The sequence below is a fragment of the Dermacentor andersoni genome, chromosome 7, assembly GCF_023375885.2.
Source record: "Dermacentor andersoni chromosome 7, qqDerAnde1_hic_scaffold, whole genome shotgun sequence".
Classification (NCBI taxonomy): domain Eukaryota; kingdom Metazoa; phylum Arthropoda; class Arachnida; order Ixodida; family Ixodidae; genus Dermacentor; species Dermacentor andersoni.
Window position 1 is genome coordinate 60,035,801 of NC_092820.1, and position 64,990 is coordinate 60,100,790.

General features: G+C 46.9%; 1 protein-coding gene across 1 annotated transcript; it reads right to left on the reverse strand.

Moving 5' to 3' along the window:
• Positions 1-6,250: 6,250 nt before the first annotated feature.
• Positions 6,251-60,474, reverse strand: Polr3B (RNA polymerase III subunit RpIII128). Its single transcript, XM_050181693.3, has 7 exons — positions 59,686-60,474; positions 46,257-46,988; positions 44,546-45,787; positions 40,701-41,045; positions 32,347-32,670; positions 13,977-14,179; positions 6,251-7,239 (listed from the first exon to the last, which is right to left on the reverse strand). Exons 1-6 carry the CDS (start codon positions 60,286-60,288, stop codon positions 13,979-13,981), a joined length of 3,447 nt encoding a protein of 1,148 aa, XP_050037650.2. The 5' UTR covers positions 60,289-60,474; the 3' UTR covers positions 6,251-7,239; positions 13,977-13,978.
• Between the last annotated feature and the right edge of the window lie 4,516 nt (positions 60,475-64,990).

Genomic DNA, 64,990 nt, shown 5'->3' on the forward strand with positions numbered 1-64,990 from the left:
AAACCTTGCAGAACCGAGTCCATCATGCGCTCGAAGGTGGCAGGCGCATTGCAGAGGCCGAAGGGCATGACATTGAATTCATATAGACCGTCAGGCGTGACGAAGGCTGTCTTTGAACGGTCGGCCTCTGCTAAAGGCACCTGCCAATACCCAGAACGCAAATCTAACGATGAAAAAAACACGGCACCTTGTAGGCAATCAAGGGCATCGTCAATTCTGGGTAACGGGTACACGTCTTTTCGAGTGACCTTGTTTAGGCGCCGGTAATCCACGCAGAAGCGAATTGATCCATCCTTTTTTTTAACGAGAACCACAGGTGATGACCACGGACTTTGTGAAGGGCGAATAACGTCGCGTTTAAGCATACCGTCAACCTGGTAGGTAATAACTTGACGTTCCGCGGTGGAGACACGGTAAGGGCGTTGTCGCACTGGCGAGTTGGAGCCGGTGTCGATGAAGTGAACAATGGTAGAAGTTCGGCCAAGGGCACGTTGGGCAACATCGAAAAAGTCGCGGAACTGGTAGAGCAGCTGGAGAAGAGCAGAGCGTTCAAATGGTGACAGTCCGTCTGCGATCGACGAATCGAATAGGTCGGCAGCTGGTACATCAGGACTAAAAGCACTGACGACGTCGAGGTCGCGTCGAGCTGAATCTTGCTGCACGGAAAAAATTTGACCGATATCAATGGGTTGCACGCATCCAAGGGATTCACCTTTAAGCAGTTTGATGGGATACGGAAGAGGGTTTGTGAGGCAGAGAGCGCTTGTTCCATTCGAAATAGAGAGGGTCGAATAAGGCAGAAGAAGTGGCTTCCGACTTAGGAGGAGGCGTGATGGCTCAAAGAACGCAGCTTCATCACATATGCTGTTGCAGAACACGGGGAGCAAAACAGCTGCTGTCGGCGGAATTTCGGTATCTTCTGTTACGACTAGTTTGTGTGCGGCTTGATGAGCGGGGTTGTAGGACTGGTCACACAACGGGAAGAGCTCAAGTTCAGATCTGGCACAATCAATAACGGCGTGATTATACGATAAAAAGTCCCAGCCAAGTATGATGTCGTGCGAGCAGGATGAAAGGACGATAAAGTCCACAATGTAGTGCTCTTTAGCGATAATAAGTCGAGCAGTGCAGGCAGCTATAGGCCGAACAGGGTCGCCATTCGCTGTACGTAAGGGCATCATCTCAAGAGGCGTGGTCACCTTTCGAAGCTTGCGGCAAAGTGTGGCGTCTAAACAGAAACGGCAGCACCGGTATCGACACGAGCATATGCACGGGTGCCTTCTACAAAAACTTCGACACTATTCGACGGCAAAGTTCGAGGACTTGAGCGTTTCGACAGCGCAGTTCTTGCCTCACGAACTGCGGGGGCTAGTTTCCCTCATTTTCAGGGGCTGGTCGACGACGCATGGGCGACAAGGATCGGCGACGGGGTGAATGTGAGCGACGAGACGGTGGGTTGCGGATAGTCACGTGAAGACGTGTTTGGGGACCCGGACCTTCATAACGAGAGTGGGGTCGATCCATGTACTTCTGCGAATGGGCGTCTGAGTATCCTGGCGCGCGATGGCGGCCGAATCGGGCGATACGACCAGGGTCACCGCATGCGAAACAGATCGGCCGGTTGTCGCGCGTTCGCCAGGGATTTGCAGTGTTGGGAGCAGCCCATGTCACGGACGGCTGAATCGGGGCTGCAGCATACGACACACCATGGGACGGTGAGGGCTGTTGAAGCTGCTGCCGCTTTACTATCTCTGCGTAACTAAGAGGCGCGGCGACAGGTTGCTGCTGAATGGGCACCGGCATGGCCTCGGAAATCTGTTCTTGGATGACGTGTCGAAGCACGGGAGCCAACGGGATTGGTCGCTGCAGTCGCTGCTGCTGTGGGAGCTCCTGACGCTGAGCAAACGGCAGGAGAGAACTGACGGGCCACCTCCTCATGCACAAATTCTTTCATTTGTGCGAGAAGGTATGACTGGTCAGGCACGATGTCCAGTGCAGCGAGTGGTTGACTGTACGTGTGAGATGAACGTCGGGTGAGAGCCCGCTGCCTTCTCAATTCGTCATAGCTGTGGCACAGAGTTACCACTTCAGACACTGTGCCAGGAGACTTCGCAAGAAGCATTTGAAAGACATCGTCGTCGACGCCCTTCATAATATGCTGAATTTTGGCACTTTCGCTCATTGAAGCATGGGCGCGCCTGCAGAGATCGATTATGTCCTCAATATAGGCGGTAAAGTTTCGTTTGGTTCCTGTGCCCGTGTGCGCAGCCGTTGCTCGGCGCGTAACTTCCGCACGGCAGGGCGACCGAAAACGGCAGATATTGCTTCCTTAAAAGCGAGCCAGTTCGCAAATTCCGATTCGTGGTTCGTACACCAAAGCTTCGCCACGCCAGCCAGATAAAAGTTCGCGGTACTCAGCTTAGCAGCGTCATCCCACTTGTTGGGTCCTCTAACTTTTTCGTAGGCCGACAGCCAGTCCTCGACGTCCTGGTCTTCCGTACCCGAAAATACCGGGGGTCTCGCTGGCGAACCGGGCCGGGGCAAACGGCGGCCGGGAGAGATGGCGGCGGTTGGGCAGCGTCAGCGTGCATGGTCGAGGGCAACGTACGGGATCGGAGTTCCAGGGTGCCGGCGATGTGCGTACCCAGCACGATCCACCAAATGTAAGGAGGTTTATTGGACGAGTCCAACAAACAGGCTGTAGCTCTGAACAGTAGGTCGGGAAAACAAGATGGTGGTGTTCGAGCGCCGATCTCGTGGCCTCCGCTCTTGATGATGATCGGGATGTCATTATCTTCCTTTCTTCGTTACAGCAGTAAATATATCTCACTTTGCTGAAAATCTACCACATGAAAGTTGAAAAGAAGTCTGAGTAGTGAGTAGTGCATTACAGTCATAAAACAAATGCATCAAGTTGTGTCTATTTGAGTCATCTGGTTCATTGCCAGACTTAAGTTCTCCACCTAAAAGTTCTGAGCTAGCAATGTTTTTTTCTAGAGCATTTCCATACTTTGTGATTGAAACCTCAAGGCACACTTGAGGCTTTGCACCTTCACACTGAACAAGTAAGAAAAATGGCATAACTAGGGTAGACATATAAAATGCTTGAACAACTTTGCTTGCCATATTCAACAAAATTATTTAAACTTCCATGGCATTCTATCAGAACTCCATCTCCATTGCAGACCTCCCATGTACACTCAAGTGAGACTGCCCCAAAAGCCATTTGCAGAGCACAGGCATCTCATTAACCTACCTTTTGGGTGAGGTTTACTTAACGTAACATAGCTGAATTAAATATACTTCACATTGTTGTTTACCTTGTTTGTATGGTAAATGACATGTAGCAAGACCAGCTGTTTTTACAAAATCTTGCTTCTTCAATGGCATGGAGCACATACGTGATAGCATAATTTTCTACCAATGAAAACGCAACCACAGGACACATAGGCACAAGAGCACAAATTCCGTCAATGTGCTCGTCCTGTCAACGTGTCCTTGAGTAGTCTTTTTACACACAGACAATTGTGCGATCGAATATGCCCCAACTAGCCCACCAAAAAGTTCTGATGGAGCACATACAATGATGATTCCTTTCATTTTTCTTTCAGTTAAACACGGAAGCTAAAGGAGAACTGGCACATATTTTTGTGTTCAAAACTTAACCATGAGCTTTTTGCACATAAATGGATGACACTTAGCAATCATGAAGGATTAAACACCCATAAGGTATTTTGTTTCTGATACTGAAGTTCCTCTTGAAATGCCTGGCATCAACATTATCATGACAATATGACACAGAGCAAAATTTTCCAATGTTGTGTTACCAATAAGGCTAAATTTGATGATGTTGCTCATGAAAAAGAAAAGTGTGATGCATATTTTTTTTTCTGGCTCTGCTTGTGTGTGGTTGCCAGAGTGAAATCGGAAACAGAGCAAGCCAGTGTACCATATTTACTCCCGTAATATTTGCACTCACATAATGCCTGTGCCCCTCCCCCCATTGGCAATCAAAAAATTATCTTTTTCCTCGAGTATTCATTGCGCCCTCGAAAATTGCTGCAGTTACTGCCTGCATGGCAGCCGAGCCGAGGTTTCTGCCACTTCTTTTCTGAACCTTTTCCATCGCCACAGTACACAAGTGTGAAAGCGCTCAAGACTACAAATCCAGCAACAAAAAATGCTGACAGAGGGAAAAATGCAGGCAACACATGCAATTCGCTATATAACCTGATAACATCATCTGATGACTATAAATTAGTTTGAATAAAGGTCCTTAACAGTTCGTGCTTGTGTAGAACCTGTGCTCTTATTACAAAGGTAGGTGCTGCGTGGAAGTAATTTTAAAATCAAGCTTTAGTACATGACCGGGGTAGTTGGAGAAGTATGGGAGAGGCCTTTGCCCTGCAGTGGGCGTAACCAGGCTGATGATGATGACAAACCCTCTGGGACTTTCATGAACATGGCTGCTGGCTGGGTTCTGCTACTGTCTTTCCAAACAGCTTGCACACAGGACAGCACAACCATCTTTACTACGCTTATTGGTGTCCAGGCTGCTGGCCTTGTCTTCTACAGAATTACTCAGTGACAACAGAAATGATACCTAAATATCCTCTTTACAACAAATATACGTCATCAAAGACAAATTCCTTTAATAAAGCAAAGCTTCCTCACCTTTGTATGCCTACTTTCCTAAAGCATTAGGCCACAATTGCACATATACTTCTACTGTGCTGTCGCCCACTACCTGTGAGATAATCCCCCGTGCTGATGATGATTTACATATTATGGCACATATCCACAATGGCGGTCTGGCCAAGATGCAGGGCAGAAATTGGCAAACAGAAGCAAACATAAGAGATGTCACAGTTGTCATCTATAGCATTTCATTAAGCGCTTGATGAAGCTTCGCTTGGTATAGATTCTAAAATGTGTGTTGGATCTGCACAATTTTTTTGTTTGAGCTTACAGGGGCTGGCATGAGAGCCATGATTTACAGCCACTTCATTTTTTTATTTATCCCCTGGAACATTATCTCAGAAAGATCTTCCCACATAGTTATCGCACTCCCCAAATTTGAACCAATATTCTGTGAAAAGAAGTGAAAGCATTATGCAAAAGATATGGCACTTTGATGTCATGACGTGTCTACCTCCTTTGTACCGAAACTGAAAATCATTCACCAAAATACGTATTACGTACTCGAGGACAACTTTCTGTGGCAATGAAAGGAAAGATACAATGGCGTACTTTCTGAAGCTCTGTTACTGCACCAAGTATTCTCGTAGCATTTGACAGCGCTTTGTTTCTTGGAACAGACAATGAATCAGCATAGCTTCCACATGTGACGGTTTCTCATTTGCCCAAATGTGGAAAAGTGGGTAAATAAGTCTAGTTTAACCCTTAGTGGTGTATATTGTTTTATGTTCCTGTTGTAAATAGGATGTTTATGTTTTATGTTCTATGGCGTCAACTAACATGAATGAGAATTTGCGACTATTTTTAGGAGTGCTCATACCTGCATACATTTTGCCTCCATAGCTTCCTCTTTCTTGCATTAGAAAATTGTCAACGACTATAGGGACAAACAAATACAATGAACGAGCGATTTTCCGGATGACCGCTTTTTCGGACATGCCCGATAATTCGGACGCCTTCGCGGCACCGCCATGTACCTCATAGAGTCAATCTATAAGAACATCCGAAATTTCTGACACAAAAACCCTTTGCCATCCGATTTTCTGGACTTTTTGCCGTCGCCGCCGCAAACCAGCGCTCTCGCACGCAGATTCGCTGGCAGCCGTAGCCACCACCACGGTAACGCTAGGCCTAGTTGTTTTGATGTTCGCTACCAAGCTTCTTGCTGTTCGGTGGTGTGCTTTTCATTGAAAGGCTTCGCCGCTATAAGCAATGGTGCCGACTCCGCCTTTGTGATCCTCGCCAATGGCTTCTAAGCTTCGGAAAGTACAACACGCTGCAAATACTGGTTCCAGAAAATTAGCTTCGCCTTAATACAGCTGTGTTACGCGGCGAAGCATACGTGAATAATTGCGGTTAAGCATACCAAGAATGGGAACGGGCAACTGTCACGGGACAGTCCCAATAAGTGTGCCGCCAGGCCTAGGAGCTAGCTTGGATGTGCCTGTGGAGATTTGAGCCCTTGGGGGCAGTAAAAGGCGCGCATTCATGTTTTTCGGACGCTTTTGTGGCCCTTAGGGAGTCCGAAAAATCGGATCTTGACTGTACACAGTACAAGATATAAATAATCATTTATTGACATCATCATCACATTTCTGCAACTGAAGGCACAAAATGCTCGCCAAGAACCCCAGATAATTGAAAAATCTTGCTTCCTTATATTACTTGGTGCAGGAACTGCTCGTAGCTGTTTTGATGAATTTCGACAAAAGTGACGGTAGAAAAAGAAATGGCACTGCATTATAGCATTTCAGCTGAGTGTACCTAATGTGCACTAATGTACGACATCTAAACCAGATAGCTGAAAACTAATCTGAATACGTCTTTCAGAAACAAACCAAAGGCCTTTCCAGAAATAAAGAAATATACTCTAATCTGTGTCTGCCTTACCTGAATGTGCAAACAATCTCTCAAACAAATGTGTCAGGTTACACAATTATAACAGCTGCGAGCTGTATGCACATTTGCACACTTATTACAAAACAAGAAATACTATATTTGCAGTACAACATCGTGACATTACAGTAGAAATTTACCCATATCCTTATCAATGACGAGCTCTCGTCTCTGAATTTCATCGACATAAAATCGCTTTTGCATGAACAGCTTCTCCTTTAACATCAATAGAAACGCAATCTACTCGTGGACAGCTGATGCAAAATGTAAATTACAGTGGGGACATTTTCCTGTTAAGAGGTACCTCCTCATTCGTCACACTTAACCTCCAAACCAGGCTCTCACACCACTCCCGTCCCGTAAAATATGCCATGCAACAGCTCTCATCAACGAGACATGCGTTGCAGTGAGCCAACGTAGACGGCCATCTCTCGCATATTCAAGTCTTGCCAGCCTGGATAACAACAACCTTTTTTGCAAGGTCCAGTCAGTATCCTTGACTGAAGATACAAGCGTGGGTGGAGTTCATTGAACCTGGCAGTGAACGACCAGTGGTGGCGATGCGTTCAGGCTGTCAGTGGCATGACAGTCGGCTGATTCCTTCCTGATGGAAACTTGAACAGATGACGGTAACCGATGAGGGTCCTGCAAAAAGTCACAGGTGGTGTGCGTACACCACAAGTCATTTGGTCTGTATGCAAAGTGACTGCCAAGTATTACAGAAAACCACTGCTTAGAATATCGCACATTACGATGCTTTCACTTTTGTCATGATGTAGTGATTGTAATGGAAGAGACAAGCCACAAGTGTTACTGAATAATGAATCTAACACCTTATTGTGCAGACTTGTGCCCAGAAAGCAAGGCAAGGAAATCAAGCGTTAATTGTGGTGAGCATGGTTGGCAGTCATCCAATCTAATTACACAGCTCAAGTCGCTCCAGCATTTCCACACATATTCTAGAGCAATTGCTGGTGCTCACATAGATAACATGTGACATCATTACAGCATGGGCAACACTAACTAGACTGTGTTGCTGTTATTTTAGCAACAGTGTTAACAAAGTTTCAGATAAAATGTGCATGTATTGCTGCTATGTTATGTGCGAGTCAAATGCTAGTACCAGCAAACAGGTGTACATGGAGTGTTTTTTGTTATAATTAACAGAATTTTCAAGAATCACCCATGACATGCAGCCCAATCAAACTTCCTGAGCTAAACCAGCATTCCCAAAGTTTGTGATGAAATGCATTGGTGTTCAGGTAACTTCCGAGCTGCAATGCATAAAAAAGTGTCTTGTTAAAGTATGTGCAACAACAATGTTGTTTAACAGCAAGTGTGACTGCACTTATATAAAAACTGGTGCTAGCTTCAAAATTTGTTTCAAGTCTATGTGCCTTGGCAATCACTGGCTCCAATATGTGCATTGAAATATGTGAACTAAAGTTATTAGTTGAAAAGCTAATTAGTGAAAAATTTTAATGAGTCAATTATGTGTACTGAGTCCCAGTGTATGTAATCCATACATTTTCAATTATTCCAGCGCATTAAGTAAGTTTACGCTCAATTATGTGTACTGATTCCCAGTGTATGTAATCTATACGTTTTCAATTATTCCAGCGCATTAAGTAAGTTTACGCTAAATGCCAAAGGTGTTCTTTAAAAGATCTGTTAAGGTTAAAATAAAACAAACACCCAGTATAGCCCTTGTATACTGACCAACAAAGTAGTTAGAGAATGTGCACCCCTATTCTGCAAATAAAAACATTAAATCCTTTATATACAATAATGTCAGCTTATAGGTACACGAAAATTAAACAATTCTCTTAATGAAATCACACATTACATTCAAACAGATTCTTTGATTTAACTGATTTTCTTTGATTTAACCATTTGATACGTGCCACTGTGTGTACGTCTATTCTTGGCCAATCCTCCAGAATGGGTACGGTACGTACCACTGTTGCACAGGAGGAACATAAACAATAAATGTAGCCTTCATCCTCGTGACATCGCTGCATAGACGTCTCACAATGTGCATCCACCTTATTTGCTGCTTCCATTTCGGCATAACAGAATTCTATTCATGGCCAATCCTCCAGAATGGGTACATGCCATTGTTGCACAGGAGGAACACAAACATAGAATGTATCCAGATAAGTGTTGTACTTCTCTGTGCATGCACCTGTCATCACCATTCTTCCCTCAACAAGAATCATACAGAGCCTTTGTCCTCATGACATCGCTGCAGAGACGTCTCACAACATGTATCCACCTTATTTGGCGCTTCCACTTTGGCATAGCTTGTGAGCGGTGTACAGTGCGCTCCGTTTATAGTGATACCACATATAACAATATATTGGTTATAGCGATGAGCCGACTTAAGAGTGTCAACTTATACATTAGGACTATGAGAAAAAAGACGCATATTGGATATAATAATCAAAATTTTGCCTTCTGGCTGGCGTTTTCCATGCAGAATAATCGTGAAATTTGTATTCCTAAATTACGCTTAAACAAACGATGCCGAAACAGAGCGATACGATTCCCTACGCGAGTTCGTATCTGCTGCTATTAGCCACGCAGCATGTCCCACCTGCGCACCGATTGCGAAAGCGAAAGCCATGGAGAGCACTGCTAGTTGGCACAGCAAGCCACAAGATGCCGCCAGCTGCCTCGCATTGCCCACGATCGAGATATGCATGATGCGAGGGGAAAAAAATGTGAGAAGCAAAGCAGCATCCGCCGTTTGCCACTTTCTCAGCAAGTGTGGAAATTCACTGTGGAAGCAGCAGCGGACAGCCCGATTGACAGAAGACAGCGATGACAAAGCGCAATGTTGTATCACTTGAGAAGAAGCTGCAAATTTCGCAAGGCTCAAAGAAGTACGAGCTCATGCAGGGATGCCACGATCATGACAGCTGCAACCAGGGGCCATGCTGATCAACGGAAAAGGCGGGCTTTGTGCGCTGGAACGAACCCCCCCCCTTGATAGTGAAACCAATACGATGGAATCCGCTGACACCAAACTCTAGGAGCATGTGTCGCTACTGACGATGAAACAGGTGGTGCTTCAATGGAGGAGTTTCTGAGTGCAGATAGTTACGATAGAGATCTCTGACAGAGCGATCATAGTCACGAGAGACGGCGGCGTTGTGCGATGGGGGCGACGAGATTGACAATGACTCGTCTTTGACACCAATCCAGATGTTCACACGAATGCACTGTCATCAACCAAGTCGCTCATTGATTTCACGCACGCTAAATTATTGCTGCTAGTGTTCGTGCAGCAGCTGGCCACTGCCAATGTGAACCTGAAGCTACCACGAAAACAAGTCTGGATTACTCACTATTTCAGTGTGCCTCATGCTTGATGCGCTGTTTAGAGGTACAGTAAAACTTCATTAAAGCGTACCTGCTTAAACTAGTTTCTTTTTAAAAGCAGTAAACCCGACTCAGCGGCCATTGAACATAATGCATTTTGTATCCGCATAAGCCGTACCAGCTTATTGCGTACGTATCGGTTAAAAAGTGGTGTTCTCACTTTTCGTCGCGTGATCACAGTGGTACATCGTCCCAATCGGGCGCCCAGCAGAACAACAAGTCTCAGAGATCCGAACAACAGCCTGCAAGCGCAAATGTGGAGGGCGCTTCAAAGGGTGAAGCCACATCAACATCAACATCATTTCAGCACCATGCCAGAGAGCGTTCTCTATTTTCCACAAGAGGGCAAGGATTCGCGTCATGCCGAAGCTTGGACAAAAACACCGTGTACTTAGCATACAAGAAAAAAATGGACATCGTTCGTGCTATCAAACGTGGCACGAAGAAGTCAGCGCTGGCATGAGAGAGGGATCTACCTTTAACTATGGTGTGTGGCATCTGGAATGCGAAGGAAAAGTTGCTCTGCAGTGCTGCTGCGACCGCAAAAAGATGTCACCTACGACGTTCGACTTTTCCTGATGTGGAGGAGGTGCTGGTGAAGTGAAAAGCAATGCGGTTGAAAAACTTGCCTGTTAGCGGACCCCTACTTGTAGAGAAGGTCCTGGTTTTTGCTTTGCAGATGAACCACGACGACTTGGTATGCAGCAATGACTGGCTGGCGAGGTTTAAGGTGAGGTACGGCGTAAACACAAGAACCGTTTCAGGAGAAGGTGCCGCTGGCGACGTGGATGGCACTGAACAATGACAAAATGGTCAGCTGAGGCACATCTTGACGAACTACACGCCCGACGATATTTGCAACATAGATGAGTCTGCCCTAGTCTTCAAGCTGATGCCAAACAAGACGCCTGCGTTTAAAGATGAGACATGCACCGGCGGCAAGCATGCCAAAGACACGATTTCAGTTGCGTTCAGAGTGAACATGTCAGGAACTGAAAAACTTCCACTTCTCGTGATTTGGCAGTCAGCCAAGCTGAGATGTTTCAGAGGCGTCCGACTGCTGTCTGGACTTGTCTACCACAGCAACACGAAAGCACGGATGACTTCAAAACTTTTTGAAGAGTACATGCTTCTCATTGACCGCCGTTTTGCGGCGAAGAACAGAAAAATTATCTTGGATAATGCGTCGGCGCATGTCGCACTTGATAACCTTGCGGCTGTGAAGTTGGCATTTCTGCCTCCTAACACCACAACCTTTGCAAAGCCCCTGGACCAAGGTGTCATTCGGAGTGTGAAACAGCTCTACAAAAAAAAATCTGCTGCGCAGAATTCTTCTGGCCCTTGAGTGCGGCAAGGTTTTTTCAATTCACCTGCTGGAATACTTGTGGTGGCATGCTGAATCGGTGACAGTGCAGAACTACTTGAAGCGCGCTTGCTTCACGGTGTGTGCGGGTGACGCAGAGGATGCTAGTGACACCATCTACCGGTCTTCTGACGCCGTCAACCAAGCTTGCAAAACCCTGCTCGCTGAAGTGCTGGAGTGGCACGGTGTTACAGAAGGCATTTCCTTCACTGACTTCAGAGGCAACGATAGCAAAGTTCAGACTTCTCCGGACATGTCCGACGAAGCTATAGTTGCCTCTGTTGTTGCCAAAGTGTTGCCTAACGACAGCGATGAGGACAACACGGAAAGCAACAGCACGGGCGATTCAGGCCCGACAGTGGCAGAAGCTGCACGTTATGTCAGCCTCATGCGGGTGTTTGCCGAGAAGAGGGGGCTGGTGGAAAAGCTGGCTCGCAGCTTAAGTGAGCTTGAGTTAGCTGTCGTCACTGCTAGGCCGCCGCGGCATCAAACAAAAAGTTTTTTGCCCTTTCATCACACTCTCTCCGAGTTTAATTTTTCACAGGTAAGTGGGCGATCTCATGCTATTTTGGTTAATCAGTACTACTGTTTAGCATGCACTTTTTTCAAGCCACGGCCAACAACGGTTTAACAAGGTTTCACTGTATACAGTAGAACCCCGCTGTTACGTTCCTCACTGCTGCGTTTTCCCGGCTGCTACGTCGTTTTCATCCGGTCCCGGCATAGCTTTCATAGGATCCAATGTATAAGGAACCCCGCTGTCACGTAGTAGCTGTGAAAACGTTCCCGCATGATACGTCGCAACTTAGCACCCCGAACCCGCCTGGGCTAAAGTAGGCAACGCACTCCAACCGCCATTTTGGCTTTTGACGAGTTTTGGCTGGGCTTGGCTATGGAACTGGCTGCAAGAAGCCGCACGCCAGTTCGAGAGGCCGCATAAGGCCGCCACTAAGTGGCCATTCGTGAAAAATGCTCTTACTATCATCACTGTGATTACGGTCACCGCATGGTTGTTGGACGGGTCGACTCACGCAGGAAGGAAACTCAGGAGAGGCCCTGACGTCACTCTTTGTGAAGCTAAAGTGAAACCGGAAGTTGGCGTTGCTCGTGGCGTTGCTCCGCCTATCGGGCCTGCTCTCCTCTCTTGTTTACGTTTCTCCCACGCCGCGCTGCGTGCAACCGGGCTGCTCGGACGCGCGCGCTCCGCAGCAATACTAAACAATCGTTAGCACGTTAGCATGATTACACCAAAGAGGGCAAGATTTCCCGCGGATATTCGTTTGTCCATTGCCATTGCCGTGGCGCGGTGACGAGGAGGAGCACGAGCCGCATGATGCCGGGGAGTTGCCAAATCCTAGCTTTGGAGAAGCCGTCGCGGCTCTGGACCTCCTCCGCAGGTACGTCGCACCTCACAGCGACGCTGACAGCAATGCGGCCTTCCAGGGTATTGAGAAACATGTGGCAATTTCTAGCGAGCGAAAGAAACGGCAAGCCACCATTCCAGACTTAAAGCTTTAAGTCCTAAGCCCACTCTGTGGAAATAAATTGTCTATAGTTGAAGCTGCACTTTTTTCATTCATTTTCAGAGCTTTCCTCACTGTTGTGTTTTCCCGGCTGTTACGTTTTTTTTCCCCGGTCCGGTGAAAAACGTATGAACGGGGTTCCACTGTAGATAAACGTTTTATTTTTCACAGCCTGCTTTATACATCAATTTTTTAGTGCAAATGGCAAATTTGGTTTCAGGCCTCAAAGGTATGTTCAGCAGCCTCTTTTTATGGCAGTCCAGAAATAGTGATGATCGGTTATAACAATTGGATTTTTGTTCTTCTTGGTATCATTATATGTGGACTGCAAGTGGTGCACAGACATAAAAATTGCATGAGATTACAATTCGGACACTTGCCGTCAATAAACAAACATTGCTTGAGGTTGCACCCCCCCACCCCCCCTGCATAGGATCAAAATAAACACAACTTTAGTTGTTATAAGATTTAATACACACCACTTGACTGAAGCTTCGCTTCACACGGATTTCAATGGTGTATTGAATTTGCAAAATCTTTTTTTATACTCTGCACACAACTTTTAAGGAAAATATGCAGGCTTTACAAACTATAGTTTACTTTTAGAAGCAGCACACAAACAGCAGCAAACTTGAAACAGAAAACTGACAAGCAACACTTGTAAGATCATGACGACTGCTTCAGTGACTTCACTGTTGCCTATTTCACCTCCTTCAAGATCTTCTCTGAACAAACTTGCTTAAACAGGTACCTGTATGGTGCCCTTTCACAGCCAGAAGACTTCCAAGAGTGTGGTTGGAAACCAACGAACAATAAGTTTTTGCACGCACAGTTCCCTTTCTCACCAAATTTGACAACACCATCACAAAATCGTAGAACGACCCAGAATTCGTAAACATTATGTAAAATTTGGGATAATTGGCAGGTGCAGAACTGTTCATTTGGAATGAACTATTCCAGCAGTGTTATGTCAATCAGCTGTACAAAGATCCAAGCACTTGGCTTCAATATCTGTAGAAATGAAAGAGTGCGAATAGGGCATTGGGGGACACCTCGTATATTTGGGAACTCCCTCGGGCTTTGCATGTTGCCCTGGGCATACAATTACCTACCATCAATGCTTGGTGGAGGCGAAGCTGCGGTTACTGCAGTGGCTCGTGAGCTCCAGCCGCGGGATGATGTTCATGGAGAGCAGCTCCTGGAAGAGTAGCTTGCAGGCGTACGGGATGCGCAGGGTCGCGATGGCACTCGACGAGCGGCAGAAGTGGCACCAATGCGAGTAGCCCAGCAGGCCGCACGTTCGGCAGACGTCCACCTGCACGACACGGGGGAGCTTGAACAAAACAGTTTGCCTGCGCTAAAAGCAAGAACTGAAACACGAACAGCAGAGTGTGTGCCCGAAGCATAGCTGAAAGCACAGTGTGCGCCACTGGCCAGTCATTACAAGAGACAGGTGCGCGCATAAACTGCTTTGCCCGACAGATGCTCTTTGGAAACAAAGCTGAGCCCAAATACAATGAACCCGGACAAGGTGAATTATTTTCTATATCGAAAACGTGAAAGTTACTCAGCGATACTCATGTAAAACAAACTCCCTCGTACCAAACTGGACATTGGATGTGTTGGACTCAATCGAGCCTGCAATCATGCTATAAAGTGAAGTGGACTCACGCAACACTACACAATCTTGTGGATCGAGAACACCCTTCTTGTGGCACCAAGTTCAAGGTACAAGCAAAGCTTGCTGCCTACTATGCATAGTTTTCTTATTAATAAACAAACTCCTTGCTGACTTCCTTTTTCTGCTGGAGATAACCAATCTGAATACAGCATAATGAAAAAAATCACAGAAGTTCCATTAAGTTCATTATAAAAAAAAAAAAGAGTTTGGCCATATCAAATTATCTAATAACATCAAACTTTCTTTTTGCTCACAGGCGTGCAAGTCAGTCTGACTGCAGTCAACAATGACAACCATCATGGCACGGTAATCAGCGGCATGATGGTGATGGTGTCGGAGGAGGACACAGCAAAACTAGCTTTAAGGTCCTCACCTTTTGAGGGTCACGAACACACATGTAAAGTAGTGGAAACAAATAACAAGTAGGTACGGCTGTACATGTACAGGGGCGACCGAATGTTTAAAAAAACATAGCTTTCCAGAACGAAGTGCCACATACCATAGCTCCGGAGGTGCTGCAAACTTCCCTTACTTCTAGAGAAATTCTTATGGCGCTACCACCCCTTGGCTTCTGTGAAGACAAACTCTATCGTGACTACCACTGCGGTAGTTTGGGAGTAGAGTCGAACGCACCTATTACAATATTTAACTGCCATGAAAACTCCATTGTTATAACCGATAATTGTTATAACTGAGTTGCATGAAAAAAAATCAAAATAGGGGGATCAAATAGGGGCACAACTGTTTTAAAAAATCAATGATGGTGGGGAGGCCAGTGCCCTTCGCCGCCACCTTCATTCATCCGGCTGCTGATCGTGTTCATTCATCCGGCTGCTGATCGTGTTCATTCGTTTGTTTAACTCTGCCTCCTGTGTGCTCCAATCGTGTGTAACAAACTGTGGCTGTCGGCGTTCAACAATGGCACTACTATAACGACTGCAAAGAGGGGTCACAAGCAGCAAGCGATGTGTGAGCTCCGCTGAGGCAGCGCGTTTTGGTGATCCCAACAGAGGCCTTTTAAAAATGCGAGAAGGTTGCCACGGTGGCCTGTCAGCCTGAGAAATCCAGAACAAACACTGAGGCGTGATCGCCACAAGCATCTCGCCACCAACGTACTTCTCACTGGCTTGCCCAAGAAAACCCAATGTCCGTCGACCTTCCTTGCTTAATGTGAAGCTAGCCCACATCCTTCTCCAAGGCATCCAGGTGCTCCACGTAGTGCAGCGAAAGGTTCCTTGTGAAAACAAAGCCCGGAGGGACTGAACCATCTGCCGGGCCACCGGTGAGGACAAAGTTGAGGCTGCCTGCCCTATGGCGTCATCGTTGCCGTCGTCACCACCGCTATTCGGTGCAAGCACGTTTGCGACGATCTCCTCATCAGTTAGAAGTACTTACTTTCCAAATCTATAGCAGTACCAGAGGTAGAACAACCTAAAACTAAATTACTAAATTAGTAACTGTTTTCGCAATAATATTGGTGCCTTAGTCTTCCTCGAGCATTAATCTATCACTTTAGGTGGACTTACTATTTGCCTTTAGTGTCCCCTTTGGGTGAAGCCAACTACGCTTTCACATGCACTCCGCCTTCTGCAGCTGATAGCGCCACTCGCACCGTGACGGCGCTACCATGAAAAGCGCTGGCAGCTGGGAGCAAATGCTTCGTCTGTCTGTCGCTCCAACGGGTCGCTGAAACTTTTTTATGCAACCTCCAATACAAAACGCGTGGTAAAATAGCTTATATGATGCCACGCCATCTTGGCATGCCCACTCTTTGCACACGTGGTAGATTATGTTAAAACAAGGGACGCGGATGTATATGCACTCTGCCGCTCTTACAGCCATGCACAGCTATGGCTGAGATGCATGCCAGAAAGCGCGACGCGCCCCAACTTAGCCCCCCCCCCCCCCCCTCTGTCCCTCGTGCGCACTTGATCGCATTATTGCAAGCTTGTTCCCTTCCCCCTCTTTCCCTTTGCAGGCAAGGGAAGGTGGCACTCGAGAAGCCGCCATCTTTCTTGTCTTGCCCTCACACACTTTCTCTCGTACCTAAAGCACAAAGTGTGTGGGGCGCAATAGGATCAAATTACATTTGGAGTTTATATGGAACATGATGCAGCTACACTTCAGCGGTCGCTCTTGTAGCACCGCGAGCTATTTGAGAGGTGCGTTTGCAAGCAACCGCTTATAATTCAACCATTTAACCATCTGCGCCATCGGAAGTTCCCATTTATTGTCTTGGCATGCAGCAGAAGCGAAATTTCTTTATAATGAAATCACATACAAACACACCTCGTTAAATTGAGGTTCTAAATACATGGTGTTCTATGGACAAGAGGTTATGAAAAGTTAAATACTTTGTTAAATTGAGAATTTCGTGATATTGACATGTGTACTTGTTTATCTTTATTTGGAGACCACATTTCGCCGCCTAACAAATGTTATCGCACAGCACCAGGCGCGCCTGGATGTATCGGAAGTTTCTGGAATGTTATCGATGGCTCCATCCGCTGTCTGTCACCAAACATTGTGTAATCTGATTGCTTGTATGCGCGATGCGAATCATGTAGAACATTGTGGAAGACACGTGGGTCCCAGTTATTACTCTGGAACATTCAACGACTGATGTATAAAAGCCGACGCATTTGACCCACTGATCAGATTTTCAGCGATTGCCGAGTGTATTCGCCGCTATCATTGTTCTTTGAGTGTAGCCTGCTTTTGAGGGCACAAGTTCGCCCAATAAAATGCTAGTTTCATTAATCACAGTTATGCTGCCTTCTTCACCGTCACTACTACATGACATCTGGTGGAAGTGCTTTACGTTCCTGTATCGAATGGCGCCAACAAGCTGTAATCCAAGCCGGGACCGCAAAGACAACACTAACACCATCCCTGAACATCAAGCAAGCCGCCGGCTACAGCAGCTGCTCCCGGAACATGGACTTTTACCAGAGACGACCAAGAAGATCGTCCAGAGATGACCAAGAAGACAGCCCTAATGGCAGCCGCAGTAGCCCCAATAGTTCTGCAGCAGTCCAGGGAGCCACCGACGTTCTGCAGTTCCACATTTGAGGATCCGGGAAGCTGGCTGGAGACGCATGAGAGGGTTGCTATATTTAACAGCTGGAACAGCGACGACAAGCTGCAACATGTCTATTTCGCAATGGAAGATGTGGCCAGGACGTGGTTCGAGAATCGAGAAGCCACCTTAACGATGTGGGACCTGTTCCAAACCGGCTTCCTGCAAACATCCACAAGCGTTGTGTGTAAAAAGCACACCCAAGTGCTGCTGGAAACCCGAGTACAGCTTCCCAATGAGACCATAGCGATCCTCACGGAGGAGATGGCCCGTCTTTTCCGGCACACCGACCCTGAAATGTCGGAGGAGAAGAAAGTCCGCTTCCTGATGCGGGGCATCAAGCAAGAACTTTTTGCCAGAGTGATTCGCAACCCGCCGAAGACCGCAGCTGAGTTTTATGCAGAGGCATCCTGGTGCTCACCAGGATGCCTCATCAGGATAACCGCCGGGTGCTCACGCTGCAGTACACCATCCAAGGACTGCGTTCCGAAAGCCTTCAAGAGACCATCAGGGCAGGGCCACTGTGCGCGAAGAACTGCACAAGGCCTTGCTTTCGTCGCAGCCTAAAGTGGCCTCGATCGCCGACATCGTGAAATATGAGGTTCAGCGATCGCTTGGAGTTCCTGAGATGCAACCTCAATTACCGTAGCCCGAGCCAAAAGCGATGACCAACGTTGTCATCGCACACCTTCAAGGTCCCCCTCCACGACCGCACCAGGGCCCTGTAATGACGCAAGTCCATTGTCCGCCACCGCCAGCATGCCCACCCATCGGCCAGGGCACCTATGCGAGGAAGATGGACATTTGGTGAGCCCCCGATCACCGCCCGCTCTGCTATCACTGCGGAGAAGCCGGCCGTGTGTACCACTGATACCCATACCGCGACTTGGGACTGAGAAGGTTCGCCGTCAATGCGCCGCGTCCATAGCGTGGGGAGCACCCACGTGACATCGCCGATTACCAAACCGCACTGAGTGGAACTCTCGATGACCGTCCCGTTCGCCGTCACCAGGCTGCTACCTGTCGCCGCAACAACGACCATACACTGGCCCAGCCCGGGGCCGGTCTGCGGGCCCATATCCGGAAAACTAAAAGCAGCAACTGATGGAGGTGCAGTTGCTGTTCATCGAACTGACGAAGATCCTCTGTTGCTGACGAAGATGCCGAAGAGACTACCTCGACAACGTAACAACGATGACACACCGCCGTTGCGACGAAGACTGGAAGCAAAGAATGTGACAATGAAAGACGACCTGACGACGCAACATTCTAGCCACAGGTCAACGCGATGCAGCCATGATGCGACACCAAGACCTAACTGTAATGCAAGACAAAGAACCACTGACCTCAAAGTGCTTCTCAACAGCCACGCAGTCACTGCCTTAGTAGACATAGGAGCCAATTACTCTATCATGAGTGGACCCATCGCCGCCCAGTTGGAGAAAGTTACGACTGCATGGGAAGGCCCTCAAATTCGAACGGCTGGAGGGCACCTCATAACGCCGACTGGAATCTGCACGGCAAGAATTACCGTTCATGACCGGACTTACCCGGCCTTATCCTCCAACTCGAGGATACTCCAGGAACTCGAGGATACAACTCCAGCTGTTCTCGAGACGTCATTCTCGGCGTGGACTTCCTGAACCAACACGGCGCAGTCACCAACCTGAAGTCGAAACTGATAATGCTGTCGGAAGATAAAGCGTTACCGCCAACAAGCTGTCGTAGCCACCACGCCTTGAGTGTGCTGGAAGATCAAGTGAGCACCCGCCGCACCCCAGCATTATTATTTACCGTCGGCACAGAAACACCCGCTGATGTAGAAGGCATCATCGAGGGTGACCAACACCTACTACTCGACCGTGAAATTTGTGTCGCGAGAGGGATCGCTGGACTGCACGGAGGAAAAACGAAGGTGTTTCTGACAGACTTCAGCCAGGAGTTCAAGCATGTCAACAAAGGCACGACAATCACGTACTTCGAGGAAATTGTGGAAACCAGCAATGCGTTTGTCCTCTCCGTTTCTGCAGCATCTAGCCTGACGACCATAGTTACCGAACCAGACTTCGACATAAATCCAAGTCTCCCCATGAGTAAGCAGCAACAGATCAGAAGTCTTCACCGACGATACAAAGAGTGTTTTTCGACGTCATCGAGGATTCGACAAACACTAGTCACAAAGCATCGCATATTAACTGAAGTGTGCGCTCGACCACTCCGCCAGTGCCCTTACCGAGTCTCGACGCGAGAATGTGAAGCTATTAGACAACAAGTCGACGAAATGCTGCGCGACAGCATCATCCAGCCATCAAAAAGCCATGGGCATCTCCTGTAGTCTTGGTGAAGAAAAAGCACGGAACCCTGCGTTTCTGCGACGGTTATCGTCGACTGACCAAGATCACGAAGAAGGGCATATAGCCCCTCCCATGGATAGACCACGCATTGGATCGCCTCTGCAACGCCAAATACTTCTCATCGATGGACCTCAAGTCTGGCTACTGGCAAAATAGAAGTCGGCGAGAAAGATCGCGAAAAGACCACCTTCATCACGCCAGACAGCCTTTACGAGTTCAAGGTCATGCCATTCGGACTGTGCTCGGCGCCTGCAACATTTTAGCGCGTCATGGACACGGTGTTAGCAGGATTGAAGTGGCAGATGTATCTTGTTTACTTGGATGACGTCGTCGTCTTCGCTGGAAATTTCTACGATCACCTTAGGCGGCTTGCGACAGTACTACAGGCTATCAAGTCATCAGGCCTAACTCTGAAGCTGGAAAAGCGCCGCTTCGCTTACTATGAGCTTCTGTTTCTAGGCCACGTCATCAGCAAATCTGGAGTCCACCCCGACCCGTAGAAGACAGCTGCCATCGCAAAGTTCCCGCAGCCCATCGACAAGAAGGCAGTACGTAGATTCCTTGGAATGTGTGCCTACTACAGGCCCTTTGTCAAGGACGTTTCACACATCGCGGAGGCGCTAACACATCCAACCAAATGCGATGGTCGAGTTCAAGTGGGAAATGCCGCAGGCCGACGCATTTCAAGAATTCAAACGAAGCGTGCAGTTGCCGCTGGTACTTGAAAACTTCGACGAGGACGCCGATACTGAAATCCACACTGACGCCAGTAGCCTAGGCCTCGGTGTCGTCCTAGTCCAGAGGAAATACAGACTTAAACGGGTGATATCTTATGCCAGCCGGTCGCTGTCAAAAGCGGAAGGCAATTATTCTACGCTGAAAAGGAATGCCTCGCCATCATTTTGGCTACAGCGAAATTCCGCCCTTACCTATATGGCAGGCCATTCAAAGTCGCCAGCGACAATCACGCATTATGTTGGCTAGTTAACTTACAAGAACCCTTCAGGATGGCTGGCGCGGTGGAGCCTCAGACTGCAAGAATATGACGCCACGGTAATCTACAAGTCCGACGAAAACACCCTGACGCCGACTGCCTATCACGCACCACCATCGATCCCCCGCCGCAAGACGATGAGGACGACGACGCCTTTCTTGGAAGAATAAGCGCAGAAGACTTCGCTAAACAGCAACGAGCAGACCCGGAGCTAAAAGGCCGCATCAAGTATTTGGAAGGGAACACCGACGTTGTCGCTAGGGCATTTAAGTGCGGATTGTATTCATTCAAGCTACAAAACAACATGCTCGTGAAGAAGAACTTCTCACCAGTCCGCGCCAACTACCTTCTTGTTGTTCCGTCAGCGCTGCGTCCAGAAGTACTGCATGCCCTACATGATGATCCAACGGCTGGGCACCTCAGATTCTCCCACACGTTGTCGAGGATACAGGAAAGGTATTACTGGCCGCATCTGACCACCGACGCCGCCCGTTACGTCAAGACATGCCGAGACTGTCAGCAACGCAAGACACCACCGACAAGGCCAGCCGGATTACTACAGCCGATCGAGCCTCCTTGCCGACCATTTCAGCTGATCGGGATGGATTTCTTGGGACCATTTCCGACATCAACATCCGGAAATAGGTGGATCGTCGTGGTGACAGACTATTTCACCCACTTCGCTTAAACTAAAGCTCTACCGAAAGGCAGTGCAGCCAAAGTGGTGAAATTTTTCGTCAAATACATCCTGCTGCGACATGGTGCCCCAGAAGTTCTCATCACCGACAGAGGAACAGCCTTTACAGCAGAGCTCACCCAAGCCATTCTGCAATACAGCCATACAAGCCACAGGAGGACAACTGCCTACCACCCGCAGACGAATGGTCTCACGGGGCGCTTGAACAAGACCCTCGCCAACATGCTAGCAATGTACGTCGACGCGGAGCACAAGATGTGGGACGCGGTCCTGCCGTACGTAACCTTTGCTCACAACACGACGGTGCAAAAAACAACACAGATCACGCCGTTTAAGCTGGTTTACGGCAGGGACCCGATGACGATGCTAGACGCCATGCTGCCGCACGTCACTGATGAAGAGAATCTTGACGTCACTACCTATCTCCAGCGCGCCGAAGAAGCCCGACAGCTTGCCGGCCTACAGATCAGAAACCAGCAGCGTACCAACAGCCGACACTAAACCTCCGACGATGCTAGGTCGAATAGCAGCCCGGCGACCGTGTTTGGGTTTGGACCCCAATACGCCGACAAGGACTTAGTGAGAAACTATTGCAACGCTATTTCAGACCCTACAAGATCATCCAACGTATTGGTGCACTAGACTATGAGGTCGTGCCAGACGGCATTTCGCATTCACAGCGGCGCCACGCACGGTCTGAAGTGGTCCATGTGGTACGTCTTAAGCCCTTTTATGCACGCTCACAAACTTCCTGACTTTGTTGCTTCATTGCTACGGGTGTTTTTGTTTATTACTTTCATTTGTTTGCAGCATCGGGCCAACTTCGCTCCAAGCGCCAACTTCGCTCAGCCCACTCGTGGCCTCCGAGATTGCACGGATGTCAGTGTGATCTTCCGAGGCCACCCCAAGCTGCTAGCTCATGCGGCGCATGGCAGGAAGAGGGAGAAGTGAATGCATGACCTGGGCGTGAACCCCGAGATTGCGCCTGGAGGTCTCTGAAGCCAGGCCCAGCCGCAGCTGCGTGCACGGCGCACTGTAGAGAAAGAGAGAATTGAATACACTAATTTTTTACACAGCTGCACCTAGCCACACAGCATGGCACAACTTCTGGGTGACCCCTGAGATTGTGCTGGGGAGATTTCGGAGGCCATGCTCCACTGCACATGCGTGCGGGGTGTCCAGAAGTGAATGATCTTTCGCACCACCATACGTAGCCGCATAGCCGCACAGCATGGCGTGGCTCACGCAGACAGGCATGCGCAAAAGAGAGGTCAGTGGGACATTGAGCTGATGCTTATGCACAGGTGTGAAGCTACACAGGGCAGTGAAAAAGACCAGTGTTGCTCGATGACGTATACGATGCGGAGACATGGGAGTTTTTGAACTGCCATGGCGGACGAGTGCTGAACCCCACGGAAAGCAATGTAATCGGCGTGCAACGGTCAGGTACTTTTTGGTTTGCGAGACGAATCTAGTTCGTTACATCCATTGGCAGGACAATTTCACTTCGTCAAACCAAGGCTCTAATTACATGGATCTCTATGGGGATTCCAAGGGAAATCTTATCTATTTCGTTATATCCATTATTTCAGTATATCCCGTTTCTTTATAATGAGGTTTGATTGTATGTCATACTGAAGCACTCAAATTCGCAATTTAGGAAATATGATGCTGGGGGAACACATGTGACTATGAAGGGTTAACTGCTGTCACAATGTTTATTATGCTGCTGTTACGGCATCTGTATACTAAAATATTGATATGCAAATACAGTGTAGACAGCTTATAACGTAAGTCGCGGGAGTTGTGAAAATCCGTGCTTTAAGTGATACCACGTTATAACCACAGCATGTGTTTTTCAACTCTTGCAAGTGCCAAACGGGCAACCTACCTTTCAAACCGAATTTATTGCACACATTGCACTTTCATATAGCACATTTACGCATATACAAAAGCACAACTCAGCACGAAAATTAAGTTTGCTTCACAAGTGTGGCATCAGTGGAACAATGCTGTAATTTTCATCTGGCTATGTATTTTCAGTGCACTTTGAATGATTTCATCCTAAACGAGGCTAAAACACTGAAGCACATTGTCATGCAAACTGTTTTTCGAGCAATACATTTTTACTTCGCTCAGATATTCAAGCGCATCTCTGCACGGCACATGTTGTGTTGTGTCAATATCGTCCTCTCCGTCTGAGTCATTTTCGGTCGCAAGCTCTGTGCTACTGCGCACTGCTGCGACGATCTCATCGTCTGTACTCGCTTCCTCGCAGACAAATAGCTCAGTTCCACTGGCATCAGCATATTCTTGAAAAGTGTCAGTTGGGGAAACGAAATGGCTCTCAACAAGACCGCATCACACGTCACCAGCGTTGACTGTCCCATCGGCGACAGTGTCACTCTGCTCATTGGCTTCAAGAGCTTTGGCATTATGCACGAAGCCTGCCTTTTTTAAAGCACTTCCTTATTGTTGTGCCTTTCAACTGCCACAACGAAGCGTCAACCACATCAATTGCACCCCTTAAGTTTACCTTAAGAGGCTGCTGCTGCTGTATATTCAGCAAATCTCTTTCGCACGTACGTTTTTTGTACAGCACCATTACAGTTGCAATGACGGCCTAGTCGAGGGGCTGACTTTTTGCAGTGGTGTTGGCTGACGAAAACTTTATGTTGACTGCAGTCAACTTTGGCTGGATGTTATGCACTGTGCAGTTGTCGAGAACAAGCAGGACCCTTCGCTTATCTGCCACTATATATTCATCGAACTTGCAAAGCCACCTCGTAAACATTTCTTGCGTCATCCACACTTTTTTTGTTCGCTCTGTATGTCACTGGCAGACACTCTTACTTTTTAAACCAACGTGGCCTCGCAAATTTGCCAATGACAAACAGGTGACGCTTGTCGGTGGCGTCTATATTAGCATAAAACAACAATGTTATGCACTCCTTTAAAGCCTTGCAGCCAGAACAGGGTTCGCCTCTCAGTGAAAGTGTGCGGTTTGGCACAAAATGATAAAATATGCACGCTTTGTCAACATTGCCTATGTCTCTGTCGACAGCATGATTTCCAAATTTACGCGAAGCAAGACATCGGTGGCCTCGACGTTCACATCTCCGCTTTCACTGCACAATACTCTGCAGCTGATGCCATGGGGGTCCTTAAAGCACTGGATCCACCCGTAAAGTAAGTTCATGGTCTGAAAGAGCACCAAGGAACCTAGCTTTTTGTTGGAGCATGGGGTCACTTACTGGTGTGCTCCGAGCTCAGTGCACAAATTTCAGGGTCGCGCGCTTCAACAAGCCGCTTTATAAACGGTATTGTTTCACGCGCCTAAGCATTAAATGGTCCGCGTTTACATCGAGTTCCATGGGAGACATACGGGTGGTAAAAGAACCGCATTATAACCAGTCCCATGCTAAAAGTGGTTACGTTATACAGTGCAGTCCACTTATAACAATATCAAGAAGAACCAAAAATCTGATTGTTATAACCGATCATCGTTATATCTGGACTGGCGTAAAAAAAAAAAAAGCTGCCAAACATACCTTTGTAGCACCGAAACCAAATTTGCTACTTGCGCTGAGAAACAGACGTTGTATAAAGTAGATTGAAAAATAAAACATTTATTTATACCTCTAAACAGTGTATCAAGCGTTAGGCACGCTGAAATAGTCTGAAATCCAGACTTATTTTCGTGCGAGTTTCAGGTTCACAACTGCGGTGTCCAGCTGTTGTGTGAACACTAGCAGAAATAATTTACCATGCATGAAACCAATGAGCGACTCGATCGACGACAGTGCACTTCACGTGAACATCGGGGTCGGTGTCAAAGATGGGTCATTGTCAATCTTGTCGCCCACGTTGCACAACGCTGCCGTCTATAGACAACGATCGCTCCATCGGAAATCTCTTCGCATAACCAGGCAGCATTATCTGCACTCAGAAACTCCTCCTTCGAAGCACCACCTGTTTCATCATCAGTAGCAACATGCTTCCAGAGCTCGGTAATGTTAGCAGCTTTCCACCATATTGGTTTCACTACCATGGGGGGGGATCTCGTTTTGGTGCACAAAGGCCGCCTTTTCCGTTGAACAGCATGGTCCCTGGTTGCAGCCTTCATGATTGCAGGACTCCTGCGCGAGCTCATACTGTCTTTTGCCTTGCAAAATTTGCAGCTTCGTCTCTAGCGATGCCACACTGCGCTTTGATGGCACCGTCTTCCAACAACCGAGCTGTCTGCTGCTGCTGCTTCCGCGGCACATTTCTGCACTTGCTGAGAAACGGACAAAGGGCAGGCGCTGTTCCACTTCTCACATTTTTCCCCCTTTCCTCAGGTGTATCTCGATCGACGCGAACGCACCAGCTAGCAATGTTCTCCGTGGCTTTTGCAATCAGCATGCGAGCGGGACACGCTGAGCGGCTAATGGCAGCAGATACAAACTCGCGTAGGAAATCGCATAGGAATGCAAGTTTCATGATTATTCTGCATGGAAAACACCGTCCAGAAGGTAAAATTTTGATCATTGTATAAAGTGTTTTTTTTTCATGGCCCTAATGTATAAGTTGACACTCTTAAGTCGGCTCATCGTTATAACCAATATATTGTTATATGTGGTGTCGTCGTAAGTGGAGTGCACTGTAAGTGGTCTGTACTGTAGATCTCGTTGAAAAGTGAACTGCCTTTGTGCAAGCGAACGGAACTCCATGGCTGTACATGTTCACGTTATGTGGGGACAAGAATGAGTGCCATTGTATGTTTGAGGGTTGCTGTATCTGCGCTGTGAAAAAATTATAAAGTGTCAAGACTGCCCTATGTCATGCAGGTGCCACAACTGCATCAATTCACAGATCTTGCTCACTTGTTGCCAAAATCGCATGTGTTTCCACTAGCTCAGTTTCAACACACAATCACCATTAGTTGCCGTTTTTCTTGGTTCCATACACAGTTGTTGAAAAGCTAGCCGAGTGGAAAACTTTATATTGAAAGGATGCAGAAGAAGAAGAACAAGAGAGAACATTCAATGTTATCCCAAATTAACCACACTGGTTTTAGACAACCCGGAAGGTTAACATTTCAGTGCACTACAAGACTGGTGCTTAAGCCCAGTACTACTGTACTTCCTGGCACCAAATATACTCATTCAAGCTAAAGAATGGTTACATAGTTCTTGTGAGCCCACACAGAAGGATAATGTTTAATGATTACAGTAGAACATCATTCATACGTTTTTTTCCAAAACACGAGAAATGTGTTAACTGGGAAAACGTATGATGAAGTCACCAAAAACTGTGGCAGATTTAACTCTAGTTGACATCTACGTAATGCGAAGCGTTGCACGAATAGTAGCATGATACGCCGACATGTGCTCAGCTGGTAGAGCTCGAGCAGCTCGAGACACGCATTGTTGTTTTTCCAGCTTTGGGAAACTTCGGTTTACACTCCTTCAATTCGACATGGGTCAGCAGTTTCTTCTGGCAGGACATTCTGGTGGCGAGATTTTTGTGCCCACATGGCGAGAATCGTTGCAGCACGAAATTCCGACACAAGCAGAGCTGATGGGGCCCCAGCAGTCCAAGATTTGGTTTGTCGTTTTCATATTGCGCAGTGTTTTAAGAATGCAACAAGAAACTGGAATAAAATCGAGCAGGTAGGCAACGGCAAAATACGATGTCGCCAGAACAGAACATGATGCTCACTTCGCACTGCCATCAGCAGAGAATGGTGGCGCATTTGGGTTATTTCCTATTAAGGGAGGACATGGGTTGTTGAGATAACTTTCTTATTTCTTGATCAAATCTGATAAAAGTGCATATGCTCATTCAGCGTTCTGTGTTTACTTTAAATATCTAATTATATCTTGCACATATATAGCAGTTGCCGAGATAATTAATTATTATTTTCTATTGTTTGTTGAAACAATTAAAATTTACCTGCTAAAGGGAAAGTTACACACAACATATAATTGGATACTAGAGTACATAAGGATAGCAGCGCTGGAAACATTCAAAATTGAACAATTATTTGTCATTATACAGCCCATTGAAGTTCTGTGTTCACAATATCAATAATGAGAGCAAATGTAAATAAAAAAGTTTGGAGCTGAAAATTTAAAAAATCTGCTCTCAGCGGTGCATTCTCAATACATTTAGCTTTGTGCAACAAAGGAAATAATTGCTCTAGCTGTCCTAGATCCATAGATATTGATACAGCAAACAAGCAAAGCGACCAAAAACCACGTTTTGAGAAAAACAAGAAAAAGGAAAAACTTTGCTCAATGCAATGCCAAGGCATTGCTCAGTGTTATACAGCAAAAGCTGTTAACATATTTGCATTCAGAATTGACTAGTAAGCCCCATAGTAATCTGCTTGCAGCGCTTCAAGCTTAATGCATTTAGCTTCATATATAGAAAAAAAATTACTGCTGTATTAATGTTGCCACAAACAGGCAGGCTGAGCGAAAAGTTTGTGTTGACAAAAAACAGACAGCTCAATTTATTCAGGAATATAAGTATGTATTTACATGTTACCATTTGTAACAGGCTGGTAGGCCCCTAGCACACGCCCCAGCACGCATGCCCTAGTGTGCAACGTTTGTTATCGTAAAAAAAAAAATTGTCCTTTGCCAATTACTAGTGCTCCGCATTTCGCGCGTAGCGGGATTGTTCACGGGGAATGGGTTGCACGTTTGGTTGATGCGGCACCACAACAGATCGTGCACGAGGTGAATATCTTTAATTGGCAAGGAAATTCATTTAATGTCATTTGCCAATTAACGGTGCTCCACATTTCGCGCACAGCGAGAGAGTTCACAAGGAACAGGCTGCACATCTGGCCACAGCTTAAGCACGGCGAACTCTGTGCCGATGCGGCATCGCCGCAGATTGCACACGAGATGACTATCTCTAAGGGGAAGGGGAGAACGCAGTCATGTTCACCTCTGCCCACTGCCACACTGTAACTTGCGTTTTACACAAGACGGCAGAGCATTTATAGAATTGCGGCTTACGATAACGAAGCACATCTACATCACATCCCGAGCCAGCCGCGGCTGCATCAGCATGAGCGAGAAAATCCGATTTTTGCTTGGTAGCCGGCGTTGAAGCAAAGTCTTGCAATTTTTCCTGTGCCTTCTTCACTTTCTCCAAATCATCGGGTTGCATTAGTGCTGGAATGCTGCATGAACACCGGCCACTGCCAAAAGTGATTTCATCTGCTAAGCCTATTCCACAGTCACGAAAAGAGACTCGAGGTCTGCAGCACATATCGCCCGTGGACAAAGGCAAAAACAAGAGGAAACAAAAAGCGGCAATGACGTTTCACTTCATGAACGTGGGTGACGTGCAAGTGTATGGGTGCTGTAGTGCATACGAAGCTATCGGCCCTCAGTGCACCTAGAGTGTCTGCATCGTAAATCGTACTCAAAATAGGACTCGCGCAGCCGTGCCATATGCAGCAGCCGCAAGAGTAGAAAGCCCCCTTGTAAACATTCGCTTACTAACTTAATTAACAAGAATGGCGTCAGCGTGCACACGCAAACATGAACACATCACACTTGATGACCACAGACGCTCACTGTCAAAACACCAGCGTGAGGAATTGCAGCAGCAAAAGCGAGCAAAGTGACCTTTGCGCTGTCTATCACTTCAATGCAAACTGTGCGGCGAAAACACAGCACACGCAAAGCTACGAGCCATCAGCCGCGCATGACTGCGCATGGCCGAAGTGCAACACCCTCTTCCCTCCCTTCCCCAGTGCCACGCGCGTTACAGAAGACAGCGCGCTTCCCCTTCCTTTCCACCATTGAGCTGATTGAGGTGCCATCGTCGGCTCACCGTCGCACGCTTTCACTCGCACACACAGAGTACGGTGCACGAGGACTATGTTATCATGAGACGAACCCGCTACGTCCGTATCGCAAACGAAACCTGTAGCAACTGCCAGAGGAGGTCAACCTAGCGCATCTCTGCCTATCTTCCTCCTCCGCGACGCTTCGCCTCATTTCTCCTTCCCCACGTCGCTCAATGTCACCTAGACTTTCCTCTAGGTTGCGCTCGTGCATACTTTCGCTAGCTCGCAGCCTGCACCGATGACCTGTGAGGTGGCAGATGCCTGCTTTAACTCCCTAGTGAACTTTTTTACAGCAGCATGAAGGCACAGAAGGATTTTTAAGGTCATTAGGTGAGATGACATCGTTTGTAGCTGCTCGCCAGTTTGCGCAGAAGTGCCAAACATCTTTCACGGACTGGATGAAACCAAGTAAGAGTACCACTTGCAAACAATTTTCTATTGAGCTCAACTCAATAAATGCTTTTTATGTCATTTTCCCCCATTTTAAGTTGACCTCATTTACTGTTTAGAAGTAAGATATTTGGAAGTGCCTGGTCATGTTGCCAATTATTCTTCTGATAAGACAAACTTCTGATAACAGAAACAAATTTTCACGGTTCCTTCGAGTTTCTCTTAAAGAGAGTTACTGTATCTTTCTTTCTAGCCTCCTGCGCTGATCCAGTGGCCCAAGCTATGTACTTGCTTGGGTCACTAGGTGTGTGATGGTTGTAATGAGACTGTGGTCATTTCATTGTCGTCATTCCAACTTTGTGATCTTAATCTCATCATGCCATTGTCATCATGCCTTCTACCTTGACCAGTGACCCAAGTTGTCTAATAGCTTGGGCCACTAGGTATGGCTTGGCTTCGTGGTCATGATGCTGCCAATGTCATTGCACCGTCATGATTCCAGCTTTGTCATCTGATTCTTGTCATGCCATCATCATCACGCCATTGTTGTTATACACTCGTTGTGCACTCCTTGTCACACCACCATCCTGATGCCGTCATGGTCGTACAACCATCTTCACTCCACCTTTTTGATCTGACTCACGTCATGCTTTCGTCATCACACCATCTGTGCCGACCTAGTGGCCCAAGTTTTCTAACATGTAGCTTTGGCCGGTAGGTATGTGCTCGCCGTCATGATCTTGTTGTGATAGTCTTTGCACCATCAGCATTACAGTTTTCTCATCTGACTCTAACCATGCTGTTGTCGTCATGTCATTGTTGTCATACAGTCATCTCGCATTCGATGTGACTTGACCGTCGTGATGCTGTTGCAGTTGTTCCATTGTGGTCCCTCCAGCTCCGTCATCCAGCTCCCAGCATGCCGTCGTCACACTATCGTTGTCACACAGGCCTTGTGACACAGTCTTCAACCCACCATTGCCAGCAAACACTTGCCATCATCTCATTTTTTCTCATGCCGTTGTCCCGCCCCATCGTCATTGTGTCGTTATACAGAAGCCTTCATGGATTCATTGTCATAGCATCGTTGTGATGCTGTCGCAGTCATTACATTGTCATCATTGTAACTTCAACATCAGACTATCCTTATGCCATTGCTGTCCCACAGCCACCACCATAACATTGTCATCACGCCATCATCATGCTGTCGTTTCACCATCATCATCGTTTCAGTACCATCATCCCATTGTCATTATCAAGTTACCGTCATACCACCTTCGCCGATCCATCGACGTCATTCCTGGTTTGTCATGCTATTGTAATCATGCTGTCGACATTCAATAGCGATTATGCCGACATTTTTATGCCATCATGATCAGTGCATCATCATCAGACAGATGCTATCACGCATATGTTTTCCTACCACTGTCATCATTCTGTCGTGGTCATGCCATTGTTCAGCTTCTTCATCCAAGTGCGATTATACCGCCATTATCCCACCATCATTACCAAGCAGTCGCCATCTCATCGTCCTCCTCTTGTCATCGTCATGCTGTTGTCGTAACACCATCCCATCATCATGCTATCATCGTTATACCACCTTTGTCACTCTAGCGATATGATTCCTTTGTCATTCCATCATAGCTATGTCAATGTCATACTGTCGTCGTTCTGCCAGCATGCTCATGGGTGACCTTGGCAAGCACTGCCACAGAAAAGTGCGACAATATCGGAGTATACGGGGAAGGCGAGAGATGGAAATTGAAAATGACGGACAAAATGAGAACAAGGTAAAAGCGGCAGTCAACAATTTGACAAGTGGACTTGTCTTCTTCAAGGTGACCTATGACATACAACAAGTCCACTTGTCAAAATGTTGGCTCCCGCTTTTACCTTGTTCTCACTTTGATATCAGAGTATGTGGCACATAACTGAAGCAACAAAAGTGTCAGAATCACTACATGTTAAATAAATGCGACTTCAGGAATAGGGCCTGTTGCTACACAGCTCAAATGCTATTCGCATCACCATCGACGGTCATCGTGAGATGAGTTCTGCCCTAATTTCTTTTACAAGTGTGTGCAATCCTTGAGGTTTGCAACGTAAGGTGTATGCAAGAGTTTTTAATAAAATGTATTGATAAAAATTTTTGATACACGTCTTGCTTGTCGGCCTTTCCATGTTAGTTCTGCAAGTGCTTCATCAAACAAAAGTATTTCACAATGTTTGACTATGACTGCATGTGGTTGCATTGTAATGTCTTAGAATACACCACCTAAGCAAAGACAGTTTTAAGGCATGTTTAGACTAAGTTCCTGCGGCAGGCACAGGCTGGGCTCGTTAATAGTCATGTACTCGGTCATGTAGGCACCGGCCCGAGTTGGGCCGCCTGAAAAATTTTGCCCACGCAGTGCTGCTCTCCGGATGCCTACCTCGCAAGCATCGCTGGACAGCATGAGCCGCTCGAGAAGCAGCATGCTGGCGCCATGTCCGATGAGGCAGTCACGCTCCATCTCGCCCAGCCGCAGCCCGCCCTCACGTGACCGACCCTCGGTGGGCTGCCGAGTGAGCACAGCCCGAGGACCCCGCGCCCGGGCGTGCACCTTGTCCATGACCATGTGCTTCAGCTTCTGGTAGTAGATGGGGCCCATGTAGATGTAGGCCGACAGAGGCTCCCCCGTGATGCCCGAGGTTAGGCAGTCCTTGCCCTGGTAGTGGAAGCCACGCCGGATCAGCTCTTCACCCACATCTTGCACCTGGATGGATAAATGCATGGATGAACGATGTTGACAAATGTACATTGTTTACCTATTAGTGTGAAGCATTCTATGCCTCATTCTCAGCACTCTGCAATATGTAGGTAGATAGGTAGGCAGGTTGCTGTCTCTCCTCGCGTTAAGTAAAATAATGCGTGACTGATGTGTGAATTCAACCTCTACAGTCAAGCACAGCAGCCTCGCGCTTTAGCCATAGGCCGAGATCATACGCGTGCTTCACTCGTCCCAAAGCCAGCCAGATTTTTTAAACACTCCGGGATGTGCACCCTGTACCACATCCTTGTCATCTTTACTTGTCACAGCTCGCACTTTGAGGCTCATTGTTAGACTGCAGTATCTCCAGGAGTGGCCCACTTTGCCCAATACTTTACTTGTAGCAGCATATGCTACGTAGAAACCGTGAGACATTACACAGAGTTCAGGATTGTTCAAGTTGATTTCAAGTTTTCTTCACCGATGCACAAATGCCATTCGTCGTTTTAACACATAAGATAGCCATACTTACGTATGACTGTACAGGGTGATAATTGCTAAGATTCATGGGATTTTTTAACAAATTTAATTAACTATGGCAGATAGGGTAATTCTTGTCATTGAGCCAAATTGTTTGAATACGTGGACATTACTAGTGTGAGAAATGAAAACAAATTCAACTAATTAACAAAAATTAACTAGTCAACTTCTGTATTATTTACTTTACGGCACACATTGTAATTTACTAATTATAGCCGGTGAATTTAAGACACGTTCACATAAAATGAATTTCCAGGATGACGCCTGTTTCAAGATATGTATTTCCCAAAGCATGGGACAAAATACATGGACGCTAAAGTTACTCTTGTGCTTCAAAGCATAAAGCAGCATTTTGTTAAAAAATTAAGTAGAACAACGGTGCATTTTCACAGCAAGTTTGATGGTGTGCGTCTCCAAACTGGTGTCATTCTGGAATGTCATTCCGCATAGATACACCTCGCAAACTCACTGGCTACAGTTCTTAAATTTCAATATGTGCCGTAAAGTAACTAATCAAGAAGCTAATTAGAGATTTTTGTTAATTAGTTGAATATGTGTTATGATTTCTCATGCAAGTATTGCCTGCCTTTAGAATTATGTTACCTGCAACAAGCGATTCCTAAATATTCCACAAAACTTAAAAGTGATCACCCCATATTAACATGTAATTGCTAATGACGTCATAATCCGCATTTCTCCAGCTTGCACTTCTCCACTATCTACATAGAACCCAACAATCGCCATGTTGCAGGCTCGGGCCAAATAGCCAGCATAGAAATCATGCCACTGCCGTCATACGATTGTCCACGGTGTGGTTGTTGTCGTGCTATTGCCGTCATGTACACAAATGCTCAATTTGCAGGAATGCATTCGTAGACCTAATATCGTTTTGCAAAACCCCAAACAATGCCCGATAGCCAGCTTGCTTTGCATGACACAGATTTCCACAGTGTGTGGGATATGCACAATTTTTTTCTGATCACTTAATTTTTCACCGGCGAACCATTACAAAATTATCACTAGGCGCAAGACTTGCCTACATGCATCGCAACATTCTCAAATGATGTCACCAATTTTAAAGTGAAATATCCTTCTCTAATCAGATTGCATGCACGACACTAATAGTGTTGTACATTCTGGAATGTACCTAAGCGCCAGGGGCGTAGCCAGGGGGGGGGGGCTTATGGGGCTTCAGCCCCCCCCGAAATTTTTTCGTGCTGTCCATGCACCGCCGACCAAAGCAACCCCAGGCGCAGGAAATCATTCTGGATTTGGTCTAGAATGTCTTTTTCACGCTCGAAAAGCCATTTCACTGCGAAAATTGCGAACTCGGGTTGGATTTCGCGGCAACGTCCATGCACCGGGAGTCACATAACGCAAGCAGCCCCATCCGAGCATAAAGTTTCAGTGGCGTTTTGATGACAAAGGGGCTCGCCGTGGCCTCTCGCGGAGGCCGCGGAATCTACACTCTATCATGGAATCTACGAAGCGCGTGGATGTCAATTCCGATACATTATGGGTATAAAGTTCTCATAAACTTTTGATGTGAAAGGTGCATTGACATTTCCAAATGTGTGCTTTAGATTTTCAATTGCGGAACTTTGTAAGTTTAATGTTCCCATAAATATTTGATGCCAAAGGTGCATTAACTTTTCCGAAGTCGTACGACGGGCCATACAATGAGACAAGCTACAACACACTATCAGACAGGTTGTCAAAGCCCACAGTGAGGCCCGATGGGACGAAGCGTTGTGGTGGTTTATTCGTGCCGTCATGTCAGATAAAAAAATATCAACATTTTTTTTCACCTGCGCCAAAGCCTCCAGTGAAGACACTAAACCCAGCCAAGGTAACCATGTTCTTATTTATTTATTCTACTTTGACTTTTAATCGGGAGGGCCCATTGAGCCTCTTCAATTTTTTTTTTTGTTCTCGCTCACCTACCCGGGGGCTGCCAGAGCGAGCCAGAGCGCATGCGTTTTTTCAGTGTTGCTCCGACCACCGCGCGGCGCACTTCGGTGCGCGTCCTCTGGCCGAGTGCATTTTTGCCTGGCAGAGGTTTGGACGCTTTCTAGCTAGCAGTCGAGAAAAATAAACAATGGTCGCTCGCCGTCATCACTGTGGGGACTCGACGGATTGCACCGCGTTCGCTTGAGCACAACCTCTCCAGAAAGTCTTGTCTCGCCGGTGTAGGATACCGAGCAGTATGCGCATCGTTCTTGGTGGACCAAGCGTCTCGTGTTTTCTTCGATATTCCTTTAATAGCACACATTAGTTGCCCAAAGTAGGCATTCGATTGTGACCAACATACTTTGCATTTTCTTTTTTCATTATGGTTCCCCCGCCCCAAGAATGAAAAAAAAGGAAACGTTGCGGCGCAGCGAATTCTCGCATGGTGTAAGTTCTATTTTGTTACATCGTTTGCGGAAAGTAATAGGCCATGGGACGCTTCAGCTGCCGGACACACTTACTATATTATTGCGATAGCAATTATATGGAGACTCTAGGCGCATTCCCGCCGTCGCCGTCATGTTCTGCATAATGTCCAAGGGCGATAACATCGTCACCGCGCGCCGCATGCTGTATGTGCGAGTGAAAGCGTGGGGGGGGGGAAATGGGTGAGTCAACGATGGTGGGTTAGTCTTTTGTGCGCAAAGGAGAAAAGCGGGGAGCAAGCGCGCCGCCTTCCGTCGCGCGCAATGCACCGGGGGGAGTGGATGGTATTGGGGCGGGATCTAGGATTCTGTGAACCTGTGATTGCCCAACATGGTTTATTTGCCTTGTTTGACCCATTATATGCCATGACTTTTTCTTAGATACGTAGATTTATAGGAGACTTATACGTATGTTTGGATATCTTGTTGCGAGGTTTTGTGTATACGTGCAGTGAACTTTGTCTCCAGTGGCAATGTTTTGCCATTTATCAAGCTGTATCTTCGCATTTGTATATTCCATTGTATCTTCGCATTTGTAATGTACGAGGGCGAGTCAAATGACAGTGAGCCTACCCACCCCGCGCAGTTATGGTTCTGTTCATTATCTGCAAGGCCTGCGCGTAGCATGCAGGCAACTCTCATTTTCAAAAGTGGCTCGCAGGTATGAGGATAAATGTTCTTTAATGCGCTCGTACACTGGGTTGAACATGGTTGGGTGACGTAATGGACGCCCCAGAAGTTGAGCAGCGTGGTGCCGTGAGGTTTTTGTCAGCTGCAGGTGGGGGGTTTCCCAAAAAGAAATTAGTCACCGTATGGCTGCCGTGTACATTGAACATTGCATTTCATTGGCTACTGTGAAGCGTTTGAACAAACGGTTCAAAGGAGGACGTGAAAGTTGCAAAGACGATCTCAGACCGGGCCAAAGCCATCGTGCAATCACCCCTGACGAAATTGCAGTAGTTGATAAAACTGATGACACAAGAACGGAGGATAAGCATCGATGAACTGGCAGAGCGTGTGAACATCAGTCACGGTTTTGTTCACCGTCACCGTTCACGCCATCATTCATGAACATCTCGGTTATCGGCTCTTGTGTGCCCAATGGATGTCCAAGATTTTGAACCACCGCCAGAATACGGATAAGTTCGGTACTGCCTTTACTCATCTGATCCGGTATCACAATAAGGGTGACGATTTCTTGTCTGCAATTGTGATCGGGGACGAACCATGGTGCCACTACTACGAGCCTGAAACACGACGGCAAATCTTACAATGGAAACATTCGAATTCACCACCCCCCAAGAAAGCAGAGGCTATCATTTCCGCCGGAAAGGTGTTGTTCACTTTTATTTTTCGATCGTCAGGGGCCATTGCTGATAGAACTTGCTAAATCTTGATAGACTATCAATTCTTTCCCATATTGTGAAACGCCGGATCGGCTGCGTGTCTCAATCAAGAACAAACTACGTGAAAAATTGACGAATGGGGTCATCTTGTTCCACGACAATGCCCGTCCCAACGTCGCTGATGTGGTTAGTACAAAACTGGCGAAGTTCAAGTGGGAAACGCTGCAATATGCGCCATACAGCTCAGATCTGTCGCCTTGCGACTTCCACATTTTGGGGCAACCGGAGAAACAGCTCAAGGGAACCAGATTCGTCTCGGACGATGACGTGAAAGTCAGTTGCAGACGTTTTGAAGCAGCAACCCAAGGAGCTTTATGAGTCAATGGGACAAATGTCTAAATGCTCATGGAGGCTACTTTTAAATAAAGTACCCTGTTTGTCATATATTCGCATTGCCTCACTTTCATTTGACTCGCCCTCGTATATTCTGCAGAACTCCTGCTTTTTATACATGCTCTCTGCTGCGACTATACTTTCGGTGCAATTACTCACGATACAAGACCGGTGACAGCTGCTCCTGCTTAATACAGTGGAACAAATGACAGCGTCATTGAGATTTTTCACTGGCCGTTGCATATGTACAAGAATGTAAACAAGGATCTTGAATGACAAAGTTTCATTAACATATTTGTGCTCAACTTGTTCATTTTATGGTCTTTACATTTTTCATATCAGCGGCATGCACTGCTTTGTTGGTATCTAACTGATGTAGTTCTGAAGCTCGTGTGATATATTATTCACTTATTAAATAGACAAACACATGGAAGCATTGACATCAGTTATGTTGGGCACAACTTTTGGCACATACGAGTATAATATTTTATGAAAAAATACATATTTTACTTGTATTGACAGTGCGTAGCGTTCAAGAATTCGTTTGCAGCATCTTTTGCAATGGCAATGCAGTTATTATTCATGTATTTGATCCCTAGGCAAATTGTTTAAGAGGAAGCTTTAGCTTGGCCCCACTCCGACGCGGCCTATTCAGATACAAGTAAAACGCAGAAACGCTTTTCTGAGATAACTCCTGAATCGCTCTTAATGAAAGTTGTTGCATTTGAGAGAGTAAGTTAAATTCTAGTGTCTGTTGGAAGCGGAATTTCGATTTATGGTCGGAACTTTGTATAAAATATTTAGAAAAATTCGAAACTTAAAAAAAATATAAGGACGAAGTTCACAAACTAATAGCTCTGCATCAAGAACAGAGATCGCGGTTCTGTAAACGGCATCCATTACACCATTCAAAGTGGACAAATTCGATATGTCCTTTTGTATCTTACGTGAATTGGTTATTTTATGTACAAGGGTTCTGTAAGAGCCGTATTTCCATAATACTTCATTTTTTTTAGGCTCATGTGTAACATATCAAACTTGTCCGCTGTAGATGTACTATAATGTGCAATTCACAGAATTGTGATATCAATTTTCATTGCTGATTTCCAGAGTTGTAACCTTCATTGTGTCATTTTCTGAAAATTTTCGATTTTTGCCACTTTTTAATAAAATATCGACTACGTAAATCGATAATTTAAAACAAGCAGTCACTAGAATATGAGTTTTTCTTTTAAATGCTACAAACCTGATCAAATTTGGCGCAGTGGTTGCCGAGAAAAACGAATTCTCTTTTTACATGTATTTAGATAGGAGCATCCAACCTAATGTTTCCTCTTAGGAGGAGGCCGAGCTTAATATGAGCCCCCCCCGAACGAAATTTCTGGCTACGCCACTGCTAAGCGCCAGTGATTACGCTGGCATGCAAGACGCATCAAGCATACAGAGCCAACACACCTGACCCATAGATGAGATTTCAACGACCAACAACTGTGCCCGCTGCTATCGTTGTGCTTTGAGTGTTAGTACTTGTTTTTCTGGGCACAAGTTTGCCCAATAAACAGTTATATTCGTGCCTCAGAGTTCTGGCACTGCTTTGTTCTTCAGCGCCACTACAATGTGACAATCAGAGCATCCTCTTTGAAAAGGTGTGGTGGTGAGTTCAGCCGAACTTCATTCTTTCCGACTTTGTGCTACACCTTGTCTAGACCTGCAAGAGCCGTCGTTCATGTTAACCCCTTGACTGGGGAAATGTTTACTCGAGGACAACTATGCCTTTGCGAGTTTTTTCTTTTTTCTAAATTTTGTTTTAAACAGGGACAATGGTTTTTTACTCAACATTGATTTATCCCAAATAAGAGTTATTTAAAACATTGTGTTACGCTCCTTTTCACTTCACACTGGGCAATATCACAGTCCTTCCCAGGACTTCCTTCGAAAACAAAGCGAGTTCTTGTGGCTTCACCGCCATGCCATTCTTTGACATTCACAGCTGTTGTGACTGGCTCTTTCAAGTCATTCTTGTCTTCTCTGTCGTTGCTTTCACTGTCAATCCCTGTCAAGCTCGACCACACAGCTGCTGCCGGAGTTGTCACTGTTCTCCAGCAACACTGCAATTCCCAGACTGGGAGAACATATTCTGCTTGATGAAAAACGTTTCTTTTGAATTGCGCTTTTATACGCAATGAGACGCTCGTGAACCTACACACACGCTCCCCAGTTTACGGTAACTCTACGGCCAACTAAATTTAAGTGGCACCATCTAGAAAAATGTCTCAAGCATATCACCACCATGCATTATTTTTTCACAAGAGATGGTTGCACATACTCTCCTTCAATAAAAATATGTTTACTTCGAATCATGCTTTTCCACCCAGCGAGAGAGTCTTAAGCCTAAAAACATTCTCCACGACGTGGTCAACATGGCAACACGTCTTCAGATGTGCTTCTTAGTTAAGGGGTCAGCAAACCACTGAGTTTTTAACAAATTCCGCACCCTAAGTTCATTTACATAAAATGTGCATGAGACAGCCTATACATCATATTCACACTGTTATGCCATACTCTTCTCAGGCACTTATGTCTCTGTGTGTTATAATCCAGTGCCCTGCAAACTGTACCACCTCGTACATAAGCTTTTTGCTGTGCCGTCAGCTCACAGTCAACATGTAAGCCCGTGCTTTTTAGCTGTTTATATGCATTACTTTCAGACATGTCGCATGGCACTAACCTTTCGTGCAGTTCTCACTTTTCTTTTTCTTATACGTGTTTTTTTTTTTTTTCATGTGCAAAGCTGTATATAGTACATATTGTTTGCTGCGTTAACTACAGAGACCCCTTTGCACCTTTTGACGGGCCTTTTTTACATGTGTCTGGATAGTGGCCTTTGCACAAACAGAACTTCGTAAGTGCAATAAAAGATTCCTAGGCGAGAGTAACGTAACGATTGCCTCCACTTTACTCTATTCTTTTTTTTACCGCCATTGATGACCAGCCAATCACAGTGTGGCAACACTTAGGAAAAACATACTGCACAAAACAGAAGGTAGACACACGCATAAGAGCAAACTTTCAGCTCACACGTTAGTTGAAAGCTTGCACTGGTTCATTGCTATTCCAGCAACAACATTTATTGACCTGGTGACAATGTAGTTAGAGTGCCATTCAGACCACTGATGAGGTGCAAAAAACGAATGGAGTAGAACTGTTACCCTATTCAAGCCATTGTCGTGTATTGTCTCCATGTAGTGCATTCCAGTCAACCGTGCCTAAAGCTAATTTACTGCTACGAAGAGCGGGCGAGCCAACGGGCCCAACTACGAACCTTGGATCCACCAAAGGCTGTGCCATAGTGGAACTTCCCATTGAGAACGCCTGCCTTGCCCGCAAGCAGCTCGATGAGCTTGCCGACTGTCATACGGGAGGGGAACCCATGCGGGTTCATGATGAGGTCGGGGCAGATTCCCTGGTCATTGAAAGGCATGTCCTCCTGCTGCGCGATGAGGCCCACCACGCCCTTCTGACCATGGCGGCTGCTGAACTTGTCACCGATCTCGGGACGGCGCGTCTGTCGCAGCAGCAGCTTCATCAAAAACGACTCCTCCGTGTTGAAAGTGATGAGCACCTTCTCCACATACACCGGCTCCAGGCCCTTGTAAGTCACAGGAACCTGTGTTGATGCAACCGATTTAACTCTCAAATTCCTTTCCGAAAACGACATAAATTGCTCCCACTATTTTTGTTACTTTACTGATGATTTGTACATATGTTAGGGAACAAACACAAAAAATTGCGTTTATTCCTTGTACTCAATTAAAACGATGAATAACAAAATGTGTTTCTAGAATGACAGTACTTAAGGTACAAGGCAAAAGGACATGCAGAACGACAAAGGAGACAAAGACACAGTGCTGCTAACAACCGATTGTTCACTGCACTTGGTCACTATATGTATACCATTATACAATGGGAAGAAAGCAGGGGAACAAACCACTGTCGAAACAGATTACTTTTCAGCATAACCATCCATCACAGACTGCCACCATGATAGGAACAAGATTTCTTTTTCTACAATGAAACAGATGGGCAACTCGCACAATTATTGCTCTATTTGGAGGTTCTTTAAGTCCATGTTTTGGAACTTTTCTTCCTGTTGTGTGAAGGTATTTATGTAGCGACCACATGCAATAAGCAATCAGTTGTAACTAGTGCTGCGTGTTCCTCCCCTCTGTCATCCTGCGTGCCCTATTGTGCTACACATCAAGCTATGCAGTACCAACTAGCCACGAGTCTGTTCTTTAGGACGACAGTTTTTCTCACAATACGGGAACACATATAGATACGTTGTTGTAGCTTCAATTGAAGCCCCACCGAGAAAGGTGGTCTAGAAGGGAGCAACACAAGTGCTTACTAACAATTGGCTGTCTTTACTGTGACAGCACAATAAATTACAAAGTAGAAATGGTCACACTAGAAAATACAGAAAAAGTACAAAAGTGAAAGGCTTGCAAGAACTCTCAGTATGTGTGCTTCCACCAACCGGGTCATTAAACTTGCAGATGCGCACTTTTCTTTTAATCACATCCACCAAAGCCGTGCTGACATGGGATGATCCTCTCACAGACTGAAAGTGGGCCAGGTACATTCCCTTAACTGGACCATGTAAGTGCTGCCGATGCCGACCAAATTAAATTGTTCAATTGTATCTCAAGCACAGCAAGAACAAGAGTATGCCCTTCTGCCATCAAGGTATATGGCTGAACTCCCTTCACCAATAAACTGCCTTAACGCAACAATCATTGTGTGACACAGAGCACATCTCCCTTGAGATGAAGATGACGGAGTTGAAAGGGGTTCCCGCCTGCCCGTGTGACATGGGTATAACACTATCATAAAACCCCATGTAGGTGAACTTTTCATTTTCTTCTTTGTTCCCCAATTGCTTAAAGTTCCTATTCCTTCCCTCGGTATTCATTAACAGTCTTAAAACCAAAGGTACAATTGCATCTTTACTCATGTTGTGTCACCGTTCCTTACTCTCTAGACTGTTTCATTCACACTGTAAGATATAATTGTACCGACTCACTCAACCATCTACGAATGTACAACTCATTATAAATAGAAGGAAATGAAAAACCACTTTGCAGCCTGTGCTTTGTTCTCTTCTGTGTTGTTACTCAGCAATGCGTGTTGCTGTTATTTTATCAAGGAACAGTCATATGAATTAGATCATCGTCACCTGCGTTATTTGTGCCATAGAATGCAAATGTCTTACTTTTGGCACAGTTATACAGTAGAAACTCGGCGATAAGTTCCTCACTGTTGTGTTTTCCCGGCTGCTACGTCACATTTACGCAGTTCTGACCTAAAGTCCATTGACTCCTAAGTATTATGTTGCAATTTGATGGGTTGCCATTCTGTAATGTTCGAAATTAGAAAGTACGAAATGTAGGAAGTATGTGATCGTTAGTCCCACCAAACATGTCACGACGCGACTATTTTGACGGTTCTATAAAGTCCGCTTTGCCGCTGTACAGTTATGTTAAGCAGTAAAGCAAATTAGGAGTAAAAAAAGGGTACTGTCACGGAACATAGTATGCGTCCCATACAATGTTACAGAGCTGTTTCAGATGCTACTGTGGCGATTGGGCACTTTCCTCACTGTTACATTCTTTTTTCTTTGATCCCTTAAAAACGTATCAATGTACCAACTGTATTACATGTATGCAATGCTTCTCCTGAATGATTGCCTTCTTCTCACTGCTAAAATTTTTTCTCGATGTTTTGTGTGTTTGCAAACTGTCATACCAACCCTGCCCTTGAAATAGTGCATTTGTTTACGGATGTTAGTGTGATACTTCCTTGCAGGGTTGATTAGGCCAGACAAGCCACTGATTCAATTTTCTTCAAAAACTTCCTTCCAGGCAGCTTTCTAGACATAAACATGATATGAGGAGTCTGCTTATATGTAAAGCCACCTATACTACAGCTACAGAAGGGCTGCTTAATGGCTCTGTTCGCTGTGGAATTATGCAACAAAACATCAAACACTACTTCAGTATCCTTGCTGCAGCAAATACATGCCTTCAAACACGTCATTCATTTAATATGTAAAGCGAATAGCTTTCTAGAAGCATTTGGCTATTCGCTTACACTGTCAGTCATCGTCAATGACTTTTCCACGATTTTTTATTTTTGTGTGATGATTGCATTTCAGCTTACAAGATCTTAAGTGCACTTTGTGCAAAAATGAGAAATTGTAGTAATTTCAAGCAAATCTAAATATTCTACTTGGCCAGCTGTGCTTTCCAGGTACCTTGCGAACACTTAATTCAAACAATACTTAATGCATCTTGGTTTGGTTTCGACTAAATTAGTAAAATTCGGTCAAAACAAGTGAAGGGGTGTGCACACAAATTGTTAAAGAGAACTTGGATGAAATTCTGAGATTGCAATGTTCAAGTCCAACTTCCACTTTTTTTCTTGCTGTTTTACCACTATTATCAGCAATCTGGCTACAAAAAGAATCGTGGAAAAGCCATTGACGACGACTGACAGTGTAAGCGAATAGCCAAATGCTTCTAGAAAGCTATTCGCATTACGTATTAAAGGAATGACATGCTTGAAGGTGTGTATTTGCTGCAGTAAGGATATTGAAGTAGCGTTTGATGTTTTGTTGCATAATTCCACAGCGAACAGAGCCATTAAGCAGCCCCTCTGTAGCTGTAGTATAGGTGGGTTTACATATAAGCAGATTCATAATATATCTGTTGTCTCCAGAGGCACGAGCACCAGTGTGGAAGGCGACCTCCATCTTCCTCTTCTGTCTGAGCCCTCTCCCATCAGCCATCACAGGGAGAGAAGGTGGCAAGAGAAGAAGCATCCACCACAGTATCTAAATATTGATAAACAAGAAAGCTGAGGTGCAAATAGTGCGCCTGGAAAGGCTATAGTTGGCATACCGTGACGAACGCTCTCCCCAACTCGGTCTCACCTGATTATGTGAGAGCACACTCCATTCACATCAACACTTCTGTATCAGCTATGAAAGCTCGACCACCAACTGCCAACCGCGAAAATGGGCGAAAGAGGCAAAGAAAGACATTCACTCAAAAAAAAAGAAGAATTTTCCATAAAAGTTGTTGAAAATAGACACCAGAAATGGCAAACCTCCTTGTGCTCCGCTTGCGCCGGCTGCCCAGGCTGGGCAGGTGTGACAGTGGCTGCAGGAACCCATTTGTTGATGAGAACCTGACGATTCTCTACGCGAGAGCCGGGGCGTGCAATGCCATCAGCGTCAAGGGCTTCATGCTTCCACACTGGCATCATGTTGGTGCTGTCCACGAGCGGTCCCATCACTTTGTCGCTGGTCTGGTTTGCGTACTTCTTGATGACGCACTTCTGGTTCCTGTACACCTGGCACCGGCCAAAGCCGCGGTCGATAGATGACCGGTTCATGACGATGGCGTCCTCTATATCGTATCCGCTGTAGCTCACAACAGCCACGGTCGCATTCTGGCCAGCCGGCAGCTCTTCGAAGTTGATGAGCTCAATGGTCTTGGTCTTCACCATTGGCCGATGTGGGTAGACCAGAAGGTACATGAGCGAGTCTATCCTGTTGCGCTGGTTAAGACCAATGGTGCCCATCGCCTGCTTGCCCATAGCGCACTGGTATGTGTTCCGTGGTGACTGGTTGTGGTGCGGGTATGGAATGATACCTGCACACACTCCGAGCAGGCTGTAGGCCTCGATCTCTAGGTGCGTCGTCTGTGAAGTGATGTCCATCTCACGGAGTGCGATGTGGCTGTCATTCTCCTCGTTGACGTCAAGGAACTCTACGATGCCCCTGCGAACGAGATCATTGAAGAACAGGAGCCCCCTTGTGAGGTCTTCAAGGTGTGCGGTGGTCAGCTTAGGGCGCCCCTTCTCAACGATAATGTACGGCCGGCACATGCGACCACCGTCAGCCGAGACATAGACGCAACGCTGCAAGTTGCTAGTGTGCAGGGAGACAAACTCAGACAAGTAGCCTGACCGACGAAGAAGGCGGAGTGTCTTCAAAAGTCGAACGTGGTCTTGGATGACACCCAAAATGTTGCCGTTGAGAAAGACTAGGTACACCGATGGATCAGAGAGCTCTTCTCCATTGAGGAGTTGAAGGTCTTCCACACCAAGGTTCCGTAGTAGCCGCACTATAAATGCCTCGTCTATGTCGGTGGTGATGTGGGTCATGAGGGCCAGATTCTTGACCAGACCACAAGCCTCACCTTCGGGAGTGTCACTGGGGCAGAGCATACCAAACTGGGACGGCTGAAGTGACCGGGGGCCGGACACCTTCCGAGTCTTCTCAAACTGGCTGTTGACCCTCGTCATCATGCCAAGGGCCGAGATGTAGGAGAGCCGTGTCAGCACCTTGGCAACAGCACATGCAAAAATGCCATTGACACTTGCTTTAGCAAACACATCCTGCCATTATGCTATAATTGTGTCGTGCTGACTTTCACTGTACTGACACAGACAAGCATTATAACACTTGTGCAAAGTGGCTCGATCAATCAGCATTAAAAAGTTATGTTATAGTACCACTTTATGATTTCAAGTTTATTAAAACAAATGCTTAACAAATTGTAGCAAGCTCCGAACTTCTATCCGCAAGAGCAAGTTAGAGGTAGTTTTAGGCTAACTGCTTAACATGTCTGTAAACACACAATCCGAGAAAGAGACTTAACCTCAGTAATAATGTGATAGCCACAGATAGCAAACAAGATGAAGAGCCTCAAATGGAGGAAACCAATGAGCATGCTGATAGTGCACAGGTAGTCAGTGGTTAGAGCACAGGGCTGAACTATCACTATCGTGCTATCAGAATTACTGCCCACACCTGTGTGACGCCAATGCGTTCCATCTTGAACCGCTTGACAGTCCAGTTTCCTGTCGAAATAGCCATGCACAGTCCATGGGTGATCAGGTCCTGCCGGATATACTTGATGACGTCAAACTGGGTTGCCCGGACCTTTGGGATTGTCTTATCGGCAACAAGCTTGAGCTCTGCATTGAAACGCTTGAACAGGTCTTCAAATAAGAGTGACAGCAGTGAGCCGGCAAGCTCAAGCCTCTTGTTACCGTAGTAGTCACGGTCGTCAAGCAACTCCTTGTTGGATTGGGCATCGATGACTCTACGCACCATGATGGCAAGGTAGAAGCACTTGATGCGGAAGTTGAAATCCTCAACCGGAACATGAGCCAGCACGGTGGTAGCGAGAATGTCTCTCGCATCGTCAACGACAGACTTGCGGTGACTGCCACCGCCACCGGCTCCTGCCCCAAAGAACATCCGCCGGTGCTTGAGCCTGCCACCTAGGTACTGTAGGGCTTGGGTCTGTGTGAACACCTTGGCGCGGTGGCACTCCTCCAGGGATGGAGCAATGGCTGCCTGGACGGCATCGGAGGTGCCAATCATCTGCACGATGCCCTGGTCGCATTCCAGACCCATGGCCTTGAACACAATGCCCACTGGAATGTCCTCTGTGAAACAGTTGTGCTTCAGGATGTAGCGGCCGTGCTTGACACCGACCACGGTGCGGCTTTTGCGCTCGTGCGTGGAACTGGTGACCTGCAACAATAAAGACAAACCCCTTAAGTGTTTTATTATTTTCACGAACGAAGAGTAACCTTATCTTGCTCCTTTTTTTAAGTGATATTTTCAAGCTTCCCTTTCTCCAAAACCCTTCTAGAGCATTTCAAACCTAAGCAATATAGATATATTTCTCATTGCCACAAGGTGATACAGTCATAAATGAGGAAAATGCTTTCTATTACAGTCCTTCAAAATCAACTTTATGCGAAATAAAGTGCGGCGCCAAAGAAAATTTTTTCACCCATACTTCCTCTACTAAGAAAGTTCACGAACTGTGCAAAATTTCATGAAGCACGAAACGGAGCACAGAGCTTTGCCACACAGATCACACCAGGCCTTGCACGACCCACAAGCGAATTATCAGTGGGAGGAGGAGGAGGAACTTTATTATTACAGAAGGCCTTGAGTGGTTTATTCCCAGGTGGTTCACTCTGACAGGGCTCCACTGGCGATCACGGCTCGCCAGGCCTGGTCGAGGGTCGCCAGTTGGCTTCCCAGGTCCAGTTTAGAGAGCCTCGCCTCCCAAGACCACGTAGTGAGTGCGTGTGCTTTGAGTGGGAGACATCATCTTTGAAACGCTTCGGCCAAAAGGCACCAAGAAATCACAATTTCAAATAATCTTTCAGTGTTGACAAAGTGCTTCTATGTACTAGAAAAAGAAAACTCAAGTGGATGCACTCCGTTCATCCAAAACAAAGTTTACCAGTATCGTATTGATGAGCTAGGATCATCCAAACTCTTAAGGAGTTAAGTAAAACATAGCTAATAAGCTGCATCAGATATGGAAATGTGTTTGTTATAGGCAATTTTCGTAATAAGCATTACGCTGATATAGGAGAAAAATTTAGAATTTTAGATTTACTTCATTGTATCCATGTTCACGATATCAGGTTCAACTGTATCATCTCTACAAAAAACAATAAGGTGTGCCATTATATTGACCCGTGAACTCATTTATCTTTTACGGGTGAGCGCTTTTACCGTCCACGAAATGTTATCGCTCAGCACAGGACGCGTCTACAAGTTTCTAGAATGTTATCGATGCTTCTATCCACCGTCTGTTGTCGCCGAACCTTGTGTAATTGATTGCATGTATGCACGACGCGAATGGCGTAGAACTTTGTGGAATGCATGCGGGTCCCAGCGATTACTCTGGAACATTCGATGACTGATCTATAAAAGCCGATGCGCTTGACCGGCTGATCAGATTTTCGACCATCGCCGACCGAGTTTGCCGCTATCGTTGTGCTATAAGTGTGGTCTGTTTTCTGGGCACAGGTTCGCCCAATAAAAGTTAGTTTTGACGTTCACAGTAGTACTACTGTGTTCTTCAAAGGAGAGCTTCAAAGAATCTTTCCTTCATCGCAACCTCAAGTGGCCTCAATCGCCGAAATTGTCAAAGAAGTCCAGCGATCGCTCGGAGTTTCCGAGGTGCAACCACAATCATCGCAGCCAGAGCCAGAAGCGATGACCTACGCCGCCGTCGCCCGCCATCAAGGTCCCCCTCCACGACCGCGCCAGGGCCCTGTAACGGCGCAATTCCATCAACCACCACCGCCGCCACCCCAGCACGGCCACCCGTCGCCCAGCGCAGCTACCCGAGGAAGACAAGACATTTGGCGCGCTCCTGACCACTGCCCGCTCTGCTACCACTGCGGCGAAGCCGGCCATGTGTATCGCCGGTGCCCATACCACGACCTGGGATTGCAAGGGTTCGCCGCCAACACATCGCGCCCTCGGGAAGGTGAACGCTCTCGTGACATCACCGACTACCTCGCCGCTACTCAGTGGAGCCCTCGACGACCGTCCCGTTCACCGTCACCAGGCCGCTACCTGTCGCCGCAGCGCTGTCCATACACTGGCCCAGCACGGGGCAGCTCTGCGAGCCCATATCCAGAAAACTATAAGCAGCAACCAATAGAGGTGCTGTTGCTGTTCGTTGAACTGATGAAGATCCTCTGCGCCGATGAAGACGACGAAGAGACCATCTCGATGACATAATAATGATACGCCACCGTCCTGACGAAGTCAGGAAGCCAAGACTACACCGACGAAAGACGACTTGACGACGCGACGTATCAGCCACAGGCCAACGCGACGCAGCCATGATCCGACACCAAGACCTAACTGTAACGCAAGACAAAGAACCACCGACCTCGATGTGCTTCTCGACGGCCACACAGTCACCGCCTTAGTAGACAAAGGAGCCGATTACTCTGTCGTGAGTGGACCCATCGCCACCCAGTTGAAGAAAGTTAAGACGGCATGGGAAGGCTCTCAAATTCGGACCGCTAGAGGACACCTCATCACGCCGACTGGAATCTGCATGGCAAGAATTACCATTCATGATCGGATTAACCCTGCCACCTTCGTTATCCTCCAACAGTGTTCACGAGATGTCATTCTCGGTATGGACTTCCTGAACCAATACAGCGCAATCATCGACCTGAATGCGACGCTGTCGGACGATAAAGCGATACCACGGGAGAGCCCTCATAGTCACCATGCCTTGAGTGTGCTCAAAGATCAAGTGAGCATCCTGCCTCGCTCCAGCATTGTTATTTCGGTCGGCACCGATACACCCGCTGACGTAGAAGGCGTCATCGAAGGCGGCCAATGTCTACTGCTCGACCGTGAAATTTGCATCGCAAGAGCGATCGCTCGACTGCATGGAGGAAACACGAAAGTGTAGCTGACAAACTTCAGCCAGGAGTTCAAGCACATCAACAACGGCACGACAATCGCATACTTCAAAGAAATTCTGGAAACCAGCAATGCGTTTGTCCTCTCGGATTCTGCCGCATCTACCCCGATGACCGCAATTCCTGAACCAGACTTCTTCATAAATCCAAGTCTCCCCAAGATTAAGCAACAACAGCTCAGAAGTCTACTTCGACGATACAAAGCGTGCTTTTCAACGTCAAGGATTCGAAAAACACCACTCGCAAGGCATCGCATAATAACCGAAGAGTGTGCTCGACCACTCCACCAGAGCCCTTATCAAGTTTCTACGCGAGAACGTGAAGCTATAAGACAACAAGTCGACGAAATGCTGCTTGATGACATCATCCAGCCGTCAAAAAGCCCGTGGGCATCCCCTGTAGTCTTGGTGAAGAAAAAGGATGGAACCCTACGTTTCTGCGTCGATTATCGTCGTCTGAACAAGATCACGAAGAAGGATGTATACCCCCTCCCTCGGATAGACGACGCATTGGATCAGCTCCGCAACGCTAAATACTTCTCGTCGATGGACCTCAAGTCTGCCTATTGGCAAATAGAAGTCAACGAAAGAGATCACGAAAAGACCACCTTCATCACCCCAGACGGCCTCTACGAGTTCAAGATTATGCCGTTTGGACTGTGCTCGGCGCCTGCAACGTTCCAGCGCGTAATGGACACGGTTTTAGCAGGATTGAAGTGGCAGACCTGTCTTGTTTACTTGGATGACGTCGTCGTCTTCGCCGGAAATTTCAACGATCACCTTAGGCGGCTTGCAACAGTACTAGAGGCCATCAGGTCATCAGAGCTTACTCTGAAGCCGGAAAAGTGCCGCTTCGCTTACGGCGAGCTTCTGTTTCTAGGCCACGTCATCAGCAAATCTGGAATCCGCCCCGACCCGCAGAAGACAGCTGCCATCGCAATGTTCCCACAGCCCATCGACAAGAAGGCAGTGCGTAGATTTCTTGGCATGTGTGCCTACTCCAGGTGCTTTGTCAAGGACTTTTCACGCATCGCGGAGCCGCTATTACATCTAACGAAATGTGATGTCGAGTTCAAGTGGGAAACGCCGCAGGCCGATGCATTTCAAGAACTCAAACGATGCATGCAGTCGCCGCCGGTACTTGCACACTTCGACGAGGACGCCGATACCGATATCCACACTGACGCCAGTAGCCTAGGCCTCGGTGCCGTCGTAGTCCAGAGGAAAGACGGACTTGAACGGGTGATATCTTATGCTAGCCGGCCGCAGTTTTTATATGTTGAAGAGGCCAACTGGTTGCACAATTCAGTTAGGAGAATACACCCCACTCAAGTTGAGTGGCTTGCGCACCATGACAATGCTCCTGCCAACAAAGCACTGAGCGTGCAGCACAAGCTGACAAAAATGGAATGACAACACTACCTTACCTCATCATTTCTACGACTGGTAGCTTGCTCATTGTGGCTTCTGATTTCCAAGATTGAAACAAGTGCTTAAAAGAACATTTTCAAGACGTGGAGGAGATAAAGATGAGAACTACAGAGACAATGAGGGTAACCAATTTTCAGACATTCCAGAACAGCGTCGAACAATGGATAAAGCAGTGGAATAAGTCTATTGTGCCCGGAGAGAATAACTTGAAGGTGCTAATGTAAACATCTGAAAAAATAAACAAAATAAGAATAAGCTTGACATTACTTGTGGGTCCCGCCTCGTATGCATTTTGTCGCGATTTCAGCTCTAGACATATCAACAAAACTTGGCTGATTGTAGGAGGTTTCTGGCATTTGTGACATACAGATTGTTATCTCATGCAACCTAAGGATAGGACACACCTGATGAACGACTTCCTACTAAACAAATGTTATAGAGCACATATCTATATACACATACCCGCACATAGATACATAGAGATACGATACACACAGAGATACAAAACAACGATAAAGAACTATGAGCATAACGAGAACAAGGTGAAAGCAGGAGCCAACGTTTCGACAAGTGGACTTGTCTTCTTCAAGGCGTCTGTCTTCTTGTTCAATAAAGAACTATGGAACACGTCTCCAAAGCGTCTCAGCCAGAGCTGGTCTCTGAAACAAATTTTTTCCTTTAGGAAGAGATTTTTTTGCTTGACACATTTAATGTGGAAAAGCTCTTAAAGCATGTTTCAAGCAGAAAAATTCTAATTTTTCAATCTTTTGTGAAGTCACGGATATAATGTCAAATGACGCCACCAGAGCCAAAGGTTGTGAATCAACACGTGAAGTATTTTTTGAAAAATGTACAGCTTTCTTACATTTTATGTTGCAGGGACCGAAAAAGTTGTATTTTATTACCGTCAAACGTTATGCTGGCTCTTGTAACATTCAAACTGAATATAAGAAACATAACTGTAGCAAATAAAAATCAGCTCATCGCAGGTGCTGAGACCTCCTGCTCTATGTGACAGTTCGCATTCAGTTCTTGATATCTGTAGACCAAGCTTCTCAAAGCGATGTTCAGTTTCTTTTTCGTCTAGTGAACAGGTTGGAGGCACAAGTTCAGTGGGTCTAATTTGTTTTCATTGATGAATAATCTACATGCACCTGAGAGTCATGTGGAGGTTTATCACTTTTTCAGCTGAATAACAGTCCCGAACGAGTAAACGGCCGAAAAACAACAAAAGTGCCCACTGCCCACTAAGCTTTTAGAAAACGCTTCTGGAAACATATGAATGAAAACAAGTTGATTATAGTCGGATACAACTCAAATGTGCAGTGAAGCCCCGCCCAAGCCCTCATAACCGCCAGCCACTGTTCCTCCATGAGGCTGCAAATAGTTTGTACTGCAAACTTTCCCTGTAACCTAAATAAGGTGGCAACCATAAAAATGAAATTATAAATGCATAATTTTGAGCGTTTTCACTCATCTATTACGCTGGAACGTTGAAAGCGTAATTCTTTACTGAATTGAAATAAAATGCTTGCTTCACTGCAACTATTTATTGTCAAACTTCACTTCAGTTGGCAGTGAAGTTTCATGAGTAAAATGTACCGGGTAAGCAGTGAAATTAACTGTACCGCAGACTTTTGAAGAGTGAAATGCTCAGACTCCATAAACTTTGTTAATGTCTGTTGCACACCTCATCGCTTCCGCTGATGAAAACTCTTTGAGAATAGTATAACGCCATTTTGAAATGGTCGCATGACGATTTTGTTTGCTTCTGTGATTGGCTGGCGGAGTAACAACCCCACATGGTCCGCATGCCTTGGTTGCCAACTGCCGTTTTTTTTGTGATGTATCCTACTATGGAAAAAGGTGTATCCTGCTATGCTTGGAAGAAGTATTGAAGCTATTAAACTGGGAAGGCTTAGGAGTAAAGATCGACGGTGTATATCTCGGCAACCTTCAGTTTGCCGATGATATTGTTCTGTTCAGCAAACAATCCAGATGAGTTACAACAAATGATTGAGGACCTTAACAGAGAGAGTGTAACAGTGGGATTGAAAATTAATATGCAGAAGACAAAGATAATGATAAATAGCCAGGCAAAGGAACAAGATTTCAGCATCACCAGTCGGCCTCTGGTGTCTGTGAAGGAGTATGTTTACCTAGGTCAATTAATCACAGGGAACCCTGATCATGAGAAGGAAATTCACAGAAGAATATGCCGTATGCGTTGGATTGCATACGGCAGAAATTGCCAACTCCTTACTGGAAACTTACCACTATCATTGAAAAAGAAGGTGTACAATGAGTGCATTTTACCAGTGCTGACATATGGGGCAGAGACTTGGAAACTGACAAAGAAGCTTGAGAACAAGTTAAGGACCGCACAAAGAGCGATGGAACGAAGATTGCTAGGCATAACATTAAGAGACAGAAAGAGAGCAGTTTGGATCAGAGAGCAAACGGGCATAGATGATATCCTAATTGGCATCATGAGGAAAAAATGGAGCTGGGCAGGTCATGTAATACGCCGGTTAGATAACCATTGGACCATTAGGGTTACAGAATGGGTACCAAGAGAAGGGAAATGCAATAGAGGACAACAGAAGACTAGGTGGAGCGATGAAATTAGGAAAATTTGCGGGCACTACTTGGAATCGGTTGGCACAGGACAGGGGTAATTGGAGATCGCAGGGAGAGGCCTTCATCCTGCAGTGGACATAAAACAGGCTGATGATGATGATTATCCTACTATACTCCCTATCTCGATGTTATAACCACTGAGCCCTGGCGACATCGAATTCACACACTGCAAAATGAGCTCAATTTTTTTTTTCTTGAGTTGATATTAAACATATTGTAACAGATATGAAAGGCACGGACAAGAAGAAAGAAGACGAAGAGAACGAGGAGTTTGAGAGGCCGAGCTGAACTACGATCGCGCTACGATCATCGTCCATCTCCTGTAAATAAAGCCATTTCTTCACAACTCTTCGTAACAGTTGTGGTGGAAGATGCGGGGTAATCGACACCCGAAGACGGAGGCTGAATCAGAAGTTCTTTGACGGAGCCGTCGCCTTGCTGGACTCCCACCGAATCTACCGGAGTTGAATATGTCCCACGACGCAGACGAACAACGGCCCATTCCAACAGCTGTGCCGACAAGTTCCGTTCTACAACTGAGAGATGCGCGTCCCTGCACCGGAAGATCGGACGAAGACGTCGAGGAATGGCTCATCCATTACCACCGGGTGAGTGCCGCCAACAAGTGGAACAGCGCTTCACAGCTTTCAATGTCGTGTTCTTTCAAATGGATACTGCGTTGTTGTGGTTCGACAATCACGAGGAAACGTTCACAACATGGGGAAGATTTGTTTCGGAAATCAGAGCGATTCGGCAACTCCGCGACGAAAGAGAAAAGGGCAGAACAGATGCTACTGCAACGTGCGCAAGTGCCAGCCGAAACCTGCACAACCTACATTGAGGTGGTAATAAAACTGTGTAGGATGGTGGACTCTGGAATGTCTGAAGAAGACAAACTCGGGCCATCCTGAAAGGAATTGCCAAAGATGTTTATAATTTCCTCATCGCAAAAGACAACCTGGCTTCCGTCGCTGACATCATTCGGCACTGTCTTACTTTCGAGCAACTGAAAACAAGGTGCATCACGCCGAAGTTTGGCAGGCTAGCCAATGTTACGACAGTTGCAAGCATGGACAGCAACCCGCCCCTCGATCTTGCATCAAAGATCCAACAAATAGTTCGGGAAGAGCTCAGCCTGCACGCGCAAGTGACACATCCAGGCACTCGTAGCTTCCGCCTACCACCAGATTTCGAGCCAAATGTGGCATCCTTCTTCCTGTATCCTGCGGCGAGGGGCACTGAGGATTATGAACTCGCACCCCGACAGCAGCTACATCTCTACGACAGAGGCCCTACTTATGATGCTCGGCCACAACGAGAGCAGCCGCGTTTTTACCCCAAGGCCCTGTGACTTCTGTCAGGCCGCGACAAGAACAGCACCGACCCTACTACCACGACGTGACTTAGGAACAATATAACGAATTTCAGCGAGCAGCAGAGACACGTTATCCACATGACAACGAACTTTCTCACCGCCCGCAGCAGCCTAGCATCTGTTTCGAGGAAGATACTGTGCACCACCACCCTCTCGTGTGCTACAACTGCGGTTCCACAGGCCATATTGCTCGGTATTGTCGCCAAGGCCATCAATCACGAAGGACACCACCGATGCTCTCGCCACCCAGAACACATACTTCATATGACTTGCGGATGACCGATTTGCTTCCAATGGACCACTTCTCACATGAGACCAGATGCAGCGATGCGCCAGCTTCTGAGCGGAGTTTGACGCCGCCAAATAACCGTCTCGGTCGCTCTCCGTCCCCTTGGCGCCGTTCCTCGTCACCGTCGCCAGGAAACTAGCATACGCGGCCAATGGAGGTGAGGTCGCCGGACGGTCTTTGCAAGAAATACCTCTACCTGTAGTGACATTCAAAAACAAAGTGAATGTCTCGATTGACGGAATACCGACCATGGCGTTAGTTGATACTGGGGCGACAGTGTCTGTCATAAGCCTCGCTTTCAAAAACCGTCTAGGCCACAAAGTTATGTTTTCTTGGAACGACGGTATTACCTTTCGTGGAGTAGGCGGCGAGTGGCTTCATCCCCTTGGTGTTTGTGGTGTGAGTGTTTTGTTGGCTGGGAAAGTTTTTGTGTCGGAATTCCTTGTTCTTTCTCGTTCGCACAATGTACCGACTTTCTTGAACAGTGCAATGCTTCCGTGGACTGTGGTTGTGGCAAAATCTCATTGAACAAATTAATTATATCAGCAGATTCCGAACAAAGCTCGCGTAGCGAAGACAGGGACTCAGACACACTCAGTGTTCTTGATGAAGTGATTGCACCATCGTGGTGCCTGACGCCCGTTCGTGTTTCTGCAACTACTGTTCACGCTGACTGTGTTGACCTTGTAGTTAGGCCTCTCCGCATAAACTGTTCTAAAAAAAGATATACTTGTGCCCTGCTATGTCGTGTGCATGACGAAAGGAGTTGCCACATTGTGGGCGCTGAAGTGTTCCGCCACGCCGGTTGTCCTTCCTCGCAGTATGGAAATCGCTCTCTTCGATGAAGCCGCATGTAACTCAATAGCGGCACTAACTACGGACGTCTCTACAGCTTGCTTTCCTTGCGATAATTGCAATTTTGAAGAGCTAATGCTTGGCATGATCAGCAAGGCTCTCGGTACATCGGAACGGCAAGCACTGGTACATGTCCTTGCCAGGCATGAGGCTGCATTTGACTTCACGCATGGAGATGCACTCCTTCGTTTACCGTCATCCCGCACTCGTCACAGGATAGGTACCGGCTCCGCACACCCCATCCGCCAGAAGCCCTACCGAGTGTCATCCTCCGAGCGCAAAGTTATTGCAGAGCAAGTCAAGGAGATGATGAAAAAAGGTGTCGTTCAAGAGTCACCTAGTCCATGGCAGCCCCAGTAATCCTGGTCCGAAAAAAAGATGGCTCCTGGAGATTCTGCGTGGATTACAGACATCTAAACACGGTGACGAAGAAGGATGCCTATCCACTACCGCGAATCGATGACGTCATTGATTGCTTACACGCTGCTTCTTCTCAACACTTGATTTGCGATCGGGGTATCGGCGAATACCTATGGTCCCTGCCGACAAAGAAAAAACCGCTTTCGTGACTCCAGATGGCCTGTTCGAATTTAATGTTATGCCTTTTGGCCTTTGCAATGCTCCTGCCACCTTTGAAAGATTCATGGACGCTGTACTACGTGGTCTAAAGTGGGAGATTGCATGTGTTACCTCGATGATGTTGTAATCTTTGGCCGCACGTTTGAAGAACATAACGAACGCCTCAGCCTTGTTCTCGACTGCATCGAGAAAGCTCGACTAGTTTTAAACTAAAGAAAATGTCGCTTTGGCGAACGTCAAACACTGGTCCTGGGACACTTAGTCAACAACGATGGCATCAGACCCGATCCTCATAAGATTGAAGCGGTGAGCTCCTTCAAGCCACCGCAATCAGCACGAGAACTTCGCTCATTCATTGGCCTATGTTCGTATTTTCGTCGTTTTGTTCCCCGGTTTGCCGACATCGTTTACCCGTTGACAAGTATTTTGCGACAAAATGCGTCCTTCAATTGGACACCAGAGTGTGACGCATTATTCTCTCAACTGAAGTTTATACTAATGTCAGCACCCCTCTTGCGTCACTTCGATCTATCTTGCCCGACTGAAGTTCACACTGATGCTAATGGAATTGGGATAGGAGCGGTGCTTGTACAATGTCACAGTGGCGCAGAACATGTCGCATATGCCAGCCGTTGCCTGATCAAATCTGAACGCAATTATACGGTTACGGAACAGAAATGCCTGGCAGCTGTTTTCGCCATACACAAGTTTTGGTGTTATCTTTACGGTAGACCATTCAAGATTATCACCAACCATCATTCTTTATGCTGGCTGGTCGGTTTGCGTGATCCCTCTGGGCGCCTCGCACGTTGGCGCTGCACCTCCAGGAATACGACTTTCTGGTGTCGTACAAGAGTGGCCGTTGTCACGCTGATGCAGACTGCCTCTCTCGGATTCCTCTTGCAGCTACCCACTGCAATGCTGAGAATTTTGACGACTGTCTTGCTGCTGTTACTTCTACGTTCCCTGACGCGGCAGACTTTCAGTGAGAACAATGGAGTGATGCTACCCTCGAACCGCTTTTTGTCGCCGCCCGCACTTCTCAAGGCAGCGGTCGCTTTACTGTCCGTGATAAATTACTCTACTACGGGCATGGTGCAAGTTTTCTGCTTGTTGTCGCAGAGAGTCTCCGCTCCGACGTTCTACGCGCCATGCATGACGATGTGACATCCGGCCATTTCGGCTTCGTACGAAGGCTACACCGCACGCAGGAGTGCTTCTACTGGCCCAAGATGTACGAAACAACCAAGTGCTATGTCGCTAGTTGTGAAACGCGCCAACGTCACAAGCGACCAACCACCGCAGCCCTGGGTCCCCTTCGGCCATTGACACCACCCAGTACACCGTTCGAGCAAGTAGGCATTGACCTTTTGGGTCCATTCCCGCTATCTAACAAGAACCGTTGGATAATTGTCTGCGTAGACCATCTTACACGGTATGCAGAAACTGCATCCATACCGTCTTCTACCGCCGCTTGCGTGGCGGTCTTCCTGCTGCGTTCCGTGGTCCTTCGTCATGGCCCACCACGTGTCATCATCAGCGACCGTGGTCGCCAGTTCACGGCTGATGCCATTGAAGAGTTACTTCGTTTGTGCACTTCACAGTTCCGTCATCCCAAGCCGTATCATCCGCAGACCAATGGCCTCGTTGAAAGGACAAACAGAACGCTGACCAACATGTTTGCCATGTACGTCTCCTCCAATCATAAGAACTGGGACGACGTGCTGCCCTTCGTCACTTACGCATACAACATGGCGAAACACGAAACTACGAACTATAGCCCATTTTATCTCCTGTATGCAAGGTTACCGCGAAGCCCTCTGAACACTTTCTTACCCTTCGTTCTGCACAGTGACGATTCTGTATCGAAGACTTTGTGTCTCGCCGAAGAAGCCCGTCAAATAGCTCGTCTTCGTACTCTGGCCTCGCAAAGTCGTTCGAAAGAGCAATACGACGACCATCACATACAAGTATCGTTGGAAAAAGGTGACTTGGTCCTTCTTTGGACACCGCAATGCAAGCATGGATTGTGCCAAAAGTTCTTGTCACAATATTCAGGCCCATTTGTAGTTGTGGATCGCCTGAGCGAACACTTACGTCATAGCTTGCCTACTGTGCAATGGTCGGCGATCAAGCAGAACTCAGCTGACTCATATTGCTCGCCTGAAGCCTTTCTACCCTTTTTGTCCATCCTGATTTGCCCTAAGGGCTTCGTCTGCTTGCGGGGAAATGTAACAGATTCGAAAGGCATAGACAAGAAGAAAGAAGACAAAGAGAACGAGGAGTTTGTGAGGCCGAGCTGCACTACGATCACGCTACGATCATCGTCCATCTGTAAATAAAACCGTTTCTTCTCAACTCTTCGAAACAATATTATTGTTGTACAATGAAATTATGAAGGCAGATGCCCAATTTGGTGCTGACGACGTCCTAAAGTTAAATGAAGAGTGTTACTGCTATATTGATTTCCTGCATTTCATTTTTCAGCAGAACAATTGCTGTCTTCCTCCATTCGAACTAAAAGTCTGGAAATTGCCTCAGGACTATGCTGGCTTCACGTCGGAAGCTGAACTTCTTATATTTACAGTGTTTCATTAATTGTGTAGGACGTTTTTTTTTTTTTTTTTTTTCGATAGCATCGACTGACACCACCAGAAAGAGTTAAAACAGAAAATGTCCCGAACCACCCGATTTGCATCACTGAACTTTACCATTCAGCCTGAAACAAGCGAAAAATAAAACAGTCGCGCATAAAGTCGCTCGCTCGAGGAACACGCCAGGCTGCACGACGTGGTATCCTCACCTGGCACATGACTCCGCTCTTGCGGTCCTCCTCGACGATCATGCGGTTCTTGGAGAGCTGCTCCTGCATCAGTATGACGCGCTCGACGCCGTTCACGACGAAGTAGCCGCCGGGGTCGTACGGGCACTCCTGCAGCTTGGCCATTTCGAAGTGGGTCTTGTTGGCCAGCACGCAGTTTGCGCTGCGCAGCATGATGGGCATGCGGCCGATCGGGAAGTCCGAGCGCAGCACCCGCTCCTGGCCGCGGGTGTACTCAATGTCCACCACGATCGGGGCCGAGTAAGTCATGTCCCGCAGGCGGCACTCATGCGGCGTTGTCTGCAAGTGGACCTTGAACTCTTCCTCAGTGTTGGGCTTACCCACGCGGATGTCCAAGTACTTGAGGTAGAAACTCGGGTCAGCGTCGCTCGTGATGCGCTCGTTGGCGCGCATGATCTCCTTGATCTCGACGTTGATGAAATGGTTGAAGGAGTCGATGTGGTGCCGCACCAGGCCGTGCATCTTGAGGAACGCTGGCAGCAGCTTCCATTTCTCCGAGAGCTCCTTGACCGGCTCGGTGAGGTTGTCATGCGCCAGGCCTTCGTTTGCGAATAGCCACGCCATTTTTAATTTATTTTTTTTCACGTCGCGACCAGGCGTTTTGTTACGAAGGCTGGACTGCTTACAGGAAGCTTGGCTCGCTATGCCAACGCTCCATGCCAGAGCCGAAGTGTTCGACTCGTGAGGTGTTCGAACAGCCGGCACGAGCAGCAAGAGCGGCACGCGATTCAATGATGCGGATTTGGACTGGCTTTGACTTCGATGTTTTTTGGCCGGCAGCGTCAAAAGATTGCATTGGTTTCGGTTACGTTTTCATGCTACCTGCGGCGGATCGTTGAGGCGAAAAAGGTCTACGACAGGAGAGTTCACATAACGATATTGAAAACATTGAGTTGCTTAGATTTGGCTGATAACTGTTCGGTATCAGTGCCGCGTGTGCGCTCCGTAGAATGTGCATGTAGGGTTCACGAGACGGTCATTTGAGGGAAGACGCCCGAATGGTCTCTCCCTCGCTGCCACCCCGTTGAGCGACGAGGCATCCCTCAAATTATATAGCTTCTCACCATATATATTTGAGAAACTCTATGCCTCAAATGACCATCTCGTGTAGGGCGCCTGAATAGTCCTTCTCACGAGACGTTTATTTGAGGGATCGCCAGTTATTTGTGCGCAAGCGCGATTAAGAGCAGGCACGAGTGAGAAAATCTGAGGGATTTTGCTCCTTGAATATATGACTGCCTAGGCACTACGGAGGAGGTTTCTTAGCGCGTGTTGTAAGCGTTCGTCCCTAGAGTGGGGTCGAGTTTGTTTACGCTCGGACTCAGGCTGCCGGCGCGGTAAAGTAGGTGAAGCAGCGGGCACTGGACGCACGCTGACGCCCGATTTGGCGACCGCTGTGTCGGACAGACTGTCTCGCACTCGTGCTAAGTCAGTGGTGGCGGATCACAGCTTTTTCGCGCCTTACGGCGATGTACCTTGTAAATAACATCACAGATGTTTCTGTGGGAGACTAGTATAGAGCTCGATCGGGCCGCGTGTATACACTCTTAGAAAAATTTACACCCTTTGGGGCGTATCTTGTCCCACAACAATAATCGTCATCTGTCTTGCCCGCATTTCCTTTCTTTAACGCTGCGAGCCCGGTACTTCCCAGTCACGAACGGCATGCGCGTTATCAGTGTGACGCAGCGTTCTCGACAGGAAAGTAGCGAGCGCCGAGTTTCAAGAAAGGAAACGCAAGTAAGGCAGATGACGATTATCGCTGTGGGACAAATATACACCCCAAAGGGTGCAACCGTTTTAAGAGTGTAGAAAAAAGTTGCGGAGCGCGGTAGTGCTGAACTTAATTAGCGTCACAAGTTGGCGGCTGGACGTAATTATATTTATTCAATCGTGTTTTTATCCTAATTGTAACAAGGTGTCATCATTTCGCATTATTGGCGGCGCCTCCAGGACACCAAAGCGACAATGGGGACACCAAAGCTAGAACCCGAACTGGTCCGTAGGTTGGAGCTCGCCGAGGCCATGCGCGTGCCAGAGGCGTGTAAGATCGGCTGCCCGCGATAGTGAGCAGCCATTTTTTTTATGCGAACACCCCCTGGCACGCTCCGGCCTCTGCGGCCCCAACCCACGGGCCGCCCTGCTTCCAGCTTTGATCACCCTGCTACTCCTTGGGTGCCCTGGAGATCCTGCGCCTCCTGCTTTATTATAACCTCAGGTGCTCTCCTGGGGCCTCCGTTTGCCGGTTACATGTGCCCTGCTAGAGCAGTGCTTGTAAAAAATCAAATTTATCGTCGCGACGAAAAAAAGCGATCCGCGACTTATACAACACCAGTCGGAACATTGCCCCTTCATACACAGCGCTCACCAAGGGGCGTCCGCGCCCACTGCCCCACCGCGCGGGCAGCCAGCGGCTGAGCGTAAACTCGACCACACTCCGCAATGCCGGCATGTCTCCATGGGGACAAACGAATACAGCGCGCGCTAAGAAACCTCCTCCGTAGTACGTAGGCAGAGTCACATAGTAAAGCGAAAGCTTTACTGGCCACGAACTTGCGATTTCGCCGTGGCGGTGCTCCGAGGAGGCACATGACGTCACAATGCGCGCCTCGCCACGGATATTTCTCTCTCGCTCTCTAGTCACTACTGCGCATGCGCCACTAGTAGCACCGAGCCACAGGTGTTCCGCCTACAGTGTACTAGAAGAGTGCACTGTAGTTCCGCCGCTGCGCAGCGGCGCGCCTTTCCCCCGTCGCCGGTTGGTATGACGTCACACCGCGTTCCTCGTCGTTGCGCTCGCTTCGCCAGCTGCGTCGCATGTGTCGGCGGATTGAAAAGGAGAGCTCGTGCAAGGAGCAAAAGCCCCCAGATTTTCTTTCTCGCGCCCGCTCTTACTCGCGCCTGCGCACAAACGGCTGGCGATCCCTCAAAAGAACGCCTCGTGTATTTCCTGGCACGCATAGACGTCGGGTCTATGCGTATGGCGCGTTACAGACAACTTAGTTGTCTGTAACTCTACTGAAAAGTGTGACGGGATCATAACATGGGAGGTAGGGGGTCGACACTCGACAATTGATTATGCGTTAATGTCGCATAGGATGTACGATAGATTAGGAGCCATGATTATAGATGAACAGGGCTCCAGAAGTATAGGTAGCGACCATAAACGTATCAAGTTAATTGAGTTTTAAGAGGGAAACTAAAGCACGAACGACGCGTGAGGAAATGCCAGATGTAATTTTTTACTCAGAAGACCAAGTGGAAATAGCGGCCAAACAAATTGAAGAGGAAATATCAGAGGGTACTGAAACTGATTGGACTTACCCAAAGTTAATGAGACTATTTGAGCGTGACCTATATATAAGTAAGGCGCGAGTCAGGAAAACAAGGCAAGGGATACGAAAACTCAAAAGCTGGTGGCGGGATGAAGTGGTTAAGAGGGCCATAAAGGAACGTCAGGAAGCCTCCAGGGAACACAGGTATTCTAAAAGTAAGGGAGAACCTGAAGCAGAAGTAGAGAGGAAATGGATAAAGTACATAAAATGCAGAAGGGAAGCATCCTATTTGATCAACGAGAAAATCAAGACAAAAGGGTCCCAATGGCTGTCAGAAATAAGCAATAAAAAAGATAAACAGGCAGCTAGGAAATTCTGGCAACATCTGAACTCCTTGGGTAATAGGACAAACCGAGAGCAGAGGTATATATAATAACAGCTCAAGGTACTCGGTTATAATGAGAGGAGGCAATGGAGCATATAGGAACCATGATGAGGGAAAAATTTACAGAACAGCTAGAGAAATATGGTACATGCAGTATGTCGGAGAGGGATAGCCCGGTCAACCCACTGCTGTCGCTTGGACAAAGAGAGTGGGAAAGGGCCGAGAAGAGGGTACCAAGTAGCACATCGGCAGGCCCCGATGGTATTCCAATTATGTTAATAAAGAAATTGGGCCCGAAATCTAAGAAAGCATTAAGGGAGGTGGTGAGCAAAATGCTAATCGATGGTACCTGACGAATGGAGGCTAAGTAGGATGAGAATGATATATAAGGGAAAGGGGGATAAAGCTGACATAAATAACTACCGGCCTGTAACAGTGACGTCAGTGGTTTACAGGGTGGTTATGCAGATTATAAAGGACAGACTGCAGGCATGGGTAGAGAACGAGGGGGTACTTGGAGAGCCACAAAATGGGTTCCGGAAGCATAGGAGGCTAGAAGACAATCTGTTCTCACTAACACAGTGCATTGAAATAGGTGAAAAGGAACACAGACCCCTATGGCTAGCTTTTTTGGATATTAAGGGAGCCTATGACAGTGCACTTCAAGAGGGCTTGTGGGGCATTCTGGAAACTTTGGGAGTGCAAGATGGAGTAACCAATTTCTTGAAAGATATCTATAAATGTAACCGGGTGATTATACAGTTGGAAAAGCAGGTTTCGGAGCCTGTAATGATTCGGCGGGGGCTTAGGCAGGGGTGACCATTAATCACCTCTGATGTTTATGCTGTACTACAAGGTTTAGAGGCCAAAATACAGCAAAGTGGACTCGGCTTCAACCTATCATTCTTCAAACAAGGAAAATTGATTCAACAGTCATTACCAGGACTGATGTACGCGGATGATATTGTATTAATGGCTGACAATGCAGAAGATCTGCAGGGATTGATGGACATATGTGGTACAGGAGGAGAAAGATTAGGCTTGAAGTCTAGAAAAAAAAATCAGCAGTCATGATTTTTAATGATAACATTTGCGGCGAGCATAAGATACAGGTGATAGTCGATAAATACAAGTACCTTGGGTTGTGGATAAATAATGGCATTGAGTATCTGACAGAGTACGAAAAATATCTAACGACTAAAGGTAACAGAAGTGCAGCGATTATGAAGAGTAGGGCACTGTGGAACTACAATAGGTCCGAGGTAGTACGAGGGATATGAAAAGGGGTAATATGGTTCCAGGCCTGACTTTTGCCAATGCAGTTCTATGTATGAGAGCAGAGACCCGGCAACAGTTAGAAACTATAGGCAACGTGGTGTGGGTAGGCTCGCTCTGGGAGCACATGGCAAATTAAGACACCAAATCTTGGCGTGCAGGGGGATCTGGGATGGTCTTCTTTCGAGGGCAGAGAGGCTAGTAGCAAGGTAGCATTTGAGGAGCGATTGAGAAAAATGGGGCAAATGCGGTGGGCTATATAGGAAGGTTTTCAGTTACTTATACACGAGGAATGTTGACACAAGGTGGAGGAAGCGAACTAGAAAATTGA

Coding starts and splice junctions, on each gene's coding strand:
- Polr3B (XM_050181693.3), bottom strand. CDS start 60,288: ATGGCGTGGCTATTCGCAAACGAAGGCCTGGCGCATGACAACCTCACC. Junction 45,788..46,256: donor AACGCATTGGCGTCACACAG/GTGTGGGCAGTA, acceptor GCTGTTGCCAAG/GTGCTGACACGGCTCTCCTA. Junction 32,671..40,700: donor CAGCCTTTGGTGGATCCAAG/GTTCGTAGTTGG, acceptor TTATCCATCCAG/GTGCAAGATGTGGGTGAAGA.